We start from the raw sequence: 72,089 nt of genomic DNA on the forward strand, positions 1-72,089 counted from the left end.
CAAGACCTATGTTCTCAGACTATGTTAACTCAGCTCAGGTACTTGCATTAAAAATGTTAAACTGTTGTATTCTCCAGATCTTCACTACAATGCCTACAGTAAGTTTCCAGAAACATACTCCTCAGAACTTCTTGCTTCTCAAAACACCTTGACTGTTCATCGTTAAGTACAAAAGCTATCTGCTATTACCTGAAACACCCTGTAAAAAACGCTGCCATAAACTGATTTGCTCATTCATCTAAGCAATCTTCCATGACAACCTTAACCCAAAATTTTATTACAGTTAACTCACTTGAAGAAAAATATCTACATAAAAGACCTACTTTAGGAAAGTGTTGAACATCTGTAGTAGTAAGTTCTTGACACAGCCTGAATGATCCTATCTCTATTGGTCATTGGTGTCCCAGTTGACGAAATTTAGGAATAAAGGGATGTGTGATAAAGGTGACTGAAACTACACAAAAGAGTAGAAAGGCCATGTGACCAAGCACAGTAGTCGATCCCTAGTAGATGGAATCCCTGCTGAAATGGGGATCTGTAGCAAAATAGCCAAGACTGCTTTCTGCAACCTACAGCAGTTTTATTCTCCAAATCATATTGTCAATTCAAACTGTGGGAAATAAATGTAACGGGCAAAATTTGGAGCCATGACTTCCTCTATGGGGAGCATTACATTTAAGGAAGTGTTTTTTCATCTGCATAAACACCTAGTGTACCAATAACAAAGACCCTTATGTGGTAGAAATTAAGTAGTTCTAGCTTCAGTCTCTGCCACTCTGTTGCTGTGGAGCTAATCCTAGCACAGGAAAAAAGATCCTGCCTTTTTGCTTTATCCCCTGGACAACCATCCTATATAAACAAACTGCTGCCTTATTCCAATTGATGGAAAGTGGTCCTTACCAGTGGTGCCAGAAGGGCTCAATTGAGCTCGTGCCAAAAGAACAAATGGTGTCAGCATTTTTCTTAAGAAGCTGGGTGACAACATCACAACAACACATTAGTCTTGATATGGAAATACAAAAACTTCATTATAATTGTATGACAGAAATGTGCAAAGAGGAGTATGTGGTTTCTGAATCACGATGGGCACAATACAATGTGGTCATAGCAGACTGTGTTTTTTCCCTTCTTGTTCACTGGCAACGGTTTTCATTCCCTTTGACTTAGGTGTTTGTCTTTCTCCTTTTTCACTCCTTCCTCTTTGAGATTTTTTCCTCCTGTGCAGTTACCTCCAGCTTCACTACCTCTTCAGTACTTTTTATTCACATCTCCCTTTCCTTCCATTTGGATAAATCTATTTGCCAGATCAATACCATCTTTCTACTTCTCTTAATGTTTAGAGTGATGATTATCTTAGCCTCCTTCCTTTAGTGTCATCTTTGATTTCTTTCTCAAAACTACTGTTCTTCTTTTCATGAAGAATACCAACACCTTCAAGGGAAAAAGTAATAATGCAACATTATCTTCTATCTTCGTCATCTAACTTCTGTTATGTCTCACAACTTTTTTCAACCCTCGGCACACATTTCTTTCCTGCACTACCATAAGAGCTTTCTTCCATGCCACATTTCAGTCTACTGACTGTGTTTTTTCTTTATATTATTTTTTTTACTTTCCCATTGCTTCCTCCCCCTCACTGAAAGATTTATTGTCATTCCAGCATTAAAAGTTCTCTTAACTGTCACTTGCTCCTCCAGCTACTATTGTGTCTTCTTTCTTCTTTTCTTCTCTAAGCTCACTGAACAATCTCAGATCAAACATTTCAGTTCTATCACTGACTCACCAAGCTGGCTTCTCCTCCTTACATACATCTGCAGCCACACTTAACAAAGCCTCTAAAAATGTCTTCTAATCAAAGTTCTAGAGAAAAATACTCTGTTTTCAGATATGCCAGTCACTTTTTTCAGAGGTAAACCTAGTCTTCTCTTGAAATTACACTTCCTCTCACCACCTGTGACTATGGTGTCCCCTGGCCTTCTCAGTCCCTTTAGCATATCTGTCAGAAGGATGTCCTTGCCTTCTCTTAGCTCTCAGTGGGGAACCCAAATGTATTTGTCCTTGGTTCTGTTTTCACTCATGTTTATATCTTACCTTTGGTTCATCTCATCAACAGAACACAAATTCAATTATCTCCTCAATACAGATGACCTACAAACCTTTTTCCCTGCCCAAAACCTCTCCTTTAAAATCTTAGCTGAATATCATTGTACCACCAAATTCTCATTAGCCGCAATTCCGTTAACCCTGTTTGTGAGTTCTGTACTGCACCAAAACATTAACTCTGTTCCCTGAAGGCTCATCATGGGGTATATATTACCCATTTTTCTCCCAGTCAGTGTAATGTCTTAGTTCCCGCTTCCAGCTGGTTCCTGGTATCATCGCTGCATTCATTTATTATTAGTTACACATATTGTAATTTAATTTTCCTGGGAGTTAAAAATCTAAGTACTTTTAGAACCATGTTTAAACTTGCACATACTTGTGAGTTTAGGTCCCAGCTAAGCTGTAAGCTCTCTGGCATTTCAGAATAGATATGATCTATTTATTACAAGATATATATTAAAAAATGTACATCCTCTATAATATGAAATATTATGTCTTATCCAACTATCTAGTACATGTACTTATCATCGTATCTCAACCAGTTCAATAGCATTTTCTTAAGAAAATGTCTATCATTGTGCAGATGGAGCAGATGACCATTTTCCTGGTGCAGAGCTCTTCCTGTGCCAACCCTTACCTTGCCACCATCTCTGTGTCCCTTTTCTGCAGATGTCTTAACTAGCCTTGCAGCCTATTGTCATCCTACCCATTTGGTTTTGCTTTCGATCAGCCTGGAGTATTGGCCGTCTCATAATCTTCTCATTCAATTTTGAAGCTAACAGTCCCTTATACTTAACAAAGGCAATCTATAAGTATGTGCAAAGGAAATTCATCTTCGTTTAAAAGTCACCTTAAAGTATTCCTTTGCCAGGTAGTCTTGGAGGGGGAAGTAAAGTGAGGAAATTAAAACAGTGCTTCTGGTATGGTAGGGCTGCTGGCACGGACCCATATTTCTTCATTGTTTCCCAGTCTATTTATTGGGTCATGGCCTATACTTGACTGAAAATTTTTAGGGTCGGGAGTCACCCATTCTGTCCTGACACGGTGACTACTAGGTGTTACAAAATAGCATAGACAATTACCACTTATCATGTGCAGGAATAGTAATTTTAGCATACTTTGCTGAAATAAACTGTAAATTTATGCTAATGTTATTCTTTGTCTGTGGGGAAAGAGAAGAGCAAGTTTTATAGCAAGTTTGTTTGCAATCCTCAGTAAAGCAAAAAAATGTCTAAGTGATTTTTCTGTTGTTCTCAGCAGGTTGCCCAAGGCAGCAATGCTTGATAGGCAAATGCTGTCGATTACAGGCTGGAGGTGCATTCTAGCCTCTGCCTCCTGATGTGCGTAGAGGTGAGGAAGGCAGGTCTCTGCTTATCTATGGTGCAAACAGAGGTGATAATTTAATCTCCAAATCCAGCGACTTTAGATAGATATTTCTAGAGACAAATGCTGTTTGTATTCTAGAAATGAAATAGCTGCATATTAGCAGCAACGTGGGTGTTTTTCCACAAGGGCAGCCAAGTGTAACAGAGTCACCCAGAAATCTTCAGCCTCATTGCTTTTTGTCACACTCAGCTGGTGGTCTCCTGACTTTCATTTATTGGACTCTGTTTCAATAACTTGAATGACAAATGGCATTTTTTCCAAGTGTGTGTACCACTATGATCTGGCAGTATGCACAGCACCAAGTATAGCTGCAGAATAGGAAAGATGGATCTGAATAATTTTCAGATAATAAGCGACATGATTTCTGATTAATTTCAAAGCATATAAAATAACTTCTTTTTTCATTTAAACTCATTGAAAATAAAACAAACTCTTAACTTGGGTTCTAAACACTTTTTTTCCCATGGGGTAGAAGTTTAGGGGTTATATCTCCTTCTCCTGTAAAAACTAGTACCAAAGAAGTGATAGTACTAGAAATGTAGTACTTTGGCACCCACTGACACACAGTGCTGAGCATCTCCTCTGCTGGTAAGAATTGTTCGTATTTCTCAAATTTAAATTTGAAAAAGCATGAGAGAAAGCCTGTACTTGTACCTGGACATGAGATTAGATCTAGAGAATGAGACTACTTCAGTCGTTTTGCATGCAGGCCAATTTATTGGCAGCTCTAACAGAGTGGAGTTCCAGCAAAGTGCACACACCACCTCAGATAATTGATCTATGGAGAGAAGGAAGACAATGATAATTTGGTATTTTATCATATTAGCTATTCAAATCATGCTTCTCAGTCTATTTTTTACATTACCTTCCACCATAGCTTATTTATAAATAGTTCTGTTTTGTGGAATATATTTGACTGCATCTAGGACACTCTTTCATTGAGTTAAAGAACTAGTGTAAATTTTGGTGTTTCTCTGACAATTCCAGCATGAAAAACTTTCAGCTTGGGATATCGTTCATTTGAGTTCATGCTAAGAAAGACAATAAAGTAGCAGCTGGTCATTATAAGCGTATATATTTCATATTCAGTACACATGTGCTTCTTAATCCTAAATAAATTATATTAATCACGATTTATTATGTGCTTGCCCTATTAAATTAGAATTAGGAGCTAGAGTCAACAATGAAAGTAGTCTGAATTTCACCATCTGCAGATCAGGCTTTGTATATCCTACTGGGTATTTTAAAAATATTTAAATTTTAAAAGTAACAATCACCAATGGATATTAAAACACCTCTGACAGTTGGCACTTACCACTATTAATGGCTAACCAGGTGTCCCATTCACTTGTGTGTGTAACTTAGTCATTATTTAGCAATTAGAGAAAAAATATTTTTTTGGTAGGGTGAAAATGAATGGAGTTAAATTCTGCCATGGGAAGGTGCTGAAGACTCATATCTTCCATTAGAAGCCTGGGATTTTCAAACATGCAGCAGTTCACAGAAGCCATTTCTAAACAATTACTAAATGCTGAAGGTTGAAATGGCAGAAGTGAGTGCCTCTTCTCCATATATGGAAGGTCTGACGTCAAACAAAATTCCCATCCAATTAACAGGAATTTTCCTCAAGTGATAGGCCTAGATCATCCAGCTGCAGGTGAGCTTCCATTGCCTTGGGGGCATTTTGTGTGGAAATGATGGATGTTAGCTCTCTTGAGACAGGCAGATAAAGACATCAGTGCAGGAGTGGCAGATATCACTCAGGACCTCTGGGAGATCTGTGTCTTTCTGTAACGGCAGCTAGCGATGAGGCTGTACACCATGGAGCACGTCATCTGGCAGTAAACATCACTTCAGATAACTGAATCCCATACATCACACATTCAGAGGTACATTTTGAATGTGTAAAAATATTTTTGAAAACGTTAAAACTTAAGATGCAGGGCAGCTACAGGCCAGTCAGTCCCATGTCTGTGCCTGGTACAATCATGTAGCATATCCTCCTGGAAATAATACTGAGGCACATGGCAGATAAAGAAGTGATTGGTTAACTGCCAACGTGGCTTCACTAAGGGCAAACCACGCCTGACAGTTTTGGTGGCCTTCTACAACAGCATTGCAATGTTGGTAGGTAAAGGAAGAGCAACTGATGTCATCTCTGAACAACTAGAGAACAATGACTTGGTGTTTCTCATGGGTCAGTACTGGGACTGGTGTTGTTCAACACCCTTGTCACAGACATGGACAACGGGATTGAGGTACCCTCAGCAAGTTTGCTGATAGCACCGAGATATGTGCCGTGGTTAACATGCTGGAGGGAAGGGATGCCATCCAGAGGGACCTTGACAGGCTTGAGAGGGGAACCCATGTGAATCTCATGAGGCCAAGTGTGAGGACAAACGCAAAGCCAAGTGCAATGTAACGCATTTGGGTCAGGGCAATTCTGAAAACAAATACAGGCAGGGCAGAGAATGGATTTAGAGTAGCCCCGAGGAGAATAACTTTGGGGTATTGGTGGACGAGAAGCTCAAAATGAGCCAGCAATGTGTGCCTGCAGCTGCAGCCAGCTGTATCCTGGGCTGCATAAAAAGAAATGTGACCACTGGGTCAAGGGAGTTGATTGTCCCCTCTGCTCTGCTCTTGTTGAGACTCTACTTGGAGTACAGTGTTCAGGTCTGGGGCCCCCAACATAAGAAGGACACGGGTCTGTTACAGCAAGTGCAGAGGAGGGCCAGGAAGATGATCAGAAGGCTGGAGCACCTCTCCTCTGATGACAGGCTGAGAGAATTGGAGTTCATCTTGGAGAAGAGAAGGCTCTAGGGAGACCTTGTAGCAGCCTTCCAGTATCTAAAAGGGCCTACAAGGAAGATGGAGAGAGATTTTACAAGGGCATATAGTGATAGGGCAAGGAGTAACGTCTCTAAACTTAAAGAGAACCAATTTAGATTAGATTTAAGGAAGAAATTCTACGCTATGAGAGTGGTGAGGCACTAGAATGTGTTGCCAGAGAAATTGTGGATGCTACTTCCTTGGAGGTGTTCAAGACCAAGCTGGATGGGGCTTTGAGTAACCTGATCTAGCACAAGGTATCCCTGACCATAACAAAGGCGTTGGAACTAGATGGTCTCTAAGGTTCCTTTCAACCCACACAACTCTTTGATTCTATGAAAACAGGTAGACTTTAGCCATCCTCCTTGGAAACTGTACCTTGAAAATGAGTGAAATTATTCTACATAACTTCACATGCTTAGCTGTCCGTTTGTGCAATCTTGCACTACTTAGCCCAGAATTTATTCCAACTTCAATCTGGAAACAGTTGAAATTCTGAAAAACTAAGCTATATGTGAAGTGTTCTGCAGAATTTTGATAACTGTTGGTATGAAATGAACCTCGCGGGTCAGGTAAAGAGTTCTCTTACCCTTCACTGTGCATCATTATTTCTATTACCACTCCCTGATATGTTATGTTGCCTTCTGAAGGGTTAACTGAACCTTGCACTAGCTTTAACTCATCTGTATCTGTAATGAGACTTTGCATTTATGTATGTAGGAGAATATTCCCTTTTCTCACAGACTATACTTAGCAGGAAGGGGCAACAAAACACAATAAGTGAGGGAAACGGTACAGGTGTTAGTCGAGTTCTCTTTTTTCATGAATCACCCTCAGGATCTCCTTGAGGGTAGGCACAGCAACTGTAGAACTGCCTAGTGACTGGAAGAGGGAAGGAGAATATTAGTCTAAAGTAGCCAAAAACTTGGAAACTAGGTACTTGGGAGCATCTTCACATAAAATAAAGTGTGTGGGCACAAAGCATTAAATTGTATAGCTGGGGACCTATAAACCTGCAACCTTAGGAGCACAAAATAGATGGAGGCTGTAAGCAAGGCTACAACATCATTCAGTAAACACTTGGCAGCCATTTCCAGTTAAGAGCCAGGATGCGATAGTCGGGGAGAACTCCAACTGCACATGACTGCTTTTATTTTTATGACTTTGCAGTATAGATTTAGCAGTCTGCCCCCCTCATTCCTCAGTTTACTTGCTGCTACTTTGGTGGGTTTATTAAGGAATCTTGTTTACTGCTTCCAAGTGCCAGATGGTCTGTCTTCAGTGAATGCCAAATCTCTCTTACTGTCACTTCACCCTCTTATATATGACCATATAGTTGCATGTGGCTGCTCACACTTATTTGTGCCGTGTTTTGAACCAAAGGAATATATTAGAACACATCTATCTTATGATACTGTTTTAACCTTGTTACAGGGAATCTGTTTTAGATGGTCAAGTCATCCTGTAGCAAAACTTCCCTGGTATTGGCTACTTAGCAAATATTACTTGTCATTTTGCATCTAATCAATTGGAAGATCAAAATGAAAAATGCAACCACATAGATGTATTGACTAATGAGTGATTTAGGCTAACAGTAAATTGAGAAAATATATGATTTACAGGAAGAATATGACACTGCTACTCAGAAAAGACATGAGCTGCAGAATACTCTTTAAACCCCTTAATGATCATGAAACTAAGGTAATTGATGTACGCTGTTTGTGTGATATAGGGTATTTTCATGACTTTTCATCTTTCACTCCAGTGTGACTGATAGTCTTGGGAGATGTTTTGGGGAACATGAAGGAGGAGACATGGTACATGTGGAAAGGACTCCTTCTGGGTTAAATGGCTATTACAAGGTTGACGAGGTTGAAGATCTCTGGGTTATTTTTTTTCTGTTTAGTGCTGTTAAGTGCTTTTGCAGAGTTTGGTGCAACTGAATTGAAACAAGAGCAATTTGCAATGGGCGTAGAGAAAAATTGCTTAGTATAAGGAAAAACATAAATTGGAACAGGTCCCCAGCGAGTTTGTGGTATCCCCATCTTTGGATATCCAGCTGAACAAAGCCCTGAAGATTTGACATAAAGCACCTGTAAGGATTTGGAAAAAAACACAGATAAAAAGCAGTTAGCTGGAACCAAGGAGTAAAAACAAGTGAGAAAACTTTCTGTTTGTATGAGGCAGGTGCCTCTTTTCCTTTTTCATGGTTACTCTTGCTTACCATTCAAATTACAGAGGGCATTTCCCTTTAGACAAAGTAGGGAAGGTTTTTGACCAGTGGCTTGAGTCGTTGCTCCACATGAATGATGTGTTCTTTTCATATAAGTGCTCAAACATAGCAAAAGCCTTTGAGAAAAGGAAGAAAACTGTGAAGAGAACATCTTTCCATTAGTGATATTTTTAAAGAATGTCGTATTCGTGACGCATAACAGCTATGATCTATGTGATGAGAGAGAGCGCAATTCAAAACATGGTGCCAAATTTTGTTCTTACATACAAAAGTATCTCCATGAATATTAGCTACAGATTCTGTCATCAGATGGGGTAGAAACTCTTATTTAGATTTTCAATCTGCTTGTCCACAGCCCAGATCTGTTCTGTAAGATGTCCAAAGTCAAAACCCATCCACACCCAGGACACTGATTCAAGGAGGTGCCATTATTTTACTTTCTTGGTCATAATCTTTCTTTCCTTCCCTATGTCAACTACCATTTGAATTTTTATTGAAATTATTGTTATTATTATTACTACTACTACTATTACTACTATTTGATTCAACATCACGTTTGACTTTTTGGTTTGAAAAGACACTGCGCTACAACCCATTTAACTAGTATCCATTGAGAGTAGAGGAAGTTAGCTCAAATGGTAGAGTATATGCTCAGCATACGTAAACAGTAGTGGGATCAATGTCTGCATCCTCCATTTTGGACCACTCAGTGCATAGGGAATTGGATGAATCATTCCACTCAAAGAGTTGTTGTCAATGTCTCAATGATTGGGTGGAGACTAGTGACGACTGCTGTCCCTCAAGGGCCTGTATTGCAACCAGTATTATTTAATATCTTTTTCAGGGACATGGATGTTGTGTTTGAGTGCACCCTCAGCAAGTTTGCCAATGACATCAGGCTGTGTGATGAGGTTGACACACTAGAGAGAAGGGATGCCATCCAGAGGGACCTTGACAGACTTGAGAGGTAGATCTCTGTGAACCTCATGAAGTTCAATGACACCAAGTGCAAGGTAGTGCACCTGGGTCATGGCTATTCTGAACACAAATACAAGCAGGGCGGAGAATGGATTGAGAGCAGTCCTGAGAAGAAGAAATCAGGGGTGATGGTGAATGAGAAGTTCAGCGTGAGCTGGCAATGTGCACTTGCATCCCAGAATGCAAACTGTGTCCTAGAGTGCAGCAAAAGTAGTGTTGCTAACACATTGATTGTCCCCTCTACTCAGCTCTCATGAGACCCCACCTGCAGTAATGTGTTCAGCTCTTGGGCCTCCAACATAAGAAAGACATGAATGTGTCTGAGCAGATACAGAGGATACAGAGGAAGACTTCAAATATGATCAGAAGGCTGGAGGAAGTCGACTATGAGGACAGGCACAGAGAGTTTGGGTTGTTTTGCTTAGAGAGGAGAAGGCTCCAGGGAGACATACAGCAGCTTTTCAGTACTTAAAGGGGGTCTATAGGAAAGATGGGGAGGAGCTCTATCAGGGAGTTTAGCAATAGGACAAGGGGTAACAGTTTTAAGCTGAAAGAGGCTAGATTTAGGTTAGATATTAAGAAGAAATTCTTAAGGTGAGGGTGGTGAAAAAGAGTCGGTGGGGAAGAAAATGAGCTTGGCTGAAAGGAAAGCTTTGGGTAAACCTTGGAAAAAGGAGGAAAGTATATGAGCTTTGGAAGAAGGGGCAGTTATCTCAGAGAACTAAAAGGATGAAGTGAGCTCATGCAGAGAGAAAATAAGAAGGGCTGAAGCCTTACTAGAGTTTAAATTGGCCAATTCTGTGACAGATAATAAAAAATGTTTCTATAAATCTGTTAACAACAAAAGGTGGGTCAAAGGGAATCTCCATCCTTTACTGGATGCAGAGGGGACAATAGTGACAAAAGATGAGGATAAGGGTGAGGTACTTAATGTCTTCTTTGTCTTTAATAGTAAGGTAAGATGTTCTCTTTGTACTCAGTCTCCTCATTCAGATGACAGGGAAGGAGACCAAAACAAAACTCCAGTGATCCAAGAGGAAATATGGAATCCGCTCATCCAATTAGACATATACAAGTCTATGGGGCTGGATGGGATCCACCTGAGGGCACTAAGGGAGCTGGCAGATGCACTTACCAAACCTCTTTCCATCATCTACTGGCAGTCCTGTCTGAAGTTCCATTGGACTGGAGACTGGCAGATGTTACACCCATTTACAAGAAGGATCAGAGGGAGGATCCAGGAAACTACAGGCCTATCAGTCTGACCTCAGTGCCGGAGAAGGTCATGGAGCAGGTCATCTTAAGTGCTATCACGCAGCACTTACAAGGTAACCACGTGATCATGCCCAGTCAGCATGGTTTTATGGAAGGCAGGTGCTGCCAAACTAACCCGATCTCCTTCTATGACAAGGTTACCTGCTTAATGGATGAGGGAAAGGCTGTGGATATAGTGTACCTGGACTTCAGTAAAGCTTTTGACACTGTTTCTCACAGTATTCTGCTTGAGAATCTGGCTTCCACTGGCCTGGACAGACATATCCTCTGCTGGGTTAAAAACTGACTGGATGGCCAGGCCCAAAGGGTTGTGGTAAATGGATTTAAATCCAACTGGAGGCCAGTCACAAGTGGTGTTCCCCAGGGCTCAGTGTTGGGTCCAGTCCTGTTCAATATCTCTATCAATGAACCAGATGAAGGGATTAAATTTACCCTTCATAAGTTAGCAAATGACAATAAGCTGGGAGGAAGTGTTGATCTGCCTGAGAGCTGGAAGGCTCTACAGAGGGATCTGAACAGACTGGATCGATGGGCTGAGGCCGATGGGATGAGGTTTAACAAGGTGAAGTGCAGAGTCCTGCGCTTTGGAAACAACAACCATGTGCAGTGCTACATGCTTGGGGAAGAGAGGCTAGAAAGCTGCCCAGCAGAGAAAGACCTGAGGATGTTGGTTGACAGCCAACTGAACATGAGCCAGCAGTGTGCCCAGGTGGCCAAGAAGGCCAATAGCATCTTGGCTTGTATCAGAAACAGCGTGGCCTGCAGGACCAGGGAAGTGATTCTGTCCCTGTACCCCTGTTCGTGGATTGGTGAGGCTTCACCTTGAATACTGTGTTCAGTTTTGGGCCCCGCCCTACAAAAAGGACCTTGAGGTGCTGGGGAGCATCCAGAGAAGGGCAACGAAGCTGTTGAATGGTTAGGAGAACAAGCCTTATGAGGAGCAGCTGCAGGAACTGGGGTTGTTTAGCCTGGCTAACAGGAGGCTGAGGGGAGACCTTATCACTGTCTACAACTACCTGAAATGACGTTGTAGCAAGGTGGACGTTGGTCTCTTCTCCCAAACAGTAGGCAATAGGACAAGAGGCAATGGTCTCAGGCTGCGCCAGGGAAGGTTTAGATTAGACATCAGTAACAGTTTCTTCACCGAAAGGGTTATCAAGAACTGGAACAGGCTGCCCAGGGAGGTGGTTGAGTCACCATCCCTGGAGGTATTTAAAAGGTGGGTGGATGAAGTTCTCAGAGATATGACTTAGTAGTGGACATATGCAGTTGGACTTGAAGATCTCAAAGGTCTTTTCCAGCCAAGCCGTTCTATGAGTCTATGGTGAGATATAGAAACAAATCGCCAGATGGATAACCCCTCCGTGGAAGTGTTCAAGGCCAGGTTTGATGACTCTTTGATCACCCTGGTCTGGTGAAAGATGCCCCGGACTGTGGCGGAGGAAGCTGATACTAGATCTTCTTTAAGGTCCCTTCCAATCCAACCCAACCCATGCTATGATTCAATCATTCTGTGATTCTGTGAATGCACATGTGCTATGGTAAAAGGGATGTTTGTATTCTCTATGAAAAAGTGGCAATATGGGATACAGTCTAATTTAGAAAGCTTCTGTAATGCATCTATCAATACAGTTTGAATATCCAGTAATAAAAATTATTAATTTGGTTTCCTGAGTGTGATAAACCCTACAGGCTAAATTATTTGGGGCTGAGCTGGGTACTACCTCTTGTGCAATCTGATTATCTTGTTTCCCTCTGATCCTGTGAACTGCAAATGTATTTTACATGAGCGCTTTAGGCTACTTCCTGTTGTGGAGGTTTTCCCACGTCTCAATGCTGAGGATTATTGCTTTTCTGATCCTCTAGTGTAAATCCATCATAATCGGAAGTGTAAATTATATGTACCGTCTTCTGTAGTCATAAAGAAAAAAGGAATTTGATTTCCCTAGACCATTTTTTTTAGACAGTTCCTCAGGGACAACACTGTTAAGTGGTGCCAAAAACGTTCTGTGTCTAAAATCTAAAGTGGAGATTTCAAGTCCATAGGCTGTGAGCACAGAGAGACACTCTGTATGAAAAAAGAAGGCTTTCTTAGTGTTCCTCCCAGTTTCAAACGACCAAAACACTAATTCTACAGAAAAAAAAAAACCCAAGAGTTGCACAAATAGCTTAAAGTCTCTGAACTTATATGTGCAGTGCTCTTCTCCTCACTAATTGAAATGGAAACTTGAGAAGTGCTAGCTGTTTGAAGCAAATCCTGAGAATCCACAAATTCCTAATTGCAGAATACTTTCTCTACTTTAAGTTTAAACATATTCACATCACTTAAAAAGAGTCATCGTTCTATTCAGAAATATGTTGATGACCTTATTAGTGAAGCTGGTTATGCAAATTGCGCACTTCCCTGAAACTGCTGCGCAGTAACTGTACATAATATAGCTGTGGAAGTTGCCATATGGGGAGAAATCGTTGGAAAACTCACACTGAGTGTGAAGTTCTGGTGTGAAATAATAATTGAGATGAACTACTTTGAGGAGAGAGAATCTTGCAAAACAGGGGTCAGAATTAATAATGCAAATATTCAAACTCCTAGTAGTTGCTTAGTTCCTATTTATAGCACCTGTTTTACTAAACCAGGGTTAAACTAGTGCAAAATCTTTACATAACAGTTGACTTTTAATTAAGTAAGGCATAGATTTCTGTGGTTATTAATAAAGCCATGTGTATACTTTCTTCATATCTGCTTAATACGAAAATTGTTTTAAAGTTATAGGCTTGTGAACATATAGTACACTTGGAGCTAAAAGTATCAGTTTCAACTTCAAACTTAAATAATTTTTCTCTAGTAAATGACAATAAATATCTAGAAAAATGTAATACTAAACAATGCTGTTGATTTAGGCTTGATGCTGTTCTTAGACCTTGCATCATTTTCATATGTTTTTGTAACAAGAACAATCTGTTACAATTGGGAAAATGTTGGATTTTTGTTTCCCTCTCCCCTAAGCTGAGTTTTCTGGAAAAATCAAATTTAATTAATTGAACTTACTATCTAGTTTTAACTGTGGTCTCTACATTTAGTAAGCGACATGTTCATGTATGGGAGCGTAGGATGTGATATTATGTTTGAATTGTCCTGACCTTTCATCTGGTTTTCTTCAGTGCTAAGTATCTACCCTAAGTATTCTCAGGGAACTTCAGGATTTCTAGATTGATCAAAATTTGTTGTAGAAAATAAAAATAATCTGATAATAAGCATCCCTTGCATTGCGATCCATGATGAAACCCTGCTTCCAACCGAGCTTATGTAGGGTATAGATTAAGTAAGCTTCCAGAGATCCCAGTGAGGTCAGAATTTAGCTCTAGAATGATCCTTTGTCAAAGCAACACATTTTACAAGAGTATTTCCAGCCATATAAATTCACTCACGATTTTCAAACAAAGGGCCTTCCTGAGGCCTAACAGACCTTTTTTTTCTTCTCTCTCTCTTTGTCACTCCATCTTTCTGTTTTTCTACTTCATTTTCTCCCCGTTTCTCTTTTTTCCTTTTGAATAGATTCAAATATACACAAGCGAGCATTTCCTACTAACATCCCCAAAGAATGCTTTGGATAACAAATCAGAGAGCAGAAATTCTAACTACTTGAAACTACTTAAGAACGTGCATTGCTTGCAATACTGCTCCCACTCCACCCTGAAAACCCCCAACACCTTACACCCCCCCAAGACTTTTAATCTTCTACTTAGGAAAGTGAACAAGTTGAGTAAAAAGAGCATTTTATAAATAGAAAATCTATATATATAGAGTATCTTAGTGTAATTGTCATAAATCTGGAGTCCTGGATGACACTGAACCCTTAAAGGATATCTGTAGTTTGGAAGTTACATTCATCTCTATTAACATCTGTCCTCTGGGATGAAGTAATCAGACTGCAGCAACAGTCATTTGAAAGTTTTTCAGCAGAGCCTAGAATCTGACCAAACTAAAATATCAGTTCATGTTTTCTTACTTACCCAATACTTCATCCAGGATCCCCACAGTTTACAGAATTTTTAGTTAACTTGGATGAAGTTTTGAGCAAACCTTGGGTTAATTATGACTTCATGTAGAAACCATGATAAACACTGTGGTTTTGTAGAATTTTTATTCAAAACTAGGCAAGACTTGTGGGTTTTGGCTGAACATCACTGAGTTTCAGTTGTGTGTTAACCCAAAACTGAAAACAAGAATTGCCTCCAGTAATATTAAAAAAAATATAGGGCATTGAAACGCCACACAACTGCATTTAATACACTTCTATTTGCATCTTGGCAAGCTGTCTCATAACTTTCTGTGAACACCTGGTGACAACAATTCATGCCAACAACATGAACTGCTGTGATATTACAGGGGTTTCTTCCTTGTGTCTTGAATGTTATAAGGAATGCCATCACATTTGTGACAGTCTTGTTAATCTCTGGGCCTGTGACACGCCAGCTCAACATGTGTTGATCTCTTCATGCTTGACATACATATCTTTTGAAAGTATATTGTGCCCCTCAAGTTTTAGAGAAGGATCTTCTTTCCTTTCTTTATGACAACTGTTAATACTGTGCTCAAGTTCTGTAAAAGTGAAGGGAAGGGAAGAGGAGAGAAGGGGGAAAAAAAGAGAAGGGAAGAGAAGGGAAGCCAAGGCAAGGCAAGAAAAAAAAAAAATCTCTCAGCATTCCCAGAGCAGTTCTTAATATCTTGTTTCACCACAACTGTCTCTGGAAGAATTTGCTTCAATAAAGCTCCCAGCTAGAGCTGTAATCAAGTCCATCTTTTAGAAACAAACTGACTGACAAACTAACAAATAGCAAATGTTGGTGTCAGTGAGACTGGTGATAGCCAAAGAAATTATCCCATGCAAATGGAAAACCAAGACATTACTTGTGTATAGCAATTGTCTAAAGGAATTTAAAAATACAACAGTCACAGAGAAACTGTCCCTAGAGCATAGATTCAACTAGAAAAACAAAAAAATCCTATTTGGGATAATATGCCTCAGTTACGCAAAATAAGTCTGTATCTCTATATCTGTTTAGTACCTTAAGGCTTATTTGATGGGCATTTTCATTCCTCTGAAAAAGCTCTGTCATGCTTGTCTTCATAATCTTAAAAATTTTTGAAATTTTTCTTAGTGGTTTCATATATACAGTAGCAGCCTCTGCTTAAAATGATAGGGTTTTTTTATCTGCGATGTTATTATTGATGTAGTCTCACATTGTTCTTGCATAATGTTAACAATCAAATGGTTTTCCTTTGCTTTTCTCTTTTTGTATCTTTCAAAAACATCAGTAGATTTCTTTAGGAGCAAAATATATCTGACAGACTTTAGGGAAGTATTGTTATCTCTGCAGCTATGGCTTCATAGCGCATTCACCCAGAAAAACTATGAGGCATCCTACTTTGTTGGAATTACTCAATGTAATGCCAGACTAGATCCTAAAATACTTGCACATACATTAGTGTGGTGCTCTGATAGACTTAGCACACACTGGATTTTCTAGGCAAATTATTCTTCAGGGGTAACTTGTGCTCCCAGTCTGTCCCTGGTACAGCTGGATACCCCTTTACATTTACAATCTCTTCCCAGCAATGTTACAAACATTTACTACCTCTTGTCATAAGTAGTTTCACATCATTGACATTACTGTAACTCAGTTTATTCTAAGGATTGTAGAAGAAAGCGAGACCTGTGGGTTGGATAAGTATTTTTACCAGTTTAAGCAGTATGTTGGTCAATATTGTCTTTGAGTACTACCTAAACGAACTACTGAAGGACTAATAATTGTTGGAATATGGTAAGTATAGGTTTGACAACAGTAATTAGTGGATGACTTTTATTTATGCTGTGGTTCCTTAAACTTCAATTAGAAAAATAAATATGTAATACAAGCTAAGGAATCAGAAGAAAGAGATGCATTTAAAAAGGTTTGCAACGATGTTTATTCCAGGAAGTGCTGGCGTAATCATATTCCACCATCTGATCTTATTACAAAGCCCCTTTCTTTTCCACTTACAGCTTCACATGCAATCATGCTTTGCCACACAATACCAGTGCATTAGAAATGTGCTTCTGGCTGCCTGGATTAGGACCAAATCCCATTGCTTCTTGACACTCACATGTTTGAACACTGACTGGCATCAATAGTTTGGCTGTGATTGTACATGTCTGGGTGGGTGTTTATGAAAAGTGGCCAAGAAGAGAGGATAAATAAAGGGGCAAGAAAATAGACAAACTAGCAAAAGCATTAGCAAAGATTTAATCCAGCTGAATAAGAAGTTAAAGTTATAGATATCCAAGTGAAGGAGTTCTGTAAGGCCTTTTGTCTGTAGGAGAGGCCAACTAATTTATTAATAAAAGGATGTGTAATATGTAAGGAACTGGAATCATCAGATGGTTTTTTCCCTTTTGCAAAACATACTAATCTGTCATTTGCTAACTTTTTTATTTGCACATGGATCTTAACCTTGTCACTTTTCCCATGTGTGACAGCTTTGATGACGAGCTTTGTAAATAACAAAAATTTAAAAAAATGCAGAAATGAAAATGTTGCTTATTCTGTATCCTCTGTTTTTACTTGAGAAACAGGCTTTTCTGAATTTAAAAATACTCTGTAAGACTACCTAATAAAATTTATGAGGTGTAAAAAGAATTAGTTGGATTCAGACATCGATTTGCTCTCAAGGAAACCTATCAAAGGAGAGAAAGAAAAATTAAAGGCAAATTGACCACCCACAACTCCAGATTCTGATTCCAGAGACTGCACTATCTTCCTCCTAAACTTGGAGAGGGAAGACAAAGGAACAAATGAGGACACATGATAGTTCTGTTCTAGCTAATTCACAGAGCTAGATGGACACCTCCCTTGCACACCCCCAGTCTTCAACCTCAGCTTTGCATTGACCAAGGTTTTCAGGAGTAATTAATGCTCTTCAGTTTTCAAGTCTTTGATTTAGTACAACTTTAGTAAACTTAACAGTTTAAAATAGTAAGAAATCCCTACAGAGTCAGCCCAGTCTTGGCTGTAGCCAGTCTTTGCCAGCTGCAGTGGAAGGGAAATTCATGGCAGGGGCACAAAGCCTGGCTACTTTCCGTGGCTTCTTCCCCTGGTAGTCAGCCAGCATCCACGATCATGGCAGTATGGTTGTTGAAGTATGCACACTTGTCTGGTCTCTCACAATTTGTTTGTTACCCTGTCCCTTGTTGAACCTGCTGAAGACTGTGTCTCTGTCTTAGACTCTCACAGGAGTGAGAAAACCTAATTTTATTTGAGAGACACACCTCTCTTCTGAGAAAAACAAACACACACAAAACCCATATAAAAATTGTCAGGCAGGCACACAAAAGGAAAGGGCCCTGAATTGTTTCTAGGCACTTAACAGTGAAAGAGAAAGAGTTAAATATGCAGTAGAAACAAAGAGTCCTGAGTCTGAGGTCAGTCCTTTTTAATGCATTTGTATGCTGTTCAGCATAATGCTTGGCCCCACAAATCTCAGTCTGTTCTTCCTCCAATATAAACACCAAGGCAGTTTTCTGCGTCCGTATCTTAAGCTTGTCAAATAAATTCTCCAGAGGACTAAAGGAACAACAAAAAACATATTGCTTTTCCATCTGGTTTTTCTTCCTTTTCCCTTGTAGCATACTTACAACAGTACTGTATCATTTGTATTTGCACATTAATCCAAATGGTACAATAAAATGTAGGAATTCACTGCACACCATGCTCCTTTTCAGGACAGAGTAACCAGGAAAAACATGCTTAAAGCAGCAGTTCACAAAGCTTTGTCCTCTGAGCCCCATTCTTTGTGGACAGTTTGCTCTGCTTGATTGTTCTCCTCTCATCAAATACACATATATCCCACACTCTGCTATGCTCCAGACGTTGACTACCATGATCCATACAGCCGCCTTACAGAAGTCTTCTGCAACTCAAGCTCCGGCAAAGGCAACTTTGAGCCCATCCAACTTAATTCTGCCAGTTCCTACATCCCATCTTAACCTCCCATTGGCTGCTAAACCATCCCTGAACTCCCTTTGCATACACTTTGAGCCTTCCTCCAAATATTTAAAGGAAAAGTCTTCTTTAACTCTATCCCAGCTCTCCATTGCTTGATTTCTATTTTGCTTTCACTCCCTCTGGAAGTAAAATGCAATAACTTTTTCTTCCTGCCCAAGCTCAATGTGGCTTCCCATTTTTTGGGAGTGGAAAAGGTTTGAGTTTGCAGCCTCTGTCTTGCACACCCAACATGGTCCAACACAAGGCACAGTCTTCAAACCTCTCCAATTCCCAGCACCATTGTACTTGCTGGAATAAATATTATGCCCCCTATAAGGCTCCCAGATAAGAGAGAACTACTGCAAGAGAAAACATGAGCAGAGAGAAGCAAGGAAGGAGAAAGACAACAGGCATACGGTTTTCTTAGGATGTCTTGTCCCTCAGCTGAGGACACATTTTGGGTTCTCCCAAGGGATTGGTTTCACTAGTCAGAAAACCTCTGGCTTGAGATGTGCTTAGAAGGGACTTGTCAACTAAGATGATATTACAAAAATGAACACATCTTTAAGGAAAAAATACAACCAGAAAGATTAAAACCCTTAAACAGAAATACTTAAAAAGCCTCCCAGATTAGACTTAAATTTAAAGACAGGAATCGCTCCGTGACTAAGGCATGAATAGGGGGATATAAAAATAGTTTTGGTGTGAGATTTTTATATGCTCTATTGTGAACAATTTCTCTTTTGTTTGAAATGTGAATGAGATGCCTTAGTTTATCATAATAGCAACCTTGATTGAATACAATGATCCTCAAAACGTTGCAGAATAGAAGGCAAAAGGATGGTCAGGACTCTGCAGCTGAAAGTCTCCTGCCATGGTGGCTTGTTCTCCTTCGTGGCTAACAAAGCAGGAGCCAAGAAGGATTGGCATGAGCTCTGAGATGCTGTATGTCTAACAGAAAAAGAGCACAATGTGATCAAGAAAACAGGAGAAAAAGAGGCTCAGGGAGACCTTGTAACTCTCTATAGTGACCCAAAAAGAGATTGTAGTAAGGTGACAACAGGACAAGAGGAAACTGCCTCAAGTTGCATCAGATGAGGTTTAGACTTGATATTAGAAAAAATGTCTTCACTTAAAATATTGTCAAGCATTGAAACAGGCTGCCCATGGAAATTGTTGACTCACCATCCCTGGTGCTATTTAAAAGACATGCTGATGTAACGCTTAGGGGCATGGTTTAGAGGTGCACTTGGCAGTGCTAGGTTAATGGTTGGATAGATGATCTTAAAGGTCTTTTCCAACACAAATGATTCTGTGACTCTAATTCTATGAAATCTGACTGGTGTTTTAGACATTCTATGACATCAGGTATAATACTTATATTTCCATTAAAATAGCCACAGTTTCAGAATTAATTTCCCCTACACCAGCACTTCTAGGACAAGGCAAAGTTTGCCAAAGTCAACTGACAGGACTTGATAGTGGCCAAGAGCATATTATGAGAGAAGGTGGGACAAAAGAGAAGCACATGCAGTAACAACTACAGGATCTTCTCATATCTGCTGGTATACTCTGCTTTGGAGACATCCAAGCTGCAGGTTGCAGCCGAATCTCAGTCTTTAAATAGCCATTATGTGTACAAAGATGCCAGTGAAAAAAAGTTGTTCTTCTGTGGGTTTACCAAACATCATGAACACTCTTCTATGGAGGTGTTTTATTCATTGGCAACAAGAGAAAGTTGAGCACTTTTTATGTTCTGCTAAATCTTTGACTTTTAGCTGCTGTTGCAATACCATTGGCACAGTTTGGGCCATTTAGCCTTCTGTAACAAATCTGATATGCTTTTCAGGGGAGTTTTCCTCATGTAAAAATGGTTGTTCTCGGTTAGACCAAAACAGCTACACAGGGAGCTGTGTGACTGCGGAGACTTCATGTACTCTACATGCCCAGAAACCTCCCTCAGCATTTGGTGACCTATAGCTCAGACATTTCTGGAAATGGGGATCTTGTATTTAATAATCCTCAGAGGACCTTTCTTCCATGAATCTGCCTAATCCCTTTTAGAACTCATCCAAACTTTTAGAGCCCATATTGCATTAAGGAGTTCTGTAGTTAAACAGGTCATTGCAGGAAAACTGTTTGTCTTGACTGATTTAAGCTTGTCCCCTACCAGTTTTGTGAGATAATCACCAATCCTAACATAGAAAGAAAGTATGAGTCATCTTTGGCTTTTTCAACAGTTTTCAAATGTCTTTAAATCCTGTTTCTATCATCTTTTCTCCAGGTCAAAGAGAAGGATCACATTATATCCAGAAATGCTTGAACATCCTTTTCATGCATTTATGCCTCTTCTCTAACCCTGTTATTTTCATCGTTGAAAAAAGGGGTGAGTGGAGGGGACCATACAATGTCCAAAGCAGGGATGCACCATGTAACCGTAGAGTTACATACTGACATTTTCTAACCGCTCTGTATTCCTCCACTTACTGCTATTCTCTTTGGTCTGGTTTGCTTCAGTTGCTGGTGTTTTTAACAGAATTGTCTATTTGTAACCCAAGATCTTGTTTATGTTTAAAAAACAGTCAGGTCAGAACCTATTGCTGGGTAAGTGGTGCTGTGATTCTTCTTTCCGCACATATACCATTAAAATATTTATTCAGACAGTTCAGGCCTCCATTTCTCAGGTGAGCTAGTCACTTCTTTTTCAGGAAAGTTTTGACAAAATAAATTATCTGGATTTAAAAGAGGCACACTCAGTCCTGTGTAAATGAATGCAAAGGAAAGCATTTAGCGCTGCCCTCAACTAATTCCTTTTCTGCCTCTCTAGGAAAACCAGCCTGCAGGATCAAGTTCTGATGGAACATGCCTATTAAATTGTATTCTCAGTCTGCAGATGCCTTCCCCCAGCCTCTTAAAGGGCATCGTCTACAGCTATCCCTCAATATAGAATAGGTCAGACTAAAGTATGTGTTATTCTGTTCACTAAAGTCAGTGTAAATATAAGACGAGTTTTTTAAGATACCATCAGAAATATCTCAGTTCTTCCTTTGGCCAAGAATGTTAGCAGCAGTTCAGCATAGCAAATCTGAACTGTACAAGAAACCCTACATCAGGGCAATAGCCACTATTAGTTGAAGGTTGTTTATCAATATTACAGCATTAGGTATAAAGACTAAAGCTGGAGTATCCATTAAGAGGGAGTATGAATGGAAGAGGTGTTCAGCTGACTTTAGGCTATTTAGCAAGTTTCTGTACTGCATTCATACCATTTCTAGTAGAATTAATAGACTTCTCTGCCACTATTTTGGTATCTTATGTTGTGGCAAAGTTTCCTATTATGTAAATAATGCATTTTATGACATAGTGCATCTCTTTGTTTCAACCCAACGTTGATCAGGTCATGGAGCACTGTCTAATTTTTGTACTGAGCCATTGCACTCTCACACTATCTGTGCCACCTATCAATGAAGTTATTTGAGAAGCAAAAATTAATCAAGTTGCAGTTTCATTATGGGTGGTATTCTGCAACTGCAGCACTGAGAGATGAGATAAAATGAGCCTTGTCCACAAAAGCACAAAGTATCAGTCAGTTACCAAATAAAAGAAAGCAATATAGTATACTTAGTTGTTACACAGAAGTTGAGCAAAATCTTGTTACTTTAAGAGGAGTATTTCAAAATACACTCTTAAAAAAAGGCTAAGAAAAAGGCAAAAGGACAACAAGAAAAAGCTAATTTTCTAGTTCTCTTTACTTTCTTTTCTTTTTTTTTTGGTTTTTTTTTAACTAACAGGCTTGCTTGGTGGAGTTCAAATACGAAACAAACTGAAAATAGCAATTAACAAAATGGTGAAGTGAGAACAATGATAATTTCTGTCTAAAAATCTTCTTTTTCACTTTCCCACCATCTAAAAATCATAAAGAACACCTGAGAAGTCCTCTTATCTTTGTATGAAAAAGGTCTCAGATAGATTATAGATAACAGAAAAGGGTGAAGTGAAAACCTGTGCATCTGCCATCCATCACAAACACGTGTTCAGATGGCTTTAATATACGGTTATGCATACATCTAGAGAAATAATCTCACCTCATAAACCCCCAAACTGAAAAACTGCCTAAGATATAGAATAATTTGATACTGGTATATGCATTTTTTACTGTCCAGAACTCATTGTAAATCATCTCACTGAGTGCACTGAGAAATGAATGGTGTTCAAGGTGAGAACTTGGAGACATTAATACGATACTGTATCTAAAATATTGCACCCTCATCGCCATTAGGCAATCTATAAAGAAATGAATAGTTCAGTCAAATAACCTTGGTTAACTGTCACAAATTATCATTCGTTCTCTCATATTAGGGCTGAAGAATAAAGCAGAGTATCTTGCTAAATATCTTTAAGTTGCAGGCACTGTGCAGACCCAGTGCAAAAAGCCATTCAGTGGAATTCAGCAAACAACTTCTACGCTTCTGAAAAAGCCACAAGATCACTCATATTAATGTGTGGAAGGACTCTTTTTTTTATCTAAGCCAAAAGACAGTGGGAAGACATGAGACAGATAGCCAAAAGCTCCTCACTCTACACAGAGGAAAATTTATGATCTGTTAGTCCATTACCAGCCATAAAACCCACCAGCTTGGCTGGATGTGTGCTTTCATGAGGAGAGGACACAGTGCTCCTGACTCTCTATTTCAGCCCATTCCACCACTCACATTCTCCCCAGTTAGCAAAAAAAAAATAAATAAAAGGATACTCTAACCCAAGGCTGGCAATCCCAACATCTAGAAGGCTTTGGAAAGCTCTATCTCCACTCCCTTAATTTCCAAAGGAGGAAATAAAAACTGTGTACGTATTGGTAAATTGAGTTGGAATGGCAGTGCTTGTTTACTATAGTAGGCAATTCTTGGTGTGCATCAAGAATTTAAAATGCCAAGGTATAAGGCCATGATTAAATGGGCAAATATTTTTGTAAAAAAGAAAAAAATAAAAAAAAAATTGAAGAAATACAGGAGAACAGATAACAAGTGACATACAAGTCATGTCAGGAGAGGGAAGGATGAGAGGGAAAAGGAAGGGAAGGAAGAAGAGAGGAAGGAAAGAAGGGAAGGAAGGAGGGAGGAAAAGAAGGAAGGAATTTTTCAATCTGCTGAAAAATCCGACCAAATGGGGAAAAATGAGCACCAAATTGACTCTGTATTAGTGCTGTGTAGGGACAAGAGTGGTAAGCAGCTGCTAAAAGCTGAGGCCGTTCTTGCACAAATGATACTATACAACCATAACCACCTTGTGAAGATTTTAATTTCCTTATTTCAGAAGGAAATAGATAAAAACCTTTGGAACATAACTTTTTTTTTTTAAATTTATGAATGTTGAGGTGAAGAGCATATTAGAAGAGCAGTAACATCTTCGAGACCTGGATCAAAGCCAGGAAATGAAATATTTAAACAGACTTTTACAATTGCATCACACAGTAGATTGAACAGAAACAGTTAAAGCTAGGAAAGGGACGAGATGATTTATATCCTGTAGTTCAAGAGAAGGCAGTGAAACTAATAGCAAGTTTTTGGCAAATGTTTTTGATATTCAGTAAGGACAATGATAGTGGTGTTAGAGGACGAATAGCTTATTTGCTATGGGTTCCAGCAAATAACCACTATTCTGTGAGCCCAGCTCACTGTGATAAAGAGTGAGAAAGGATATGTTGAAGACCTTATACAGCATATCTAATATTAGTAAATAATATTTGACATGGTCTCAAGAAAGGACATCCATTTCAGAAAAATGTTACCAGCTGCCTTAACAAAAAATTCCTAACTGTCACATAAACAAGGAATGCAATGTATAGATCAAGTTCAAGCCAAGGCACTAAGTATTAACTCTGTCTCTTGGAGGCAGATGCTGAACTGAGGCTAGAAGGGACCTCTGGTGGTCACCCCACCCCTCATTAAAACAGGGCCAACTTTGAAGATACAAAAGGTTCTTTAGGATTGTGTCCAGCTGAATTTTGAATATTTCCATGTCCTGAGATCTCACAACCTCTATGTGCACCTCCTCCAGTGTTTAACCTCCTTCTCTGTTAAAGAGCCAGTAAGCAGGAGAAAAGGCAACTAGTCGAGGCTGGTTTGAAAGACAGGGAGGAAATTGAGAAGAACTCAATTCTGAAATATACTGGGAGAAGGGATTGTCCAATGTACAGGCATCATCTTTTATTTTAAACCAGTTTACTGCCATTCCACAGGAGACATTTTCCATCTTTTAGAAATTATTTTGGGAATGGATTAAAAGGGTGTCTTTCTCTAGAGCTAACTTAAATCAACTTGCTTTTCCCCATTGCATTTACCTCTTGATTTTCTTATTCTCCCACTAGAAAATTGCATCCTCACACAAAGTGAGATGTTATCTCACTGTCTTCCAGTACTAGCACACCTGGAAAACGGATTGCAACACAAGCAAAAGTCCTAATGAAAAGACAGGGCCAGATTCAGTAACAGATTCCATGGGAAGCAGAGCTATATGAAAAGATTTGCTTGGCTCCATTTTACAGCTGACATAAAGTTGTCCATTTTGGCATACCTGAGCTCATGAGAAAGCCAGACTATGCATGGGAAAGAACATTTCATGGTAATAAAAAAAGACCTCCCAGATCAGAAAGCAATTTTGGGCTGGAGACCAGTTGATTCAAAACTGCAAACCTGAGCAAATCTGGTGGAATACAGTTTTAATTTGTATAAAGGGGAAAGTGGAAAGGAAATACAGAAAAACCTGCTGTATCCTAGGTCAGTCATTTTTGTGCATTAGGATGATGTTAAGTGCATACCCTACATGCCTCCATCTTGATCCACAGAGGAAGGATATGAACTGCATCCCTGACCGAAGCTGCCCAGTGCTTTTGTAGAAGTTAGTGCTTTTGTTAGACTGTTTTGTGAAGAAGACATTGCTTTATGTGATGGGGTGTAGGACCTAAAAACGTGGCACCTAGACTTTCCTGCATGTCCAGTCACACAGTTGATCCCTCCACAACTGTCAAACAACTTGCACTTCTCTTTCCCTCCCCCTTCCTTATTACCACACAGCTCCTCTGTTTATCTGGTGTTAAGCCAAACAAGACCCCCCCAGGTCACATGAGGCACTCAGTCCTTACTGTGATAGGGAAGATAATATCTGCCAAATGAACAAAGGACAAACCAGATACTTTTGTTTCAGTGAAAAATACCAATTATTCTTGTTTTTCTTAACAACACATTTATCTCTCTCCTTTTTTTTTTTTAAGTGAAGTGGTTATTTCTTTGCCAATAATGTCGGGTTCTGCCTGATTGCATCAAGCTATGTGGAACAATATAGCATTGTCTGCAGTCCCTGCTATTATAGTAAGTTAACAGTTACTGTAAACAAAAGGGCTCTATGTAAAGAAGATGAACCAAGGATATATTTTGAATTAAGCACAAGGCAAACACTTAACATACAAGAATAACTCTTCTCCAGCTGGCAAACATCGCAGGAATAGTTCATTCTTTCAAAAAGACTGCATTGGGTTTGCACTGCCAATGGTATACACAGTCATTGTTTCAGTCTTAGCAAGAGAGTTATTTATACACTTTTAAAGCAGTGAGTACTGCTTTCTCTAGAGCTTCTCTTAAACGTCACAAAAACCATCTGTCAAAAATCATAAAAAATAAGAGGTTTTTACCCTAGTGTTTGAGATACATTTTCTCTGGTGGGAGGCACTAAAGTTTGTTTTTAATAGATCTTAAGGACAGAAGGGGACTATTAGGTCACACAGTCAGTTCTCTTGTATATCATGCCATAAAATTTCTTTCAGCTACTTCTGTATGAAGCCCAATGGCTGACGTTTGGCTAAAGTGTGTGCCTGGAAGGTTTACAGTCTTGAATCTACCTCTTTTCTCTGTATCTGGTTCCAGCAGAAATCAACCTCACTATTAAACATTTGTGTTGCACTTCTATTTGATTTTCTGTGGCTTTGATTTCCATGCGCAAGTTCCCATGGTGTTTTTCTCTGATCCCTTAAAAAAGCCTTTAATAACTGTTATTTCTTTACCATACAAGAACTGAACCATTTGAATACCTTATGTTTTCAGTTTATTGGCAGTTCTGAATACAAGCAGGAGAGGGAAAGCAGAGTGGGAAAACAGGGAGGGAGTTTTGTTTGGAATCCAACTAAATTGTATTTACATCGTTTTTTGAAAAAAGAAAGAAGTTGCTTGAACTTAAACTGGAACCTTTTGCTGTTCAGTTTTGTTGCTTCAATTTGAAGAAACTTCAGCAACTTTTAACCTTTGCACAACGTGTGCATCCTAAAGATCCCCCTCAAAACCCAGAAAGAATTTCAGTGAAATTTATGTTACTTTTTTTTGCATCACCCAGTCTGCATTTTTTTGATAGAAACAGTCCAGACTAAATAAACTTATCTTAATCAGCACTTACAACTGATAAGAACTTCAGTTTTTAGTATTATGGTAACACTCCCCAAAGCGTATCTGCTACAAAGCCTCTGCCATTATTCTTAGCTGAATATACATGATGTGAAATACAAAATGATCCTTACTGAGAGAAAAATTATCTGTCCTTTCTGTTTCACAAGAACTAGATGTCTTTTCTGTGGATCAAGAAGGGTTTCATGAGGATGTTATCCTGTATTCTTGAATGAAGATTTTTGAAAGTTATCTAGCATGTCTTTAATCCAAAAGCATTGACTGAGCAGTGGATCTTCCAAGTAAAAAATACACTTTTTTTTTTAATGTGTAAAAGTGTCTGCCTTCTTGGTATTGTCCCCTCATACTGTATATATCTATACAACCATAACCAGGGGGAAAGAGATAAGATGAAATTTGACTATTATTTAACAATGAAAAATATCTCCCTGTGATTTGCAGATAAGATGACTATCAAGTAAATGTTTACGTTCCAGAAGATCTCAATTTCTCATGCTTCTGATGTGATTTTCATATGTGCTGCATGAACTGCTATGAATGTTCATCTTAGGCTTCCCGTAATTGTTTTTATTTAGGAGGATAAACCTAACTTGCCTCATGGGAATATTAAAAGGCAAAATAGCCACTAAAATGCCATTAATTACATCTATGTCATTTTAACAGAAACATAAAGACCAGTTGCTGTATTTTCTGTACTCGTTACGTAAATTATGATATTTTCAGCTCTACTGATCTCCGAGGATGCCTTGCTATTGGTGTTATACCCAGCATTAGTATCCCTTTATTTATGAGGGGGATAATGATATGCCTAGTGAAGCCAGCATCAACACATTGCAATCAATATAGTCTTATTTCTTCTCTGATCCAAATAATTTTACTACTAAACTCAACTGGCAATGAACAAAACTAACATGATCATTGTTCAGTAGGGATCCTCATACACTTTACAAGTATTTACTTTAGGATCAGTGAAAACGTAGGAAAGGTGCCAAGAGTTTTGTGGCTGGCAAGTACTTGAAGGCTTATGAAACTTCCCAGACTTCTCATTTTTCAAGAAAAAAAGTAGTTTTGTAAAGTTTAAAGGGACCCGCCAGCTTTATTGAGCTTTGTGATACATCTGAAAGGGAGCGACTTTGTACTGAAGAAGGAAAAGCTACAGATATAACTTTGCAGGTAACCCTCCTAGACTGGCTAAAACCCCCTTCATTGTACAACCTCGGCTTTAGCATCCTCTGACGTACAAATTCTCATGCAGTTCATTAGAGATGGACCGACCAGGCTTCCCAAGCTGTATTTCTCAGAGGACTGGCTGTTTCACCCGATGGTAGCATTAAGCAAACCTAACATTTCCCTAGATCTGAGAATACTGTCAATGGGGTGGAAAAAAAAGCTTATTAATGATGCTATGTTGCATTCATTAATTATGGTATTCTACATGTCATCTGTTTCCATATGGAAATAAAATTGTTGACCAAGGAAAATACAGCAGCAAGAAGATGAATGGGTATGTCTGTGGAAACAAACAGATTAATTTTAAAAGTAGGAAAAGGATTATTGCAAGATTATCCTAAGGTCGTGTGATGCATTCACACAGTTTATGAACTTAATCTGATTAGTAAAACAAAATTATACCAGTGAAACAGAATTCCCCAAACTCAGATGTACATTTTGGCTTTGTTTATTGGGTTACATATAACATCAGCTGTTTGCTTTTTTTAACAGGATAAAGCACTTGAATACACTCCAGCTTCTATCAGCCATTGACTTATTAAATGTTTTTCTTATACTCTCATGAACTGGACGCAGGAATCTCCACACCTGGAAAATTCCAAGACCTTGTAGCTACAAAGAGAGCTTGAAAAAAGATTTCAGCAACAGGAATGGAAATAAGAACAAATTTGCTTCCCTTTCACCCTAAATAATCTTACTGAGCGAGCTGTAGTTGTTCGTCTGTTCTGAATTCAGTTTGGCAGCAACACAGTGCAGCACCAGGAAATGCCTCTCTGCCATTGTATCTGCATAAGACAAGCAGGTGAGAAGGTGAGCTAACATTTCTTCCACCTCCCTGACTGGAAGAGGAGTCTGGGATGGCAAATTAAGTTCCATTGAAACAGAACCACTATGAAAAAAGAGGGGAAATCCACTCTTAGATTACTTCTGTCAGTGCAAAGCTTTTACTTTTTACATAAGATTTTATATTGTTTTTACTTTATAAATAGACAGGAAGAGCACAAGGGAGACAAGATCAATTTAGTTATTCCTAAGTAGTTTCTCTTCGTCTTCTTTGTTTTCCTAATCTGTTCCCCAATACCAGACTTCACTAACCCTCAAGCTTTGCTCTGCAGTCAGATATGCTGTGCAACACCCTAATACATGAAGGCTTTTGAACTAGTGCCCAAGTCAGGAGGTGACCCAAGACCAAGCTGTTCCTGTTTAATCTCCCTTCCTTGCAAGGTGGTCCTCCTTTCGGGCAAATTGCTTTCACAGTCCAAAAGGAATTTCTCCAGTTAAGAGCTAATTTCCCCTCTATTACACCTATTTTACACTTTTTTATGTGGTCCATTAAAGCCTGCTAAGTTAGATGACAAAACTGGCAAAGTCATTATCCATACAGTGGTGAAGGGGAAGTGGTAGGGCCTTGCAAGGAAGTTTCCCAGTGCCCACACAAGCTGTGCCATTCTTTTTCCAGTGGAATGGGGCAGTTTCTCCTGAAAGAGGTTGGAAGTTTGTACCTTTCAGTTCTGATAGAATACAATCGCAGATTTTTTGCCTTTGTTAACCAGCAAGAAACTGTTCTACTGCAGATAAATGTACACAGTGAAACTGTTTAGATAGCAGCAACTGATAATTTACTAGAACAGATTGTTTGAAAATGATGAAAAAAATCAATAGGAATATTTTCTGGTTTATTGATTAAGAGACGAGTATTCATATTAACCAAGACACAAAGTAATTTAAGTAAAGGAGTGAGAATTGAAATGGATTGATATCACTAGTTAAGCTGGATAGTACAATGCCAGAAATAAAACTAATTTTGAGCCTTTAAAGGGAGTAGCTATGCATGTTCTAGTTTTGAAATAGAAATAAATGGTCTTTAAAAAAAAAACCCAAATAATGCGGTTTAAAATTCCTTCAGGTTCCTGACACAGCATGATCAACAGTGGCAAGAGGCCATAGGGTGGAGGCATTAGGACAAAACTGTCTTTTGCTGACTGCAATCAGTATTGAAGACCTCCAAATATGCCGGAGCTGTCTACTCCGAAGTGCATTTAGCTCTGAAGAGGATCTTCTGAGTAGCTGATGGTCTAACAAGCCAATGGGGGTGAAGCTGAGAAATGCAAACTCTGAGTAGCTGGCCTTCACATGAGTGGGGTCCATGGTGCAGATGCTGGGTGCTGCATTCCTGCTGTGAGAAACTTCACTTCCTCTGGTGAAGGAATCCACAGACCACCATTTCCAAACAGAAAAACTCTGAAACCCTCTCTCCAGGGGTTTCCTTGTAGAAATACGACAACCTAATAAACAGAGCTCTGATGAAATATGGTCCACATCTGTAGTCATTTTATAGCTGACCAAATGTGCAGCCTGGAGTTTGTATGTGCTAGAGCTGAGATAATAACAAGCCTGAGAACTCCCAGAGGTTGTTTGCTTTGATTTGCAGAATGTTTGTTACACCACATTATAATCAAAAATTGGGTATATCCGCTGGCAGAAATCTCATGAGTTATGAAAACAATGTTTCTGCCAATGTTGCTTTATATAAAAAAAAAAAAGGAAAGAATATAATATTTTTTTTTTTTAATGAGTTACTGAGGGGGAGGGGTTGGCTGAAATCATCTATGGTCTGTGCTAGGACTAGGTAAAATGTTTTTAGGGTGTATAATACACGTATCACATTATTATCTATGATTCAGGTCACCAGGCTCTACAATTTTAGGCAGATATTTTGTAGCAGGGTAACTGCTTTTACATAAGTATGTTCCACATTTCCCATCTGAATATGACTGAAACCCGTCACAAAGAATTGCTCTTTCTAAAATGAGATTTCAAAGACAACTTCTCTCACACCTGCAGAGCTTGTGCTACAGCATACAGCTATGATCTGTTCACAGATGAATCATCTCATTTAGCTGTGGCTACATAACACTCACCAGAAACAACGCTGACAATTTTAGTTTAACGGGTATGATTGCAAATATGCTTGTGCACGTTATCCTTTAGTGGTTAAATAATTTAAAGGCAGAAGTGACAGACGCTTACAGGTGATGGCAAGAAAATAAAGGGAATTAAATTAAAGACAAGGGATGGTAAGTTGCAAAAAAAGATGATAATGCAGGAATCTGCTGGTTATATGGATGTCTATACAAAGGATACAAACTGGAGAGCATAAGTTGGAGTTAAACCTAAGCATTAACTGGCACCTGAAATTTGATGGGACAAGTGACAGCAAAACAGGCTCCAAGTTCTTTTTCAAGGTAGGCACAGGACATCTTAAACAGCTTATGAAGACTATATGTGCTGCTTTTAGAAGTCAGACAAAAGAGGCAGTTTCGTTGAATTAGATCAAGAGGAAGAATAAGTTCCATGGTTTAGGCTGATCAGAGGATGCGGGCAGGAACTCCAGGTGTCCCAAAGGCTGGGAGAGGCAATGCACTAGAACTGGGCAACAGGAGTTTTCATTACCTAGCTGTCCATATGTCCAAAAAACAGCACTCACCCATTGACAATGTATTCACCCCAGTTTTTTTGGGGGGGGTTGGAAGTTGCTAGCAGTACAGAGAAATTTTAAATTCAGTTCTGACTAGTAGTAAGAAGCTAGCTGGAAACTTGATTGTGAATGTTGTTAGAAGTGCCCCCAACAGGAGTTAATCAGTATGAGAAAGGCAGGCATGAAAATAGCAGGCTAAGGAGCTGGGAGGCCAACAAAGTAGTCACAAGATCTGAAATACCACTAGCTGTCCATCTTCGTTCTATGTCAATTACGGTAACAAAACAAAGAAATAATAAAAAAGAAGCAATAAGGATAAAATGCTACACAAAATGGTGAGGATAAATCTGAGGTAAAAAGAAAGCATGATGTCAAAAGCAAGGTGAAAAGAAAGGTATGTAATAAAAGATGACCGTAAAGAAAATAACGATTAATAGAAAAAAAACAAAACAACAAACAACCCAAAAAAGTGAAAAACTCAGTTGTTTGGGTTTTTTTTAACATGCAATCCACTAGAAGCAACAAGGCAGTAAGAAAGGGTCCAGGAACTGCAGCAAGTAGAAAATGAAGACAGAGAAAGGCCTCAAAGAAGATCTATTACTTAACAAAAATCTCAGAAGTCAAGTGACAGAGTGAAAACTGAAGTATTAGGTGCCTGCTTTCTTTCAGGCTGCAGGAAGATTAGTCTTCTCCAGACACTGAAACAAAGTAAATAGGGAAATGGGGCAACAAAGACCAGAGCAGGGTAAAGAGTAAATCAAAGAATATTTAGACTGTGCAGATGTATTCAAGTCAGCAGTGCCTGACGAAATCCACGCCAGGGTACTTAAGGAACAAAGCAGCTGGCAATGATCTGAGATCTCACACAGACCAGGGAGAGCAAAGGAGGTATGGGGGGATGTAGGCTTCAAAAAAGGGAAAGAGCACAGGAACTACAGACTAGTCAGTCTAATTTTGATACCAGAGAGAAATGTTACAAAAAACCAGTGGCTTATAACCACCTATAGAGTAATATGGCACAAACTTCAAGCTGAAGTTATCAGCAATTCCCTTCAAACTGAAGGGCATCTTCCACTGAGAGCTGTGGGAAGTCTCCATTGCTAACAGATACTTTCCATTTTCTTTTTAAGAACTTGCTGCTCCAACAGAAAATACGTCTGAACTTCCTGAGCAAAAGAAAGCTCAGGAGCATTGCCAGGATCTGAATTCAGGTCCTTCTTTACAAATCCAGGGAGAGGGGGTCTGAAATCTTTCAGACTAAATTGGATGAAGATAGATGCAACATGCTATGTTTCTTGAGGAGAAATCAAATGCACAAATACAAAATGGGGAATATCAGGCTGGGAATGACCTAGTGAGAAAAGTAGATGGATAGATAGATAGATAGATAGATAGATAGATAGATAGATAGAAAGACAGACAGACAGAAAGATTTGTGTCTCCTGCAAGATCTCAGACTATACCCCGGCAAGAAGAGGAATTTCAACCAACTCAAGATCTTGCTAATACCTTGCTGATATTTCAATCATGTAGCATACATGTAAGAAGGAGGTTGAAAGAATGGGCCAAGATACTAATATTGCAAAGAAATAGGAATCTCCATGCCACATGGACATGGAGAAATGGTGCAGAGCGTTATTGAAGAGATCTCTCAAGTGTCAATTAAAGCACATTTCAACTGGGTATAGCAGCTTCTTCAGCCACTATTCATTGAACTCAGTAAGCACAGGTAATCTCTTGATGAAGGAAATTAATTTAAGACATTGCACTGGAAACACTTTCTGAAAGTGCTGAAGAGTCTAAACCGTTGGATTTAGCTAATAAGCAGGTTAGATCCTTCAGTATGGGTACTGTCTCGCAACTTGGGCTGATACAATTGAATATGTATGGACAGACTTGGTCTGCAATAAGAGGTCTGAGAAGGACATCGTGGAAATATGTTATGTTAGTACTCAGGCTAGGCTTACCTTAGGACTATGTACTCAGTTGCCTGAGTACGCCTTTCCTGAGATTCAATGTGAGGGCACATGTAGGAAAAGAGAAACCTAAAACCTCAGCATGAGAGGATTAACACCATTGCCTTGTGCGCCTTCCTGCGTCCTCTAATCGTTCTACACAGTGGAGCCAACTTCTTTTTTTTTTCCCCTCTTTATATCATTCAACAAATGGCAGCAATGTCATTTGCAGGACCTGGAGAATGGCTGCTGTGCTGCTCTGCTTTCTATCTTAGAAATCTTAGATGATCTGTAGGGTCCTCTCCAGGTATAGTTACTGCCACTTGGGAAGGACATAATAAATCAGAGAATAAAAAGGAGGTGAACAAGAATGAAAAAAAGATTTTAGGGATAAAGTTTTGAGGAAAAAGGAGCATAGGATAGAGGTATTCAGGAAAGAAGTTACACCATTTTCTTTAAATATGTAAAATACTTTAAAATAGACAATGGAGATCAGTTGTATCCTCTGGAAGCAAGTGATAAAGGAAAAGTCCTAATTTTGTAGCAGCAGTGACTGAAGATTACATTAGAGTAAGGTCAGCAAAGCAGTGGGACAGTGTCTCACAACAGCTACTGAAAAGAAAATGATGCAAAAGTCCTTTCCCTTGTTAATCAACTTTCTTCTCCCATCCCTGGGAGATGATCTGTGTCTCAGATCAATGCATATGGTGTTGACTGAAGGGCTCTAGATATTTGTCTGTCTGCTCAGCTCATGTTTCAGTCAGATTAGGATGCAGAGGGGAGGTAAGAGGTTGCAACACGGATGCATCCCTAAGCTTTTATTTTGACTGAGGGGGAGGGAGAATAAAAGAGTGCAATTTGGTGTCAAGGCAGTCATCAGTGACAGAAGTGACTTGTTTGCCTCTTTCTCAGGTGGTCACTGAGTCTGCATTCTTCAGCCTATCCCCCTCAATTGTATTTTACCTAAGTCATATTTATACCTACTTTACCTTTTTCCTCTATGTCTCTCTTTCCCCAGCCCTTTTCTATCTCTTCTCATCACTTTTTCCATTTTTTTTTGGCTTCCCTGACAGAGATTCCACCATGCCAAGTCCGATTTTGATTATCTAGTTGTGATGGGTTTTCTCTTCTAAGGCTCTGCTTTACAGCTGAGCTCTGCACACCTTTTCACTGCAGAGCTCTCCGGCCAAGAAAAACATGGATTGCTTTGAACTGTTCACCACTAGGAAAGACCAGACTAAGTCAAGAAAAAGCATGATGTGGAAAGGGAGAACCAGGGGAAAGTGTTCCTTAACATGGAATGTGCCTGATTCAAGCAGAAAACTTGGCAGACCTGATCAACAAAAAGCATGATCAGCCTGCCCAACATCTGCTCAAAATTACCTAAGGGCCAGCAATCAAGAGGTGCTAAAACCCAGTACACACCTTCTATTGCTTTTCAGCAAGAAACGAGCCCAAAGACTCCAAAGGTGCCATGTCTTCCCATGAGGGCAAGCAACAAGTCACTAATTGGATCACCTGCGTGGAGGTCTGATGAATGCATTGATGTGACTATTTTAGGAACTTCAGCCTGAAGAAGGAATTTAAAGAAAGAAAAAATTTATTTGAAGAGTGATTTGGCAGCTACTGGGTCTCAGGAAAAAAGGAAAATGAAGAATAGGTACTGTTAACAATGAAAGAAATCAGACGTTATTACAGAACAGTTCAAATGGTCAGATAAAAAGGCTGATTATGTGGTCTCTTAGAATGAACTACCATGTAGTTTTAATCATTACCAACCACTTTCTGTCACAGCAGATAATTTCTACTTCTGAGACATGACTAGAATACCTTGTGACAAACATTTCTGCAGTCCAGGCTTCAACTTCAGTCTTAAAGAGCCGTGTTTTCAAAAATAGCATGTAATTTCATAAAGTGCTTGGACACAAGCAAGGCAGCTGGTTAGATGGCAATAGTGTAAAACTGCTGCCTGCAAGCTAACTGGAATACTTCATCCAGCCGGAAGAAAAACACCTCTTAAGAATCTGCATGTCATTTTGCTACTGGATGGCTGTCCTGCACAAGATAACATGGCAGGGCACACTTCTTTCCCAGCTGCAGAAGTGAGGACCCAAGGGAAAGGTAGAGAATAGTTTCGTCATTATAACTTAAAATGCAAAATCTGAGTTGATTTCTGCATGCTGACCATGAGCAGTTTCTTTTTTCTCCCACATTTATAGATGCACAAAATTAGTATCAGAAAACCGAAACAAGACATCACTACTAAGAAAATCCCTAAGATATAGGATTAAAAGAATGCTTATTGAAAATATTGCAGTCATTTGTCATTAGATCAATATTCCTGCTCGAGGAAAGAAAAAAAAAAAAGAGGCAAAGAAGGAGTAAAACACCCTCTACTGAGTACACTTTGCACTCAGTACTGATGGAGAACAGAGCAGCAACTTCTTCTAAGACGGGTCTCTTAGTCTATTTTCCATTAATCTGTTAGGCAACTTGAATCAATAGGGTCTTCTAGAACACCTGAAGGTTATTAGACCTTTTTTCCATCACATACTCTTTTGTTCAGCGTCTGGCTTGGTTTCTTTAGGCTGAGTGTGTCAGTTTGCATATCTGTTCTTAGAACTAATCTGAAATAATGATGATGCAATAATGGTTTTAAGGCCTTTTTTTGCAGTATAAATCGTCTAGGTTTTAAATTATACAAGGGCTCAGTGGCCCTTTAGAGCTCTTGCACTCTCTCACTGATAAGATTTAATCCCTAGGGTCTGAAATTAACTATGCTGTACCCTGCATTATGGCTGCACCACAGAGCAATTTTACCAGGAGTAGGAGACACAGCAGAATTACAGAGGTCTCTGGTGCTGTCAATAGGAAATGATGACTCACACATCTAGTGCTTTCAAAGTGGCAGTATCCTATACAGTGAAAGCATGTTTGAGGGCGATAAGTGACCCCATTGCCAATATCAGGTGAAAGAATGTTAGTGCCAAGAGGAAAACATAAGCCTTTACACAAAGCATCCAGTACTTCTGTGGAAAAATGTCATTGGCTTGCAAGTTTGACAATTAAGCTGTGTAGACCTTTGCAAGCATTTCTGAAATGATTTTGAACTGAGATGTCATGCTTAAAGAACAAGTTCGTGTCAGTCTTCCCAAAGCTCACTGACAATAGTCTGATCGCATAAACACAGGCTAATACAAGACTGGGGACATGTTCAAAGTGTTGTGATAAAAGAACAACCTGACTCAAATGGATGGTGGATAATACTCAGAACAATAGGTGAAAGGTGCTCGTGGAAGTTAAAAGAAAGCATTCTCAGTACTCAGAATGAATGCTGAAGAGGAATGACACAATTTGGTCGAGTGCAAGCCAATCTATTCTGCCATTCAAAGGCTTTGGAGGCTATTTATACACACCTCTAGAGACAGAGTTTGATAAGCTTAACAATCCATATGGCACCTTGCCAAATCTGCGTGAGGCAACGGAAATTCAAGTTGCTCTCAGCTTTCTAGAGAATAGATTGGATGTTAAGTAGAGCAAAGCAAAGTAGGTTTCTGCTATATGTCTAGACTTGGATGGTAAATGACTTTTTTGAAGGTGCGTTGATTAGAAAAATGACTGCTTGCCCTTGAGTCACTGCCAACCTCAGACTGACTCTGTATCATTGATGAATACTGATGTAAGTGGAATGAATACACTTCTGCAATAACATTAGGTCTACACTGTCACTGAGAAATTCTTGCAAGGAAGAAAAACACGTGGATAATCTACTTACCCTATGAAAAGGCAAGAAATAAAATGCAGTTTGAGCTATCTTGATATATAATAAATATTTCAGCGGGCTCTAGACATAATGACTTCTGATTTTCAGTATATCTTTGTTAACAGATTGATATTGATTTCTAAATGGGTATGGATTCTGATAAAACATTCTTGGGGGTTTGTGTGGTGTACGAGGATTTTGTCTTCTAAAGTTCCTCTGGTGTTTAGCAACATATGCGCTCCATGGGAAAAAACCTTCCCCAAACCAGCACTCACTTTTCTTAATTACAGAGTCATTCTTTTCCTTCTATGAATCACAGAGATTTCAATGCTATCTTTGAGAACTTTGGACCTTTCCTGACTGGACTGGTCAACTCAAACAACAGATTCAAAAGTCATCAAGTCCCCGGAAGGCCAAGAACATACACAGAGACTGAAGTGACAAGGCCTGATCAACAGGCCTGGAATTATATGGGTGACCCATGGATGATTTGTATTACACTGCTATGTGCACTGTTCCATCTGTAACTTTTCACATTGCTATTAACAGTAGAATTGTGCTGTATGATTCCTAATATATGAGTGTGAGAAAGTGTTTTGTTATCAGTGTGATTGTGCAGTGCTATTCTCAGTGCAAGAAAGCATGAGGAAGAAGCTATAAGCAGCTGGGGCTACAAACTCTACTCTTTTGAAGTGATGTAAGTTGTTTGTTCAATGGTATAAAAGCTAAGCATCTTGCAGCAATGTTTGGGAGACCTCACCTATGAGTGGATGCACAGTGTGGACTTCACAATTGACTCTCCAAATCCCTGCTGTGAAGAAGAAAGGGTCCGCCCTACTCCCCCCACCCCTGGCGACTGTGGATCTACATGGCGATAAAGCAATTGGCGATGTATCTTTCATAATCACTGTGCTTTTTCTCTTATAGTGATTATTAAATATGTTGCCCTTGCAAGCTGTTACCATTAACTTGTTGATCACTACTAATAATTTGTTTCTTTCTTGCTATAATAAGTTGAGTAAAACTTGATTTCACAGAGTATTTGAGAATTTGGTCTTTTATGATTTTTGCCAAGATCTCCTGGGTATTTGAGAATCTGGGCTTTTATGATGATTTTTGCTAAAAGTCCCCCTTTGTGATAAAATATAGGCTGAGAGCATGTACATTTTGTCCATGTAAGAAGCCAGTAACGAAGGGGCTCCTTACACTGCTGAATTTGCCCCTAACCTTTGCTGAAATGCCTCCTCAGCCTCTGGCTTTCTCCATAGTGAAACAGCAAAATGATTCAAGAGAACTCTAATTCCTAACTGCAGCCGTCAACATGGATAAATGTATAGGGCTTATGTTAGGAACCAATAAAGGTAGCAGACTTTTCTTTGGAGCAGAGTTTTTACCAGCTTGCTTGTAATACATTACGAAAAGGTCAATAAAAAGCTGCAATGCTCAGGCCAGACCCAAAAGTCAGATATGCCTCCTTGGCCTCTTCATGAAGGACAATAAAACAATAAGAGCTGAAGTAGTGGAAATCCAGGGAAACGGCAAATATATTTATTTAAAAAAGATGGGCAGAGAGTGCAAGCAAGATAAGAGCAGTGCACCAAAAAGAGGTGAGACAAATACCAGGCCTCAGCTCCTATTGAAGTCAGCCAACAGGCAAGCTGGCACTGTCAGAAAGATTCGTGTGTCTCTTCTAATTATCCCCAGATACATATTTCCATCACCAGTCATGCGCCAATGCCTGTATGATGCAAAAGAATCATGAAACTATTCCATTCAGAAACCCATTATATTTTCTTATTTCTGGGTTGTTTTTCAAGTACATCGGTTAACCAAACCACTTCATTGAGCATCAGGATGTATAATAGAGGTGGAAAAAAGGGCAGGCTGAGAATGCATGGCCAAGGTTAGGTGAGACAGTCTCCGCTTCAGTTGACTTAAAACCACCATAAAATCACAGCCTATGTTGCAAGTACTTGAAAAGCTGGAAGCTATTTCTTTCAAAAAAAGAGTTGTACAGGACAATGTGATTCAGGGAGTGAAACATATACACATCTGAGTCTCAAATAGTATTTCTGTAAACTGGGATATAAAACACTTAAGCCAAAGACAATCTCTTTGATATTAACATATATAATCTCTTTGATATTAACATATATAACATATATATATATATTAAAGCATCAGAAACTATTAACAAAAAAGTCACTTAAATAATTAGCAGCTGAGTTCTGTTATATTAAATCCAGAACAGACTTTACTCACACATTTTAACAGAACTGGTCTAGATTCTCAACTCAATAGTGAAAGACATTAGCCTTCAAAAACTACTTCCTGGGAGGTCAGTAGTGTACAATTCAGAGCAGGTTTTGTCTGCATCTTTAGGAAAATACAGTTTCCTGCTTAGAGCTAGTGGGACAGGAAACGTGACCTGACCCCCAGGAGTTTCTGTAGAAAAGGCTGAGTATGTATAAATATTAGTGGGTGAAATTAAGTAATTCTCTTCAGGTTTTCTAAACAAAACATTAGAGTAAAAAAGGGTGCAGAGCTCAGTAAGTCACCCAAACCATGTGTCGTCTCCTAAATAGGTGAGAAAAAGCTGCAGATTATGGTGATGAATGATTTGTATAACAGAGCGATACTTCTTGGTTTGTTTTGATTTGTTTTTAAATAACCCAACATCTGCACATACTTGATGAATTTTCTGCTGTTTAGCAGCAGCATGAAATTCTGAACCCAGGAAACAAAACTGCAGTGCCTCTCTAAAGCTTCTTCCTGAGTGACATATCTAAACTAACAGGTCAATTACCCTGCCTATGGTGCAACTACCTTTCTTCTTTGACAACCAAGCATCCCCGACAAAGCAGTTTCATCCAACTTGCTAGTTCTGAAAAGTGCATTTTTCAGTCTTTGGGTGATGTCAAATTTGACCAAAACGTTGGCTAAAGTAAGGGCCACTGAGCGAAGAATTGCACACTGCCACTGTTCTCTCTCATCCAAATATATTTGCTCTGCACTGTAATAGCAATGCAGTATGAGAAAAACATTGATCCATACTTGGAATACTTTATATTAAGCAGAAAATATAGTAAAAAGAGAATTTAAAAGAGTAAAAAGATAAAAAACAAAAGCATATTACATACTGTTCACTATAGTGAAAGTATATTTATCTTCTGAAGTAACCATTATATTACCTTGCTTTCCTGGAGATGATTGCACACCTGTCTGCTGATGGGAAGCTGTGAATGAATTCCTTGTTTTGATTTGCATGCATGCATGGCTTTTTCTTTACCTACTAAACTGACTTCATCTCAGCCATGAATTTTCTTCTGGTTCTCTCCCATCCCACCAGGAGGGAGAGAGTGAGCAGCAGTGTGGTGCTTAGTTGCCTGGTGGGGTTAAACAATGACAGGTGTTGGGCCAAGAGTGCGTGTAGCCACAGAAAAGAATATTACCTCTACTTTTAATGAGATGAAAATTCTAATGAAAACTGGCTGGGCACACATACCCACACGAGAAATAAGTACTGAAAGAAACAGAGACTGTTTGAAGAACTCTCCCTAAAAAAATGACTGAAGGATTAGATGAGAAAAACAACAGCAACAGTTTTGAGGGGTACAAAGCTTAGCAAAGAGAGGATGAAAAGTTGTCATTAGCCACACTGCCATGCTTACATGGGACTGAGATTTTCCAGTAATGAAGTGTCAAAGAAAAAGAGAGAAAACAGGACAAAATTTTATTTTCTTTATAAAAAGTTGGAATGGGATTAAACGGTGGGTAACTCACTAAGAGGACAGAGCTGGTTTCTTAGATGCACATCTAGAGCATCATATTCTTTTAGCCAAACATTTGGGCCTAGATTCAGTGACAGAATTAGGCACTTTGAAAGTGTGATATACCTGATCCATTGTAAGTATATGATTTCAGAAGAGATTGTGCTTTACCAGTGCCTGTTTCTCCATGTCAGCTGTCAAAGCATGTCCAAATGACCACCTGGGAAACTAATGGCTATCACATCAGATAACACTCTATAGTTATGCTTTGCTTCAGAGAAAAGATACCAGGGCATAAATACATATTTGTAAATTCTGGTCTTACATCCTGTGAACACTAAGAACTAAAGAGAATTGTCCTAAGGGGAAGTAGTAGCAATTCCATATCACCCATCTATTTTCTGCATATGTGTTTCCCTTCATACATAGAAACATTTATCAAAGAAAGTTTAAGAATATGCTAATCCAAGCAGGATGAGAAACAGTATAAAACAAACACCTTTCTTCTTCAGGGGAAATACAGGTGATTTTTCTTTTTTTTTTTTCTTTTTTTCCCCCCTTTGTATTTTGCTGTCTTGGCTGCAGTGATTCCTATTCAATAAATTATTTTGAGCTGGTATTTTCTGTTTTAGTTTGTGGATTTAGTTTTTTTGGTTTTTTCTTCTTCCTCAGTACTATACAATGTATGTCTTAAAACAAGCATTCTTCCACTTGGGAAAGAACATCTTAAGAGACACAAACTCCTTATTTAAAACACATTACATTTTGATGGCTTATCTGCCTGGCTGATTATGGGCCTGAAATGCCACTTTGTGGAAAAGCTTTGGATCTAAATATTGTTGTTTAATAGTACTTTTTCCTTTGGAAAGGAGAACTAGAAAAACCTTATAAAATTCTTCAGCTCACCTAGGGTGGAGGTATGTTTCACCCTGAGCTTTTAAAAACCAGTTGTATGCCATGAAAATTATCTTAGATTTTGTAGAAGGTTTTGTTTTGTTTTGTGCTGCCTTTTTTTCATAAGCAGGTGAAGGGATTTCTCTTCAGTAGATGTCTTTTGGGTGCTGGCCCTCAGTATGCTAACTGGCACCCGGTTACGATTTCCTGTGATGCTCTCCTCAATTTTGCCTGGTTTTCCTTCGGAAGGACACTGGCTGCAGAATAATATGATGTGCTTGGTTTTGAGCAGGGACTTCAAATGCATGCTTTGAGATCCAGGCATGAATGTTAGCAGTGGAGCAGTGAAGCAGAGGAAGGTGCGTGGACAGAAAAGTGCGTGCAGCTATAATGTCCACAGTGGACACTCTTGCTTTCATATTAAATAAAAAAAAAGTGAAAAAAATCTACAGGCAATCTGGAATCAAGTGAAAAGTTGTCTTGAACTAATCTGGGCAAGAGTGAAGTGTGTCAAGGAAGTAAACATAAGAATAAAGAAACTGTTCTTCTTATTTCATTGTAAAAGTGCCTGCTACCTGTGCTTTAGGGAGAAGAAAACAAAGTCATAGCCTGGTTATGGTTTCTGTAAATCTGTATCACCAGAAAATGATGGAGATAGAGAACGCAGTCTTATTCCATTTCACCAGAGAGAACCTGACCAGTCATCAAAATATTTATCACTTACAGATGAGGAAAAGGCAAGTCTTTGTATCCAGACTTACATCTGTCATCTGAACATGACAGTCCTCATTTCAGTGGAGCATTGCATTCCCACACAGGCAGCAGAAAATGAAGCTATACTGTCTGGTCTAGCTCTGAACAGACAAAGTGCATTGTAAAACCACATTATCATCACTTATTGGCTTGAGTGCAGTGTGAACCTACTGCTTCCAGGTGCGGAGACAGCTCAAATCAATGTCTTTGCTATATGCACTCATGGCTGTTTTTCCCGATTATTTCAAAATCTTAGTCATAAAAGACTTTGTAGTCAAAATGTAGTTTTATTTAACAAATAAAAGTTTATCAAGAGACAACAAGATGACTCCAATTCTTAGAAGTAACACATTTGAAAAAGTTATAAAAGCCTCAACAGACTCGGGATAGGGCAGACCACAAGTAGTTCGGAGTCTGATCGCAATTAGATAGTGAGACTTGCACTTAGAGACATCTTTTGCCATTAAAATAAGATGTTTTAAATTTTAGAAATCTTTGAAATCTATCTATCAATCTATCTGCCTACCTGTCTATTTACCTACCTACCAAATTTTCAACCAGCCTGCCTATCAGTCAGACTTTTTGTACTGATGAGGCTTTGTTTGTTAAGAAAAGGAAAAAAGACAACTTCCAAATTGCTTGGTTCACAGAGGTCTAATCAGAGACAGGTTCAGAACTGAATGGCAAAAAATTGAGCCAGTGAAATCAGAATAGTTTTGGTTGAATAACAGAATGAGGATTCAGCAAAGATGGCTGCGCAACTAATACGTGCATCAGCTTGAAATACTTGATCCTTCTCAACAGGAAAATTTCTGCTACAGTTACAGGTAGAGCTATATTTGAAAGGCTTGAATTCCCACAGACTCTGAACAAATTGATTGGATTGCACTATTTACAGAAAATTTAAGCATGAACATCATGTTTTGCAAGGGTCAGGCAGCCTTGGTAAGTATCACAATTCTCGCTGCATGATTGCCAGAACAGCAGTACCTAGGACAAATGTAACTGAAGGAGTCTATAGGCTCTAGACATCTTTTAATACACTCCTACCCATCAGTGTACCAAGCTGCAAGAATTACCTCTTCCCCGTTGAGAGCAAGGACTGACAGAAGCAAGAAAGGCACAGCTGGACTTCAGCAGAGAGTGCTTCTCTTCTAAGTTCTTCCAGAGTGATGGTAGCACAAGTCAGGAGATGAGACAATAGAAAGTGCAAAGGGAATGACAAGTGAAGCAACAAAGTAAAGCAACAAAGATAAGGAGCAGCAGTGACAGAAAACCAATTCTGGTATGTGTATTTCATAGCTAGTAAGAGTGGGAACATTTCTTCCATCACACTGGCATGAAAGCAGGAAGAACATCTCATTCCAGGGGAGCAGCAGGTGGAACAACTGTATTACATGTGTACTTGTGCTTTGGAACTGTCAAGCTGCTGCGGGAGCTGCTCAAAACTTGTGTGTTAGTGTCATTGCTGCAGTCTGCAACTTATACCCCAAGGATGACAAAAGCATTTTGGGTTACATTATCTACAGAAATACAAGCTTTCTTTACTCTGTGATATCTGTTTTACTGCCTTCTTTACCTGTGTTCAAGTACTTTCTAGAAGCATTTTAACTAATCTCTGACACGTGTGAATAGTTTTCTCATGCACTCTCTAGAACAAATTATTACACAGGAATTAGTTTCCTGTTAGACATAAAAACGTGGTTGTTAAGGAAAAGTTCTCTTTACATGATAAGAGGGATGTGGGATGTCCAACAGAGTTATGTTTTAACATTGCGGTCTGACTGGGAAGTGTCTCCAATGTCCTCAATGGGACAACTTTTTGGATAATCAAAAATGGCAGACACTTTTTTACAGTTTTTTTTTTTACACTTTTTTACACTTTTTACTCTTCAACATGACAAACCAGAGTCTGTGTAAACTCCTGTACCCATGTGCTAAGCTGATTGGTATCAGGATTTATAGTTGCACATAAAGAGATGGCGTTATGGCCACAACCTCTCCAAATGCTCTCCTTTACTTCCAGCATATGCTTCACCTTCGTTTTGAATACTAGGTTGCTTTTCATCCACTTATCCAAGCTATGGGTCATACTGGCAGTAGTGGTAGCCCATATATGATGTAGATGACAAATCACTGTCTGACTATTGTCTAGTTTTGGTTAAGAGCTGAATCCACGTTATCTTACAGGATCTTCTAATGTTGCTCATAAATTCTATACAGTGCAGGCTGCATTCACAGCCCCCACCTGTGCACAATGCAGATTTGCAACTTTTTCTAGAATTTAGACATCCAACACCTTATATCTGTTTTGCTTTTTGCATTTTCAGTGTTTGAAATATTTATGGAAAGGAAAATCGACTAAACTAATTTTAAAATAGGCAAGAATGCAAAAAATCTTCAAACCAGAAAATGTTTTCTAAAGTGCTGTCTGACTTATAAACCCAAATATGTTGCGGACAACTAGCAGCTTCATTAAGAATATGCAGGAATACCTACTGCACAGGTCATTAGCAGCTTAAACCCATCTGTTATCTTTCTGAAGAGCAATTTTCACATCAAGTTCTTCGACAGATTATCAAATTATTTTTTCAAAAGAGGACACTTTATGTATAATGGTAATGCCTAGTCAAATGACATGAAGACAATTTATTAATGGCTCTTCTTTTTTTTTTTTTGTAGAGGACAATCTAAAAACCTACACAACCGCTCTAACAACTTTAGTGCAACTTGAAAATTCCACCATCATCTTTCTCCATTTCAGTCCAACAGGAAGAAAGGAGAGATGAAAAGTCAATAAAAAGGTTAAAATATTCTGGAAATCAGGAAGCAGTTCTGTTTATTTAGCTCATTTTTATTATAAATATTTAGAGGAGAAATGTAGAGAGAAACGGATGAGATAAAATTCTTCTTCCAGCTTAAAAGAAGTGCTAATACTCAATGACAAGATAGCAGAGTAATGACTGAGAAAAAAAACTTTTACAAAAACATAGAAAAAGCCTTGACTGAATGTGATCATATTTCAGACTTGGACACATGCTGTATTCTTATAATACAGGAAGCTCCTGATCATGCTGGCCTTCAAACAAAGGCAATGAAAAGGGAAACATTGCCTCTGAAAGCTAAAAAAACATGTAATACAAAACACGTAAAAAAGAAAAGACAGAAATATCTCAAGCTCACACATGGCTACAATTCTTTTTCAGTAAAAGTCAATTTGAAAGGACAGTCATTTCAAGTCATTTAAAGAAAAGAACTGATCTGGAAAATTATTTTATAATACTCTAATAACATGTGCTCTATGAAAAATAATTGTGCTTTATGACTCACTGGTCCTAACAATGTAATTCGGTCCAGAAATTTGCACATATACTATATAAAAATATGAGAAAAATTATGTACTACAACCAATTGTGAAAGCTGCAGATATTTATTAGTGTTGACAAACTGTATAAAACCAATGCTTTATATATATATATATATATATATATTACAGATAACATGAGTATTTATTGAACACCGTAATCTTGAGAAGACATTGTTTATAAATGAACTCATTTCATAACTGAGTTGCAACATATGACTGTCATACACCAAGGTCCCTTTGATTTTTTCCTGACACTGAAAGAGTATTAAATTCTCCCTCGTTTTCATAGAATCACAGTATCAAGGAATGGTTTGCACTGCAAGGGACCTTAAAGATCATCTAGTTCCAAAGTTCCTGCCATGGGCAGGGACACCTCCCTCCAGACCAGGCCACTCAAGGCCCCATCCAACCTGGCCTTGAATACTTCCAGGGATGGAGCATCCACAGCTTCCCAGGGTAATTTGGGACAGAGCCTCACCCCCCTCATCGTGAAGAATTTTTTCCTAATGTCTAATCTAAATCGTCCCCCTTCCAATTTAAATCCATTCCCACTTGTCCTATCACTACTTGCCCTTGTGAAAAGTCCTACTCCAGCTTTCTTGAGCACTCCCTTCTGTCACTAGAAGGCCTGCTATAAGGTATTCTCAAAACCTTCTCTTCTTGAACATGAACAACCCCAACTCTCACCCTGTCCTTGTAGCAGAGATGTTCTAGCCCTCTGATCGTCTCTGTAGCCCTCCTCTGGACCTGTTCCAACAGTTCCATATCCTTCTTATGTTGGGGATCCCAGAACTGGACACAACACTCCAGATGAGGTCTCGCAAGAGCAGAGTAGAGGGTCAGAATCACTTCCCTTGACCTGCTGGCCACGCTTCTTTTGATGCAGCCCAGGATACGGTTGGCCTTCTGGACTATGAGTGCAACATTGCCAACTCATGTCAAGCTTCTCTTCAATGAGCATCCCCAAGTCCTTCTCCACAGAGCTGCTCTCAATCACATCGTACCTCAGCCTGTAGTGAAACTGTGTGTTTCCCTGACCAAGGTGCAGGACCTTGCACTTGGCCTTGTTGAACCTCATGAGTTTCACACAGGCCGACAGGCCTGTCCAGGTCCCTCTGGATGACATCCTATTCTTCTGGTGTGACAACTGCAATACTCAGCTTGGTGTCACCTGCAAACTTGCCAAGGGTGTGTTCTCGCTATCTTTATCATCAATGAATATATTAAATGGCACTGGTCCTAATATGGATCCCTGAGGGACACCACTAGTTGCAGATCTCCATGTAGACATTGAGTGTTGACCACTATTTGTTGAATGTGACCATACATCCATTTCCTTATCCACCAAATAGTTCACCCATAGAATCCATATCTCTCCAATTTAGAGAGAATGGTGTTACGGGGGACTGTGTCAAAGCCTTTACAGAAGTCCAGATAAATTACATTGGTTTTCCCATGCCCACTGATGCCGTCACTCCACCATGAAAAACCACTACTCTGGTCCAGCGGGACTTGCCCTTGGTGAAGCCATGTCGACCATCTTGAATCACCTCCCCATCCTCCGTGTGTTTTAGCATAGCTTGTAGGAGGATCTGTTGCATGGTCTTACTCATGATTCCACTTAAACTAATGATGATACTTATAATAAGAATAAATTTGCAGCCAAGGTAGTCATTTAGGAAATTATGTTAACTTAATCCACTTTTGACTCTGTGACCATTGGATTCAGGCTTGCAAGGTCATCTATTAGCTTTTTAAGAAAAAAAATAAACCAAAACAAAAGAAAAAAATAATTTATTTGATTTTTGGTCTAGACTTACGATGACATTAGGGATATTTTCATCCTGCTAGTCTTGTTGGACACTACTTTTTATCGTAATGTTAAGACTAAGACAGGCAACTTTCAGCATATTTCAAATCTTTTGCCATCTGAGATGTGCACAACTATCTGGCAGTGCAGTGTTTCTGTATGAAAGGATTCTTAACTGTTTGATGCTTTAATGAAAGTTAAGGGGGAAAAAATCCTGGCTAACATATTGAGTTCAGTTTTATACCTTTGACAATGATACCTTTAGGATGTACCTCAGGGCATGGAGCCATAGATGGCCAAGCTCTGCTGACAGCATGAACTAGCTCTCGTTTCAAACCACTGTGTCTGAAGTCTGAGACTCCGTTTGAAACAAAGCAATGGGGCAGGCTGTGGAGAAAAGGTCACTTCAGATCCAAAATGTTGCACCACAATCGTTTCTACTTATTTTCCCTGGAATGTATTTATCAAGAGCTTAAGCACCTTTTTATTCCCTATTTGTATAAATTTGCACATACATTCTAGATTCTCTATATAGCGTCTTTCACAACCCTCTACCATGTTTAGGAAGAGAAATAATTGTATTAAGGCTGCTTCTCATTAGCATCATATGCTGCAAACTTACCAAATGGTTAATGACAATTAGAAAAATGCATGGAAACCAGGAAATCAGGGTTGCATGATTATCTTCCTTGTATTACAGAATATTTTATTTAAAGGTCTGCATATTAGTCCTGAATCTCTGCATATTCCTCCATTGAGGAAAGCTCTTGACAAGCCCATTGGGGGTTTTCTTCTTTTAGTGTCTGATGATCTGGGTAGCTTTTTAAAGCTGTGTTCTGAAATTACCCAAGAAAAAACTATTCAGCATCCCTTGGAGATTAACACTGTTGATAGGGTAAGAACTGAAATAAAATTCAGAGATCCAATTTATATGAGAATATATATTTTGTTGCTGAGCTTTAGTAGCAGATACATTTGTGGTGTAAAGTTAAACTACAGTTCCATTTATGCCTTTCATAATTGATCTAGAACTGCCAGTACTTTTCCTCCTCTAATATTCTTTGGGTTTGTCTTTGAAGATACAGCTCTGCTAGAGAACATTAATGTAATTTATTCATGTGTAGCATAATATTTAAAAGAAATTGCTGCATGGCATACAGAAAATGGATGGGTTTTCAACAATTCTATTGAATTGCCTCATCTGAGAGGTTACATAATTGATATTTACTATTATTGCCTGCACTTTCTTGAATTTTTCATATGAAATTTAATGTCTGAATCAATAAATAAAATTAAATTAAAGCAAACTAAAATATAAATAGATCCACCACCTGGCAGCTCATGTCAAAAGGTAATAATAAAAGATGTTCTCAGTTTAAATATTTATACAAGCAGTTTTTCTGAGAAGACAACTGTTTTAAAAAAGGACAATTTACAGCACATTTTCTCTAAACATAATGAGGTTCCTAGAGCTTGAATAATTTCATAAATTACATTTATTTTGACATCTCAGGAAAGCAGCTTGTAATGAAGAGATGCCCAAACAAATCCACCTACAATGAACTCAAGAAAGTATCAACTTCACTTTGCAGATGAGATAGGAAAATATTTTACAGTGTAAAGAGGGATCTATCTATTAGTCACTTTGTTTTCATAAATATTCCTTATATGACTTCAAAAGCGCAACCATTTGGTTGAAGACCAGCACATGTTGTGGCGCAGCTGAAATGAATGGCAAAACTTCTGACTTCAATGAGAAAGAACTTATTTCAAGGCCTTCCAGTGATTTAAGTTGGCTGAAATGCTTTAGACAATTAAAAAAAGGGCGGAATTTGCATATTGTGTCTAAGCAAGGCATGCTACATTGATTTCCATGAGAAATTTTTAAATCCAAGAAATACCTAAGTGAGAGCACATGCTCTAGTATATTCTAGAAACACTGAAAGGTATGAAAATGATAAAATAATATCAACATTTCAGAAATTATTCTTCTGCAGAGAAATGGAAATAGAAGCTGCCTTCTTTTAAAAACATCTTCTTTTTGCTTATAAGAATAAAATGCAAACAACTAGCCCTTAAAGACAGAACAATTCATATTGCTTTTGTACAGTGATTTGGGATACTTTCCCCCCTTGACAACATGAAAACAGTTAGCATCAAGGTTTTTCTATCTCATTTTAGACATCGATTATTTCAAGATACTTTAAACCCTTGTATTAACAAGAGGAAATGAATTGTTTGGAAGAAGGCTATGCAGAGTAAATAAATGTAGATTTAATATCATCATAGTAAATCACAGTTTATAGAGTATATATTTTATATGGAGTTGACAGCACCAACTAGATACAGCTGTCTGGTGTTTTCCTTCTAGGTCTAGTTTCAATTATACACAGGTCTCCCTATGTCACAGTTCGTGTTATGCTTTGAGTTGATCTTATTTTTTTATATAAATGAAAAAAAAAAAGAAATAGGGAACATTTCAGTATGCAACAAACCATTACTAATGATCCTTCCAAACACTGTGAGATAAAAAGAATCATCAGTATTGAAAGGCTGTGGATGTTGTCTTCTTGGACTTCAGTAAAGCCTTTAACACAGTTTCTCACAGCATTCTGCTTCAGAAACTGTCAGCCTCTGGCCTGGACAGGCGCACACTCTCCTGGGTTGAAAACTGGTTGGATGGCCGGGCCCAGAGAGTGGTGGTCAATGGAGTTAACTCCAGCTGGAGGCCGGTCACAAGTGGGGTTCCCCAGGGCTCAGTGCTGGGTCCAGCTCTGTTCAATGTCTTTATCAATGACCTGGATGAAGGCATTGAGTGCACCCTCAGCAAGTTTGCAGATGACACTAAGCTGGGAGGAAGTGTGGATCTGCTGGAGGGTAGGGAGGCTCTTCAAAGGGATCTGAACAGGCTGCACCGCTGGGCTGAGGCCAACGGCATGAGGTTTAACAAGGCCAAATGCCGGGTCCTGCACTTGGGGCACAACAACCCTATGCAGTGCTACAGACTGGGGGAAGAGTGGCTGGAAAGCTGCAGGGAAGAGAAGGACCTGGGGGTGCTGGTTGACAGCCGACTGAACATGAGCCAGCAGTGTGCCCAGGTGGCCAAGAAGGCCAATGGCTTCTTGGCTTGTATCAGAAACAGTGTGACCAGAGGGTCCAGGGAGGTTATTCTCCCTCTGTACCCGGTACTGGTGAGACCGCACCTCGAGTACTGTGTTCAGTTCTGGGCCCCTCACCACAAGAAGGGTGTTGAGGCTCTGGAGCGTGTCCAGAGGAGAGCAACGAAGCTGGTGAGGGGGCTGGAGAACATGTCTTATGAGGAACGGCTTAGCCTGGAGAAGAGGAGGCTGAGGGGAGACCTTATTACTCTCTACAACTACCTGAAAGGAGGTTGTGGAGAGGAGGGAGCTGGCCTCCCAAGTGACAGAGGACAGGACAAGAGGGAATGGCCTGAAGCTCCACCAGGGGAGGTTCAGGCTGTATATCAGAAAAAAATTCTTCATGGAAAGAGGAACATGCTGCCCAGGGAGGTGGTCGAGTCAGCTTCCCTGCAGGTGCTTAAGGAACGGGTGGATGAAGTGCTTAAGGGCATGGTTTAAAGGAGTCTTAGGAATGGTTGGACTCGATGATCCAGTGGGTCCTTTCCAACCTGGTGATTCTATGGTTCTATGATTCTATTGACTTATGAATGCAATGCAGACAGGAAGTTTCATGTCAACACTGTGATGAGTTGACTCTCCGGCACAAAAATGCAAAATGCAGCTGCGGCTCTGGATGGAAAATACAATAAAGTCAGATAACAAACCTCCACATTTTATTAACTGAACCAAAACCAGTGGTGTACCAAGGGGCTTTGTGCGATATAACAGACTTTGGTGTGAGATTTCGGAGAAAGGTAAGGTAGCTGCCTCTCTGCTCATTCTCAGCTCATGAAGATAAACAACACGTTGTTACTAGCTCATATGTTGCTTGCTTTGTTGGAACAAGGGGCATTTTACTCAGGAGAGAAGCCTCTTAGATAGATAAGAGATGGAAGGAAGGTACTGCTAACTATAAAATAAAAAAAACCCCACTCATCTAATCGTGTGTAAAACAACTTGCAAGGATACGAAGAGATCAAATGTATAAGATTATATAAGATATATATATTTAAGATACAAGACAGAGAGGGTAAAAAGGCAGAACATGGAGCCCTAAAAATACTCTTGGTTGCTTTGTGGTTGTTAGTAATACGTGGAATATATGACTTTAAGCATTTATGGATCACTTATGGTTTACTAACAAAACCAGTGTAACATTTTATAAACTACAAACCAGAACATGTTACTCCTTATTAGTATGTGAAAAAGAAATCATGTTACGTACAACATCAGTCCAGGAAACCTTCCATGAGGGATTTGTATGGGGCTTCACTACTCTCCTGTGATTGTTTAACAATGAAAGTTAAAAAGTAAAGGGAAAAAGTGCTTCTGCTAAAATTTAGTGGGCTTTGAGAAATAGGTAAATAATAATGAAGACAGGGAAGCCACACAGCACATTGCCTTTTAACCAATGGGATAAACCAAGAGAATGCAGGACTGTACCCTGGAAAGCAGAGACTCTGAAAAGAATTAAAATTCACAGCAGGGGAGACAATCTCATTAATACTTCTGAGTGACATGCATTAGTGAAAAAGGACTGTTTGAACCCCATAATCCATGAAGTAGTTTTATCCCTGTGTGAAACATAGGTGAGGCTAGTACTAAATACAGCATGCAGTTTTGGTGTCTGCATTTATAGTGGGGTTTAGAAGCCTCAAGAGAGCTCTGAAGATAACCATAGTAGTTATTCTATTTTCTGGAGAAAACATCTTGCTGTTAAAAGCTTAATGCTCAAATCTGGTTAGCTTATTAAAAGAGAAGATTCAGGAGTGATTTGATTACAGAGTATAATGCCTTCACAGGAAGAAAACAGAGGGGAGTACATATTCTTTTATTTAGTGAGAAAGGCGTAAGAAAACCTAAGAAATTGAATCAGATAAATTGTAATAGGAAATAAGATATAAAACTCACTAACACTCTGATAGCTTATTTCCTGAAGTTAGCTACTTAGAAATCCCACCATCTTCTAAACTCTCACCATGCCTGATCAGAGCAGTACAATTTTCTTTGAAGATGTGCTGTTCAAAACACAAAGGCCATTGGACCCAATAGAGTAATATGTGGTAAAAATCAGTGGCATTTGATACAGACAATCAGACTAGCTGACAGAGGAGCAGCTATGGCTTTTGCTGTTGCTGGCTGGAAATCTTTTGAATTCAACATTTTATTACTTTCTGAAACTCTCAGTTCGTGTCTGCTTATTAGGTGCTGAAATAACTTTAACAACTAACTAGCAGGAGCATCCCTATGATAGTGAGTGTGCTCCATCAACACACAACTCTTTGGTGGCACTCCAGTGCCTGAGTAAGCCTTTCCTCAGGAATGCAGAAGTGCAGTCCTTGGACGACTCTTCAAATTTCTTCCTGTCCTTAGACGAAAATAAGATGTTGGACCACACTGTAAAACAGTGTGATTAGACACTTTTTGGAATGACTTGCCATGCAGATGCTTTTACAGGGAAGAATATGAGGAATGAACTGCTCTGGGTTGCAAGTTAAGAAAACAACAAAAATTTTGCGTGGCAGAAGAGCAGGCAAACACTGGAAAAGGGGCTCAAAATGTCAGAAAAATAAAGATTAAAACAAAAATTATGCATCAATAAATGTACTATATGAAAGGAGAGAAGAGAATCAGAAGATATATGGCTTGAAAAGTGAAGAGGTAGCAGTACTGCGTATGGAAAAGGGGCCAATTCAAAGTTGAGCATTGTAATGCAAGCCACAATGTCTACTAAAATTCAGGGTTGGAGAGGCAGCAAGAAAGTCAATATTCTGTACTAAAGGAGTGCACAGGAACAGACATTAAAAGACAATGTCAGTGGATAATAAAATTGTGATTTAAATACATGAAAACATTATGATTTTGCACAGAAATACTAGACTTGTGAATTGCTAAAGACTGTGTCATAAAGAATGAGAAAGCAATTCCACACAAGGGTAAAAAGGAAAGGCAAATGCTTCATAAAATATATTCGGCACATTCTGCAGGAACAGCTTCATTGTTACTCAGAGTGAATGCTACAAGGTAGGGTCTCATCCATACAGTCACAAAAATTAAGTTAGCAATGAGATCGCTGTTGACATGATTGCTATTGCTGTAGTTGCTACATGAGCAATAGCTCTGCTGTTAAATCTCCAAGCACAGAGCGAAATTCCTGGTGATGGGGTGTTGAGGGGAGGCAAATGTTGCGTTCTGCCTGGTTCATTTTACATTTAGATTCACTGGCATTTTATAGGGCAAAGGGATCAAAGGGATCTTTCTATAAAAGGCCTGAAGTGAAGAGGAAATTAGAACAGAAAACTAAGTGCTTGAGAACAGAAAACTAGGTGCTGTGGAGACCTCTCTTGCCTGCTAAAAGCTCAATGAGCAGTTTGAAATAATTCTTAGGGAGCAGTATAAAAGTAAACAGTATCCATATCCACCAAAACTTTGTTCTGCTTGTAAAAGCTATGATGACTGACCATCCTAAACCACATACAATTTCTGTGTTCACCTTTTCCCCCATTTCCTACGACCATTTTACGTTCTGATGCAAACTGCGATGAACGCTTCAGATGTCTGGGCCAAAATCCTACTGATTTGCTGGAGGAATTCTGGGATTGCTTGGAAAGGCAAGTGACTTGTACTTTCTGTAAAACCCTTAAGAGCAGGCTTTTAAGGCTTCACTAGTTTTCAGAGGAAGAATCCCAAAGCTGACAGCTGTCACAAAGCACCTGTTGGAAAAAACAACTTTAGAGGTACTTAGAAATCTATAAGAATCAATGAATCATTACCTATGTTATTTGAGGAATTGAAATACCTGAAAATGTGACAACATGAATCATATTTCTCTTTGTCATTACCATGACTCACTGTTTCCCACTTGAAATAGAGTGATCTCTAAGTTTTCTTCCTTTATAAATCTGTCATACAGGAATTATTGCTCAGGTAACCAGGATGATTTTTCCCAAGGAAAAGCAATCATATATACTTAAGGAAAAGTTACACAGTGGCAAGAAAAGTTCTGAGATTGATTCCTGTAAGTATAGAGTTATTATTAATTTTTAAATATAAATTTAAACATAGGTGTATACAGCCTCAATCCGGGGGATGATAAACATGTGGCTTCAGAAATTATAAATGCCAGGTGTGCAAAATCTCCTCCAAGCTTGTTCACAGCTGTGAAGGAATCACCCTCTCCCAGCAGCTAAAGACCTGACCACTGTACCAATGATTTACAAAAGCTACACTGAAAATCCCTTTAAACATTAGAAGAAGATATGGCAAAAAAGCACATTTGAAAACAGATCCAAGAGCTCTGGTATGGGAAGTCTGATGAGGACTGAAATATGTTGGGAAGTCAACACTGATATAAATGCTGGAGGTGGTAACAGGGGGTTAGATGCTTTGAAAATCCCATCTTCACCAGCTTCAGGCAGTTATGCTGGCACAGAGGACAGCTTGTGCCCAGTGCCACTGCGCTATGCTCCCCTCTCTTCCTCTGCAGAAGTATTTGCTAGCTGTCACCTCTTGTGAAAGATGAGATCTATCTGGAAAGAATTCAAGCAGTAATCTCAAGATAAAAACATCTCTAACAGCATTTTACAGGTTACTATGCACTTCGATATATTCACTTTCTCAAATATTTCTTGTTTGGCTTCTAAGGCTTTTCTCAGATAATGTCTGCAATGATCACTCTTAAAGGTATTCTCTCCTTCTTCATATTTACACTTTTCTTAGATTTCCAGACAAGACTCTCTGAACACAGTATTTTTTCATTAAGCTTTGTTATCTGTTCCTAGATAGTGTTTTCATTGGTATCTTGCCCTGCTTTTAATCTTCTCAAACTGAAAGCACCTTTCTCTTTTACGGTCTAGTCTTTGATTTATAACATATTATTTCTATATTTTTCCTTTAGAAAAGGTATTTGCTGTTATCTAGGTCCCATAGTACTTCTTAGAGGACATTATATCCCCAGAGGCCCAATGAAGTTTCTCACCAATTTATCTAGCATTTTTAACCCAGAAACACACTGAGGTGTGAAATCTCTCTCATCAACTATGAGAAACATTTTCTTTCTCAGATGTCACCCCATCCATTATGAGTATATTTAATTTAGTAACAGAAAGAAGCGGTATGTAAATAGCATTAACAGTGAACTAATAATATAACAGGGCTGTTCAAAGCATTTCTCAAAGCTTGTGTCTTGACTACTTTACTTGTAATGTGAGCTAAAATCTGGCACCTAGTTATGTCTTGTTATTTTGTCATTCAAGACCCAGGAACCCAGGACAGGAGTATGGTGCCAACAGATTTTTATTCTAGCAAGGATGAGAATAACTTGGCACAGGGAGGCTGTTCCAGTGAAGACAGATGTTGCACAACTGTTCTTGAGATTGTTGTGGAATAAGCCAATAAGTGTTCCCTGACACATGGCCATAAACCTCGCATGCACCCTGCACACCATCAGGGAGAGAAGCACCCCTGGAGCACTTATTCTTGACTGTCTTAGGATAGACTGGATACACATTTAACTCAGATAATATATCACAGTGATTTTTTTGCAGCAGGGCAGCAGGCTCCATCATTCACAGAATTCCCTGTTGTTAATTATTTTTTGTTTGTGGAGCTCAGCAATATAATTCCATGGCATTTGATTAAGTTCTCATTCCTTGTTACGGACTTATCCTTGTTATGAACTATCATTATGTCTATTATGAAACTTTCTGCAAAATTCATCAAAAAATGAAAAGGTATATAGAGATAGGAAACAAAACCCCCTCCTTTAATCCCGACTAAGAAGATATTAGGGGTTAAATTTCAATGTTTCAATGACAAGATGTACACAATCCTTAAATATCAGGAGATGTAACTTTTTGGAAAACCTCCATCTCCTTTAGGATGTTTGTTTATAGATCCCTTTGAATAACCTTTTGGAAGATGATTTAAACTGACAGTCCTGTGTCAGATAAATTTGCAACCTGAGCATTAGATGAAAATACATATAAACATATTGTTCAAGAAAATACATAATTCGTATCAGCCTGCATTCCAAATCATGGGCTAATTGCTGTGCCTTAATTGTAGAGTACAAGTAAACACTGAAGTGACAAATCTCTGAGGCTTCAGCAAGCTCAGGTCCCCACTAGGAAGATATGCAAAGCTTGTATAGATGATTTTTTTTGGAAATGACTGTTATAAGTGCCAAAGCAAATTGATTTAAAAATGTGACAGTCATATGAAGACTGAACAAATTGGTAAGAGAGCCTGAAATGAGAGGTCTGATTGCTCATTACAGGCTCAGATCTACATATGGCAAACCACAATTTGTTATTATGAAATATCCGAAAGCTTATTAAATGAATTCACTGCCCTTATTTCAGCCTTTCACAATAGAGGTGCTGATATTATTATCTTCCCTCTGCGATTTAGATTTGGTATTTTACTCATTTACTAAAATTGCTGGAACATATCTCAACCTTTGCTGACGTTTATGTCTTTTGAAAATAAAAGATCTTGAAAACAGGCTCTTCTTCACTGGCAAGTAAACACAATCTGACTATTTATGTGGAAGGCTGAGTTAAACAAGCCCCAGGAGGACCTGAAATGTAGTTTAGTTTCTTCCAGAAGCCATCTGCTGTCCCTGTTTCTACAGAAAAGAAAACAGACTTCACCTTATGGCTTCTTTGCAAAGAACTGTAGGCAATGTAACGCTGAGTCACTGTGGAAAAGGTTGGGTCATATAGCCTGCACTAACTTCTGCCAAACAACTTGAAGGTTAAGAAAAGGGGGGAAAGTTTCCTTTTGGGCAAACTGTTTCATAATGGTTTGCCATGGTTTTTTTCTATACATATTCTCCAGCATCCAATATCAGCTCCTTATCTGATCCACAGTTGGTGCTGGACTATGAGAGCTGAACAAAGCCCAGGTTTTCTGGTAATTGCGAGATGTGGATCTGGCAGTGATTCCTGTTTTCCTTGTAGGGTTATAATTTCCTGTGAGTGGCCTGGGCAACAAGCTGGCTGGACTTATAAACAGAGTTTTAAACTAGATTTAATGGGAGAAGGGGAAGGAGTTTTAAGCTCTAGAGAGGAGCCAGGGGCTGCTTCTAGTGTCAGGAAACAACAAGGAAACAGCTGTGAACTGTGTCAAGAGAATTAGAGAGAACTCCTCTAAAAATGTGATGTGGCCGATAGCCCAGCTCAAGTGCCTCTATACCAACAGATGCAGCATGGGAAACAAACAGGAGGAGCTGGCAGCCACTGCCCAGATGAAAAACTATGACCTGATTACTGTCACAGAAATTTGGTGAAATGAATGGAGTGAAGTTGGAGTTAAGTTGGAGTGAAGTTGGATTGATGACTACAAGCTTTTCAGAAGAAACAAGCAAAGAAGAAGAGGTGGGGGATTTGCCCTCTGTGCCAAAACCCAGGACTGACTGCACAGAGCTATCTTTGAAGAACAGCAATGCTGGGGTCAAGTGCTTATGGGTGAAAACTAGAGACTAAGCCAATAAAGGAAACTTTGTTAACTTGGCTGCCCAATCAGGGAGAGGAGGTTGATGAAGAGTTCTTTCTTCAGCTCCAGGAACTATCATGCTCACAGTCAGTGGTCATGATAGGTGACTTCAAACACTCAGACCTCTGCTGGAAAAGCAGCACTGCAAATGCAAGCAGCCCTGGAAACTAATGGAATGTGTTGAGGCAAGCTTCCTAGTGCAGGTGGTGAAGAGCCTGACTAGAAGAGAGGCAACGTTGGACCTTTTTAGGGCAGAATAAGACTTTGTCATCTTTCTGGTCTGCTTTGCTTTACCAATGTAAATATGAAACATTTCCTGCTGGAAAACTAGGTGTCTTGTGTTGATGTCTCTTTCCTTTATATATCATACATTGATTTTACTAACATCACATTTAGATTTTGAAGTTCTTTTTTAGCAAACTTCCATGTTCTGCACCATAGCTAAGGGAATAGGAGAACAGACTTCCTTTTCTTTCCCCCTTTTTCCTAGCATAACATCTTTCTGGGAATATAAAAAATGAATGGTTCTTCTAACCATGAGTGGGCAGTAAATAATGACAGAACAAGAATTTATTATTTTGAAATGCAGAAGATCTGTGCACTAGAGTTCTGGTGCACATGAGCTGAAATGGTGTGCTCTTGATTATTTATCCTTACATGGTGTCATTAAAATATACCACATTAATTTTGGCTTAAGCATCAACTTTTAGTTCTTTCTAGTCACGATCATGTTACCTCATCTTCAGAATGACTGACAGTAAAATTAGCCCCAGCCTTAGTTTCCATGACAAACATGTGAAGATCAACCATCCCACAGCATCTTGCTCATTGCCCTGCAGAAAGTGACTTCAATGGGCAGCTGAGGAGGTCTTCTTAGTATCAACGAATTCCACATTGTCACTTCAGCCAAAAGAAGGAAGTAAGCAGTGAGTGAGGCAATGAAACTTCTTCCAGCACAAGCCTTTTCATTCTGAAGGTCTTCCCTCAAGTCTCATCCTTTACTACATGCAGAATGAAACATAAGAAATTACCTTATCTGCAGTCAGCTCTGCACAGGTACGCATAAATGCAATTACAAATAGAAGTGGGGAAATTGCTGAAGCCAAATGAAGAAGCAGTTTCTTCTTGTTGAGGAAGGGCTCCTTTTTTTTTTTTTTTTGTAGAAGTGGAGCAAGGTAGATGTGATATGTCTCAGCCTATGTACCTTAGCCAGTCACTTTCCCTCCTTTATTCTCTCTCACATCTACCTGAGGGCTTTCAAGAAATAGAGGCAATATTCTGTGAGATGGGAACAGTCGTTTAGGTCCCATTGCAACTTCTGCAATCACAAGCAAAAGGAGGCTAATCCAGGTACAAAACAGGATCTCAGACATATGAGATTATGTCTTCTGTCCTAGAAATATAGCTGGCAAGTCATCAGAATTTTTTTGCCTTTTTTAAAATAGGCATAATGATATTTCATAGCTGCTACAGCAGAAATTCAATATATTGCCTGAGTACCCCAAAAATAAGCACGATGCAATCATGTACATTAAGTTTTTAAATAAAATATCTGTAACAATCTTTAGAAAAAAAGACAGCCCATGATGATGGCAAAGAAGGAAACTGAGGCATGAAATGTTCTGGGCAGAGAGGATTACTTGTGTGTCCTGCACTATATCCCATTTCTTAGATAACTTTAAGGGTATTTGCAGTGCCTGTGTGTCTCTATTTCTATCTTTTCCCCCTGTCTTTAGAAACGTTAAGGTCCTGGACTGAAAGTATAGCCCTGGATGAAACCAGAAACCTTAGGGAGAGTTGAAAACAGACTAAACAGGGAAGTATGTTTCCCCAGTGCATCTTCCCTGGATGCACATGTTACTTTCTCCCCTTCCTTTTAGCTGGACAGGCAAACCCATAGTTTGATTTGTTTAATGAACATTTTTAACCTTCACTCCCTGTGCCTTGTTCCAGGGCAAGCTGTAGGACAACACTTTCCTAGCCAGGGAGGAGGGAGGAGTTTCCAGTAACTGAAAGAAGACATTGGATTAGCAACATGGTACCTGCAGGGAAAGAAGGAGACATTCAGGGTCCAGCCCTTGAAGGGAGTAAAGCATAGTGTCACTGCTACAGTAGGTTTCCTGAGAGAGGCTCTTGGGATAAAACCTACAGATTAACCCCCCACCCATGTACCTGCAGAAAAACAGTGCTCTGAATTGTAAATTATGTGTTACCCGGTCCCCACTGCACAGTTATATTAATCATTCAGTGAAAGGACTAGAATCCAGTTTTCCTTAGCCTCAGGTGGTGGTGGCAATTCCTAAGCCAAATGATTACTCTGTTCTGGTGAACAGTTTTTCTCGCTCCTTGGGAGGCAGAGTGCTGAGACTACACCTGATAATTCAGACCCATCCTGGACGTCCTAGGGCTTAAAACTCTCACTGAGGGATGGTGAGCCTGAGCCTGAATCACTGGGGTGCAGTGCAAGAGCTGTTCCTATGCTAAAGGTGGAAAAAGACCCTGTACTTCCCCTCTGGAGGGATGAGATGTCTTTTATTTCTTTGGAAAAGAAAAGATAACTAAGCCCTTCATTCAGCTCAAAGGTCTGAGCTGTGTACCCTGAACAGGGGGAAGTATGTCTGTATCTCAGAATATAGTGCACAGATTTACAGGAAGGAATTCTTCTGGTTTATGCAGTTTCAATTCCCATTTCTGGCACTCTGTTACTTGCTATATACCTCACAGGATGGCTTCATGTTTGACTTTGAGCATTATTGCAGTGTCCAAGGCCCTCTTTTTGACTTTCACATCAAATGCAAATATTCAAACTCTCAAGCACAACAAGTTTTTTCTCTCCACTTCCAGAAAACTTCCCCCATTCGCAGTGAACATATACCTTCGTTTACACTCCAGTGTAGAAGATTCTGTCCTCATAAACACCAACAAGTACATTGTGGGTATCTCACAGGACCTACATCAGTGTTTCTGACAGTAGAATTAGGTCCAAAGGGCTTTACATCATTTTGCTTGCAGTTGGGAAAGCATAAAAATGAAAAGCAATTGCATGTGTGTACATGTGAAAGCAGAGATAGCAACAATTTGGACATTGATAATTAATTGAGAGGGGGTGTCTTTATTTTATCTCCTGTTATTTCTGCCACACATGCCACTTCCAAACACAGTTCAAGTACTGAAGTCCTTGCTGTAAAGAGCCTGCCACAAGCTCAAGGTAGATAAATCAGAAGACAATAGTTTATTTCTTTTCTCCTCCACCTATGATAGCGATAAAACCTAAGTGATGCTCAGGTCTTCAGACACACCTGTTAATACCATTTTCATTTGCGTTACAAGATGACACAAGGATTATGATACCAAATATTCCTGTCTATAGTATTTGCACTCCATTAATGCCTGAACATCCAGCAGTTTCAGTCTAGGAAAAGAGATCCTGTCTGAGAGATTTGTAATCTAAATAAGCAAAGATGGAGGAGGTATTTCAAGAAACCTTGCTGAGGGATTAAATGATGTCAGACTTTCTGGCAGGAAGCCTGTGGGAGGCCAGGGAGCTGAACTGAGAGCAGCAAACCTCCAGCAGCATCAGTCTCCAAATTGTTCCCTACCTGGCAGCTGCCTGCCAGAGAGAGGTGGTGGTTGTTAAATGAAAAGCAGATGGAGTTAAGTTTAGTTAAAGTAGACAGTCATAACAACATAGAGCTCTCATCTAATCACTCAGCAGTAGTAGAGCTGAAAATGTAATCAAGTTGTTTTCTATAAATCATTCTCACAAGATAAGAGGCCTGGCTATCCAGTATAGCTCACTAAGTGTTTACACTGTAAACTTTCCTGCCCTCAGCACTACCCCTTTGCTCTGAGTTATTGCTTTAATGCATCTAATCATGAAATGTAACAGTCGGGTAATAAGAACCCTATAAACTTCCCCCTCCTTTCCTTTTAAATTAAATTATAGACTGGCAGTAAAAACATGATTATTTGAAGGTTGCCTTTATGAGAATTCTTACCCTCTGAGGAGGGTGGTGAGAAAAAAAAGAATTAAAAACTTTACTTAATATAGAAAACAGCTTGTGGAAATAATTACACAACTTCCGAGCCCTGCACAGCATCTGTATTTAACAATGTTATATTCAAACCTGTAGAAGCAAGCAAGCAGTCTGTCCTTCAGTTTCTCAGTTACAGTATATAACTCAGTTACAGTATATAAAGTATCTCAGTTACAGTATTAATTTACTAATATATTGCCGAGATTAAGTTATCGAATCTGTTAGAGAAGAGAAAAGGGAGGATGCTGATAACATCTAATGTAATGAGGAACAACAACAGGCATAGCAGTTTATTAACAAACTCCACAGGTCACTGCACAGCAACAGCAGCGAAGCAGTAAAAGGGAAATTCAATCATGTACTGTTAGAGCTCGCAGCATGCACTGAACCTCCTCATTAGGTGAGTCACAGTGCTCCAAACTCGAAAGGTCACCTGTGTGTGGATGGGAGAGACAGAGAGCAGAGCTTTGCTGCTTCAGCTGCACTTCAGCCTAGCTCTGGCTGGCATTTGTCCACCTCTTCTGGTTTCCTCTGTTTAGGGTTTATAAAGATTTTCAAGATTAACACATTTCAGTTTACAGTACATGTTCCTGTTCAGTTCTGGGATCTTACAGGCTGGCCAGACCAACAGCTTTTCCTGCAGCCCCATTCCCTTACATCGAAGGCAACCGAAGAGGATGATTCACTCCAATATTAAAAACACTCCTGTCCACTCAGATCACTGCCTTAGCCTCCGAAGGATTTAAAGTAAATAAAGGAGTTGTATGACAGTGCATTTTTTTACTTAGTTTATTTAAAGTTGTACATTGTTTTCCTGGAAAGACAAAACACTTTCCCTTAATTAGCGTTCTTGTATTTCAATCATACTGGAAAAATGTGATGTTTGCCAGACTGGCCTGCTTCCTGCTGCCAACATCTTCCTGACAATGGTTGAAGGACTTCAGGAATGGACATGCTCCAGAGCCTCCCTGCAAGCTCAGGTCTATCAGAAGACAGAAACAGAGCTGACATACTTTTATGAGCTCTCTCAGATGAGTTTCTCTTTCTAACTCATGCAGTCATTTTAAATACACAGCTTGCTAGACAGAGCATTTAAGTACGGCCAAAAGAAGCAAAACAGCAAAAGAAAAGGAGCTATTGTAACAGTTAATTTTCTGAGGATTTAGGTGCTTGCCACATTTGGTATCTAGCATCTTGTGCCTGTTTAAACAATTGATTTGACAGAAACATTTAAAAAGCCTTAGTTGGACCTATTTTTAAAGACTATCTTAACGCAACTCAGCCTTGTTTGGCACAGTAGTTTCTGTTTTCCTCTCCTACAGTTTGAAATCTGACAATGCTGCAGCAAACAAATGGCAGATGGGATTGTAACGGGGCTTTTAAAATAATGAATATCTGTAATTCTACACTAAGACTCAGCCCCTGCCCTTGGATGGCATCTAAGAAAATAAGGAAGATTGCTGTTTTTCTCAAGTAAAATACTGTCAGTATAGTGTGCAGGAGCATGCTTATATTGTATATCAAGGGCAGGAATTTGATACAGAGAAGAGAGGGAGAAAGGGAAGCTGCATGAAGATGTCAGCACAGTGCTGGGCCAGAGCTGTAAATCCTGGGGATGCAGTTTATGAGCAGGGGCTTGGTGCTGTGTTACTGACTCTCAGGGCTACAGGACAGCCCACAAAGGGGCCTGAGAGAGGACTTGAGCTAGCTTTGAGCACAGATGCAGTGAGCCTGCCTCTGTCCAAAATCTACAGAGTCTCTGTCATCTCACCAAGAAGAAAGGAAGGAAATGTGAATAGATACATCAAAGTCCAGTTCACGCAAGCATCTCACTGGGATGTCAGACCAGCTGTGAGAAGCACTCCCTGAGATCATAGTCTTGTAGGGATTTGCTCCTTCCTCATGGGTCTGTTTGTAGTTTTTATTGCAGGAAGGTTTCATGAGAAAGGTCTATTTGTTCTCGCCAGCCAAAACCAGACTTGTCTCCCCAGGCCACCTTGCCGATGGTAATGGTGGTTCTCCCTGAGCCACTCCTGAGTCTTAAATTCCCAACTGTGTGAACCCCAGCAGTGTACAGCACCCATGTCTGGGGACCCAGAAGCTCTTGGGGCACAGGGTCAGGAGCCCTCAGCCGGGAATGAGCCTAGGGTGGGGTCTATCACCTGGCAAACATGTGCCCTGCAAAGCACAAGCCCAGTTCTACTGGTCTGTCTTCTCGAGACCTGAAAACTGCCTAAAGGAACAACAGAAATGGCAAACTGTCCAAGGTGACTCTTTGCATATTTGAAGACCTCCCTGCCTTTCCCCAGGGGGAATTTAAACAATTACACTCTGCAAACTGGACTACTCAGCTGAAAATTCTCTGGGAGTGTGCTTAGGCTGGAAGCTAAATTAGAGGCAAAGCATCTCTCTGCATTATTAGAGGTAACAGACTTGCTTTTTTCTTAATTTACTTTTACTATTTCCTTTGCAAATTGCTAGGCACTTCTAAACATAAACCGGTTTTGCCTTTTCAACTTTCTTCACATTACAGCCCAGCTAACTCCATTAGCAAATAAAGTAAATAGCCAAAGCACTTATGAAATTCTAAATTCCCTGAAGGTAATAACTGTATAAAACACATGGGAGTTGTTATTTCAAGGCAAGGAAATGGAAAGCTTTTAGTTTATCATTAAGCTGACTTAGTATTTTGGTAGGCCTTGGCACTGTTTATTAACAATTTATAAAATCATATTGGGGTGAGTCTACATGGTGATACTTATTTTTGTACTGATATACAGTACTTGTACTGTTTGTCCTGAACCCCATGTAAACAGCACTTAATAAGCTCTGACTTGGCTTTTCCCATTAAACAGTTTGCCTGAGTGAAGCGAACTCAAGTCACTGCAAGTTCCTGCAAGTACTCCCCTTCAACGTAGTTAACAGTGCGGGAAGCATTTTCCCAGATTGCCATTAGTGCAGAATTCAGTATTTAGAAATAACTGCAGCATAAGGAGGCTTTGACCTCTCACAAAAGGACTAAAAGGTGATATATACTTATGCAGAAAGCAGCAGGGGCAAATGAGTAAGGCACCTCACAAAGGGAAAACCGAGATAAGGCACTGTCATAAGAAGTGATCCTATAGGAACATAAGTCCACCAGCTTAAGGTGCAAGGCCATGTAGGTTCCACCTTTTGCCTATTTTCTAGCTCTAGCCTGACTTTTCTGGTCCCATCTTTTAGTCTTTCTATTCTTTATTTCCCTGAATGCTCCTTTCATTTTTGACAGTTCCAGTGTTGCAATGGTTAGACCAACAGTTCATTTCATATTTTGTCTTCTTGTTCTTCCATCACTGGTATCTGAGACTGACTGCTTCCTGCTGATAGATTCCTATTTCATTGGATTATATTCCTTAGAAGATGTTCTACACCCTGATAGTATCTGAGATGACAAATTGGTGTCTCAGACACAAACAGCTATCTTGTTCCCTATATTAGTCTTCTAAGACCTTTACAATGCTTAGCAAAACTGTGAAACTGTAGTAATAAGAAGTTGTTTCTCCCTGCTTCTGCAACCAGTTATTAGGGTTGGTTTTGTTTGGATAAATTCTGCTTATGAGATGACCACCCAAAGCATCATCCACATTGTTCTGTGTCACCTCAGGTGGGATGCTGGGCAGACACCAGTAAGTGCAGCTGTCTACTGGCTTTCCCGCAGTGCCCATGTGCTCCCTATAAGCAGCCACAGACTCACTGGCAGGGGTTATAAATCTACTCAACTATAACACCAAATTTCTAGCAGTGGAGATGCTTCCATGAATGTTGTTTTAAGATCTCTGTAATATCTTACTATTAACTACTCAGTAACTCCTTTGATAGTCTAAGGTCATTTTAGTTCTTTGATTGTTCGGTTAGAGCCATTCACCCATTCATAGCATCACGTAGCACAAGAGGCTCTGGGCTTGAGTCTGCAGGGAGTCTCTGACAGTTTTCCTGGCCACCACACAGGCTACTGAGACCAATCTCATTCTCCAAAGACTGGAAGACTGCATGGTCAATGTGCTGAGGTTCGCCTTACGATTTTGGAGGAACTAGAGCCCTAGGAATGGATGCATTGACGGTAGGTCTGAGAGAAAATATGAGAAGTAATACTCAGATTACACACAAATTTAAATAAAACAAGAAGGCAAATCAACAGCCTGTAAGCTTCTTTTTTTGGATTAATTTTCCATTCTTTTCATCTTGTGTGTAGTGGGACTGTTCAAGCCTGAGATGACAATTATGAATAGCAATTAGAGGAATATGCTGCCTGTTAACTTTGTCACAGTCTCTGTCTTGAAACACATTCTTCATAAACAAGGAAAAAATATAATGATTTATTATCCATTTTCTGTCAGTGCTTCTGCAGTAATCCATTTCAGAAACAAAAACTGAAGTGACATAAGCAGGGAGGAAAACCCCAAACCTCTTTGTTCTCCCGTTCCAACAGTACACTGCAAAGGCCGGAGTTATGTCCTATATGTTTAGGTGTACTACAAAACTTCTGTTTCTATTACAAGTGACTATTAAAAAAAAATCTATTTTTAGAAATGTATTGCATATCTGAATTGCAAATAAGATTAGAGATTTCTAATATAGAAATTTCATCCCAAATCACTCATTGCCCATTTCTCTCCAATGACTGCAAAAGAAACTAAGATGATTAGTTCAGATGCAGGGAAGTGCATTGTATTTCTCTTCCATCACAGGCTTTCTGCCTTCCAAAGAAATAGAAATGCCTAAGCTAAGTTTATTGAAAACGGATTGTCTTCTGCTGTTCGTCTGTGTTACTGAAACATAGTAAAACTGTATCAAGACCACCAGCCCTTTCTTCTCACACTGAGAACTGATGCAGGTTTGTTGATTCTCGTTTTTTTTACAAGAATGCCATTTGTAAAGTAACTTTCAGTTTGCTTGTAAAAGAGTTTCTTTCTGCATTGGTACCTTCTATCTATCAGATTGTATTCCCCTTAGGCAACAGAAATACTCTTCACTTTTCTTTTCTAATCTATTGTGCTAACCACTTTTCCTTTCCTTTTACTTATTCAAGGTCAAGTCTAGATCCAGACATCTGGTTTCAACATCATAATTTGTATGATGCTTCTCAGATTACCCTCTGTGGGAGCAAGAGTGGGTGAGATGTGAACAATTCACAGAGTATTTAAAGAACAGGTTACACATTTCTTGTTGTTACAGCCAAATTTCTAGAAATCTCTCAATTTCCAGCTTAAAGACCAGAAACTGCTTCCTTTGGTCTTAGCTCTCTGCTGCAAAAATTTTCCTGATAAAATATCACAGGCTTTCCATGAATGCACATAGACTAATGAACTCCATTATCTAGCTCTATTATCATGATTATTTGATGATTTTACAGCTGTAGGCTAAAAGCTATGTAATTTAGTGTTTATAGGAGATAAATACCTATGGCTCTGGTCTGATTGCATTGTCAGACGATATGACAAGCACATTTTTGGGTGCAAAGATATGGCACACAACACCAAGCATCACTTCTTTCCTCTTTGCTCCCTCCCTATTAGTGGATCCAAGAATGGCTAACTAAACCTCATTAATAGTGATTTCTGTACAGTGCTCTGATATTTAAGAATAATACTCTGGTGTCCATCAGAAAGAATACAAATGCTTACATTAAAAGCCTGAAAATTATCTTTACCTGGATAAAAAATTTATCCCAAATTTGACTTGATTTTTTTTTAGTTCAATTATACAATTTTCTCTTGTCTAGTAAACTTCCACATATAATTCTACATTTCATAATTTTCCCCACTTCCTACTATTCATCCTTGTACATAGAATTGGAAGCCCAACCTTTTGGCACATAAGTAGCTCCATGCACCACGTGCCTGTTTTCTAAAAGAGGACTTTGGTGATGGGTTTTGCTAGCTAGGGGGAATTCACATAGCACCTTTATATGAGAAGAGTTTGTTTTTTAAGCCTGGAAAACCTCTTGAAAATCTTGCCCTCCTGAGTTGAAAAGGAAGATAAGAAAGAGGAATTAGGCAGTAAAATTATTACTAAAAGGCACAATTGCAGTTAGAGTGGCAGACTTGAGGTAGGATAGGAACTCCTCTTAAATGCAGCTTTTATACAGTTATTTATATACAGAATTACACTCAGAAGTGCTGGACATGATCATTGATAAAAAAAAAAAGTGTAACTGATTGTCTGTTTTTCTGTTGTTCTCTGACCTGGAGAGCACCAGCCCTGCAGTGTTCCTGGCACCAGCACTGGGATGCTGAGAAGACATTTAGGTTCACTCACAGAGGAACAGAATCAGATTTACCATGGGTGCTTCCCAGTCCATATGGATTGGGTAAGAATGATCAGATCCAGAGGAAGTGAGAAGCAGAGAACTTTTCAGACTCTTCTGGCCTTCAGAGCAGCCACCTGTGGTGCTATCTCCCCTGTGCCTTCCTGCTCCGCAGGGTTGGGCATCCTGATCCTGGTGTGAAACCCTAATCATGGCTCTTCTGGAGGAGAGTGTTGCACACTGTCCTGCACTGATTTGGCATTCATTTACCCCAATTTTCTTGCTGGAAGGATCACATCATATTAAAATATTTTTGTGTGGACAGGACAAGTTGTTGCTCAATATTGCATATTCTACTGAGGTCTGTTGCATTAAAGAGGGAAAATATACAAACTACAGTGGAGATCAGCAGCACAAATATCCCACAGTGCCTTTATCAGGACTATAAGGTCAGAATTGACTTCCAGTCTCATTTTCCCATCCTGACATTTCCAGTTTCACCAGAATAGCCATGAAATTATCATGAAGAGTAGACATTCCTATAAGAGTTCATCTATATTTATATGAAATACTGTTATAATAGAGGAATTTTTTTCAGATTATAAACCAACTGTTCTCACAGTGAAACAAAATCTTTTTTTTCCATCCTGGAGAGGAAGAGAAAGGGAGAAATTATTATTTACCTCCAAGCTTGGAAAAATATTAACTAATCCTGCACTTTATTGTCTCCTCTGCTACCTCTTCCCTCATTTGACCACTGTTTCTGGATGCTTTGTTTCAATGTCAAGTTTCACTTTTTTTCCTTCCCATCCGGTAATATCATTAACAAGAACTTCACCTGGAATCTGCAATTCATACACAATAAACATTGCCATATTGTATTTACACTATATACAATAACAATTAAGTGGCCCTTGAGATTTCTAAAAATATCACCTTCCATGCTGTTATTGGCTGCAGTATCTTTTGTATGAAATGTTATGCATCTCTTTTGAAGCATCTATTCATCCTGGAGTGGGACAAGGAAGGAGAAGAAATGGACACTTCATGGTTTTTCGGGCAAAGCCTCTAATTACCAATAAATTAAGAGACAATAACTTTTGAAATGGCCATGATAAGGACAGGAAAAGATCATCTCCCCACTATTTGTGGGCAACTGTGGAGATGTCTGACTGCTCTCTTCTGCTCCACTCTCAGGAAGATATCTTTCAGACTCTCAACTAATCAATACTAATCGTGTATGCCGTCTGCCAGACATGCAGATTACACAGCGGGACTGGCACTTTCAGCAGGGCTGGATGAAGTGACATGCTCTGGAAATCAGGCTCCTCAACATCCAAAGTTCCCTCTGAGCACAGTGGGATGCTGTGAGTTGGAAACTCACTGCAATAGCCAATGTGCTGCGTTTCAGGCTCTCCACCAGCATCAAAGGAGTGATCCAACTTCCCAGAAGCTTTCCATGCATTTACAGCTGAGCTGTCATGTAATATCTGGTCATTCAAATCTACATACTGCTCAGATAAGCCACCAACAGAAATGCAAACTGATAAAACAATATTTCTGTGACAGTTCTCTGTTCCCATAGGCAAGGTGCAGAAGAGCTGCCTGCAAATGGTACATATGAAGCTCCTAAACCCACAGTCTGATCTAAGAATAATGTGGATGACATCACTTCTCTAAGAATACTTCATGTCGAAAGAATAAATATATTTTTTTATATGTATTTGAGAGCAGAATTCAAAGAATAAAATTTATCTGACATCCTTTCAACCTTCAGCTTTTAATTTTTACTGATTTTATGAGACATTTATATTCTTGCACATTTTGCAGAGAGATAAGCGTTTTTATTACATGCTGTAGTTTGCAGGATCATTGTTCAAACACACATGTTTCCATAAATCTGAGTCCAGAATTTCTTGTTTAAAGGTTTAATAACTTCATTTACTATCATACTTAAATTTTACAGTGCATTGTATACAACTTTGAAGCACTGCATAAAATATTTATATGATGCCTACATATGGCAGCTACATTTGTGATTAGAGTTTTATTTCTGTTAATTATAAATCAAACGTGCAGGGGTGATTGTTTCTTTTTTTCTTTGGCAAGAATACTGGCAATAAAGCTGTCTTTGCTCAGAGTCATTCTGTCAGCTCCTCAGTACCATCAAGCTTCAAATTACGAAGAAAATTCCCATATAAAATCCACAAGTTTTTTATTCCATGGTAGTTTTCAAGGTCCCTTGGTGTCCTTCAAGCCTAGCACTTGACTTCAGCTTTCAATAAATTGTAGAGCTCCATCTGAAAGGAGTTCATGATGGGTAATGGCATCATAACTCTTTATCGATACTCTTCTGGATAGGCAGATTTTCCTGTTATAGACTGTCTGCAGCCCAGTGATCAGCAATACTGTCCATGTTCCTGCAATAATACACTGACACGTGTAGCTAATATTTCAACGCTTGAGTGGAGGCTATAACTGTTTTCCACTGAAAACTAACCTACTTGCCTTGCTAAATAAAGTAGAAATTGCAAAACCCTCACCTTGAATGTGTATTGACTTTCTTTCTGCCAACCCCAACAGCTCAAACCCGATTGTTCCATCTCTTTCCATAAGTATCTGAAGGCCCTTTAGCCCTAATAACACAAATAAGTCATTTTCTGATGCTGTCCTACAAGTTAAGGGCTGTACATTCTTGTAAATTTACAGTCTGTTCTCCATTTACAAGTATGACGGATTCAACGTAACAGACATGCAAACTGCTCTATAAATTATAGAGAATGACATCTGTGATAATGCTGGTGTACTTGTTATAAGTCAGCTATACCTT

The sequence above is a fragment of the Cuculus canorus genome, chromosome 2 (genome assembly GCF_017976375.1).
Source record: "Cuculus canorus isolate bCucCan1 chromosome 2, bCucCan1.pri, whole genome shotgun sequence".
Lineage (NCBI taxonomy): Eukaryota > Metazoa > Chordata > Aves > Cuculiformes > Cuculidae > Cuculus > Cuculus canorus.